Source organism: Lepus europaeus, chromosome 10, assembly GCF_033115175.1.
Source record: "Lepus europaeus isolate LE1 chromosome 10, mLepTim1.pri, whole genome shotgun sequence".
Classification (NCBI taxonomy): Eukaryota; Metazoa; Chordata; class Mammalia; order Lagomorpha; family Leporidae; genus Lepus; species Lepus europaeus.
The window spans coordinates 125,007,716-125,076,949 of record NC_084836.1 but is presented as its reverse complement, the minus strand read 5'-3'; the positions used below and the strand labels follow the sequence as shown (position 1 = coordinate 125,076,949).

The 69,234-nt window shown below is 67.4% G+C and overlaps 1 protein-coding gene across 1 annotated transcript; it reads left to right on the top strand.

Annotated features, from left to right (window-relative positions):
* The first annotated feature begins 62,664 nt into the window (after window positions 1-62,664).
* Window positions 62,665-63,312, top strand: BHLHE23 (basic helix-loop-helix family member e23). The gene has a single exon (XM_062202421.1). The coding sequence runs from the start codon at window positions 62,665-62,667 to the stop codon at window positions 63,310-63,312; it is 648 nt and encodes a 215-aa protein (XP_062058405.1).
* The last annotated feature ends 5,922 nt before the right edge of the window (window positions 63,313-69,234 follow it).

Sequence of the window (69,234 nt, the reverse complement as noted above, 5' to 3'; positions counted from 1 at the left end):
ACAGAGCCAGCCACAACCCTGTTCCCTTTGCCCAGTAGCCGACCGGGAGGCTGTGAGGAGGCCCTGCCTGACCCGGGGGTGGTCTCTGGCTCTACAGGAGATGCTGGTCACGAGCAGCACTGGTCCCACCTCGCGGCAGGCCCCCACTCCAGGGACGGGGCTGGCAGAACGGGTGGTGAACTGGGAGAGGGGGCATTGTTGAGGCCGAGGCTGCTGGCAGGAGGACACGGAGCCTCCCAGAGTCCACAGGTTCTCTCCTGCCCTGGCCGCCCTTGCGTGCCATGCACACACGTCTGCAGGTACACACACACGTCTGCAGGTACACACGTAGCAGGTGCACACGTCTGCAGGTACACACGTAGCAGGCACACACACGTCTGCAGGTGCACACACGTAGCAGGCACACACACACCTCACGTCCAGGTTTGAACGATGGGTGAGATGGGACAGTGGTTTCAGAGAAGCAGGAGCCCCGTGGGGAGGGTCTGCCTTCTCCTGTCACGTGATGTTCTGTGCCCTGCGTGTGGGGAACATGGATGAAGCTGGCCGTGGGCATCTCTGTGGGCTCTGATCCTGGGCAGGGGGCTCCGCGAGGGCTGTCACTCTGCCTGGAAATGGCTCCCATGCCTTCCAAGCCAGGGTGCAGACTGCTCACCCGGGTGCGCCGTGGGGGAGGGTGTGGACAAGGACACGGCACAATGTTCAGTCAGCTGGGCCAGGGTCTCCATGGCATGGGGCGGGGACCTGGGCATCACCCAGCTGGTCGTCAGTGGGCCCCTCAAGCTTCACCGTGCTGCTCTACACGGCTGCCCCTCCCTGCCCCTGCCCCGTCCTCAGCCTGTGGTCACCCTCCCGAGTAGACGGGTCTGTGCAGTCTCCCTGAGGCTGTGTCGTCTTCATTCTGCTCCCCACTCCCATCGTTTAAGTGGCCTCATCCTGAAAGGTCGTTGATGACAGCAGTGGTGGTGATGGTGGAGATGATGGTGATGGAGGTGATGATGATGGTCGTGATGGTGGTGATAAATGACAGTGGTGGAGCTGCAGATGGGGAAGGTGATGGTGATGGAGGTGGTGGTGTTGGAGGTGTTGGTGATGGAGGTGATGGTGATGGTAGTTGTGATAGTGGTTGTGGTGGTGGTGGGATCATGGTGACAGTGGCCACTGAGTGAACCACGTCTCCAGCCGCAGGTGAGGGGAAAGAGCCAGGCACAGAGGGTGAAGGCGCTGGTGAGCTCTGACACGAAGAGCCGGAGACCACGTGCTCACGTTCTTGTGCCTGCGGCTGCACGGCCACATCCTCGGGCCCCTGCTGGCTGTGGTGATTCCGGCCGGCCGGCCGGTTCCATGGGAGACCGTGTTACCCTCTCCCTGTTGAGGTCCCGCCCCCAAAGGCCTGCCCAGACCTAGGTAGCCCTTGTGTCCTGGTCCTTGGGAGGGGCTCAGAAATATTTGTTAAATGAATGACTGCACGAGCAGTGAATCAGAGAATGAACAAAGAGCACCCCGGGGTACCCATGTCCCCCAGGCTGGGGCTTGGCTCTCAGAGGTGTCCCCGCCTCCAGTCCAGGTGCAAACCCTGCAGCAGCTCCAAGGCGCCCTCGTGTGGCGAGCCCAGGCACTGCATGAGACTCACAGGTCCGGGAGCCTGCCAAAGCCTGCGGTGCTGTGTGGCTGTGCTGGCCCATGCGCTGGTGGATGTCCCCACCCTGCCCCTGCTGTGGCATGTGGACAGTGTGCCATACGCACTGGATGGGCCCAGCCTGGGGCACACCACCCCTGGTCTTGTTGGCCTGCTCACAGGGCTGGACTTCCCTAGCTCGGTCCCGGCTGGGACTCAGGAGAGGGACCCAGGGTGGCCACGCTCCAGGGCGGCCCAGGGGTCCTCTGATGGCCAGAATGCTGAGTGCGCTGGGTGAGGGAGGGGCTCCCCTTCTCTGGGACAGCCCTGCCCGGGTCTGCGGACGGGCTGAGGGCCAGGTGGGAGCCCAGACCCCGGTGCACACAGCCTGGCTTTACTTCGGGTTCATCTGTGGAAACTGCTGGTAGGGGTCTCTTCTGGGTCGTTTCTGGGCCCCAGCCCCCGTCACTGCCGTGAGTGCTCTGGCCAGCGGAGCAGGTGGAGGGCTGGGGGCAGGCATGGGACACTGCTGTGGTCACCGTTGTGTGCTGGCTGGCGCTGACTCCCCGGAAGGAGTCGGAGTGGCCCGTGTGCCTCGACTCTGCAGGGACAGCTGTGAGCATGTGGGCGGGAGGTGCCTCTCACACTTCCTGCGAGCCACGGCCTCGGCTTCCAGGACAGGCTCTGCCTCCCTGCCCCTCTCTAGCCCAGCCTGCTGCCCTGGCTGAAGGGGAGGATGTGCGGTCCAGAGGGAAACTGATGCTGAGCAGGGCGGTGGTGGCCGGACCAAGGGAGCCCTCAGGCCCAGGGTGCACATCCGGGGGCCTCTGCTGTGCTGGGCCGGACTCCGGGCAAGGGTGGGGGCTGTGCGTCCTGCCTCCTGGGTCCCTGTGGCACCCTGGGGGCCATGTGCACGAGAAGACCCCACGGCTTGCTGGTCACCAAGCAGAGGTGGCCCCGGCCTCGCTCCACCCCGGGGAGGCCCTTTCCAGCCCTCATCGTCTGAGCAGGGCAGAGGGAGGGGCATGTTGCCATTTTTCTTGTTTGCTCTTGGTTCCTCTCCACACACGGCCATCCCCTGTACCCCACCCTACTCGGACCCCCGTGGGATGAAGGCTGGGGGCTGCCAGCTCAGGGCACAGCCAGGGGCAGAGAGACCTGCGCTGGCACAGGGCCTGCCTGCCTCACCCACCAAGTCTGGTCCCTGCAGTCACCCGCCCACTGCCGTCCAAGGGCTTGTGTGTGTGCGGGGTGGGGGGGAGGGGCTCACTTGTGAGGGGGACTTGGAGGGGTTTGGGAGGTGGGGCCCCAGCTTCTCCCCACAGCGTGCTGACGGGCCTGCCAGTGTGAGCAGCTGAATCTGGACCCCAGAGTGCTGCCTTGGGCTCGGCACCTCGGGTCTGAGCCGCCTGCACTGCGGCAACCAGCCTGGGCTCTGTGGTCGCTGGGCAGGGAGCTGTCCGCCGAGCACCCCACACCTGCTGGCAGCCGACGACCTGTCCTGCAGCCCCAGGAACCCCAGTCCTGCCCAGGGCCAGGGCCCACGCACAGTGCCGCTCAGGGTCCTGGGGAGGGTGCTTGGAGGACACCACCCTGGGCCTTGGCGGGATCCAGGGAGCTCGCCCAGGCCCCCCTCCAGAGCCCCACCCGGCTCAGAGATGTGCCAAGGGCAGCCCCATCCCGCATAGTTCCCAGAAGAAAGCAGAGCAAGGCCAGTCTCCAGCCCTGGCCGGGGGTGGGTTTCCCTCTGAGCAAGGGGCTGCAAGGTCCCAGGCACTCCCATGCTGTCCTGGAGAGAACCTGGGGCCATCAGCCCTTCCTAGGAACACAGGTGCCCTGGGGAGAGGTGGAAGCCAAGCCCAAGGTCAGTGCTGAGGTCAGGCTCTGGTGGGGGGTGGGGAGGGCGACCTGGGCTCCTTCCCTGCCCTGCAGGGGCTCTGATTTGGGAGTGGGAGGATGGAGGTACCGGTGGCTGTGCTTGTGCATGTGGGGGTGGGGCAGGGGCAGCTGGGGCCCTGGAGCCGAGGGGCCCTGTCTGGCCTAATGCTTCCTGCCCAGGGTCTAGGGCAGGACAACCGCAGGACACCACGGACCCTGCCGGCCCGGAGCCCGGCGAGAGGGCTCACCCGCAGCCCAGTGAGAGCACCGTGAAGCCAGGCTGGGACTTGCGGGGGGGCGTCCTCCACTGGCCGGCACCGCACCGCGGCCTGCAGCGCAGCTCTGGGGGATGGGGGCGCAGGCGGGCGCAGGAAGGCCGCGCCAGGAGCCGGCAGGTGGCGCTGGCTTCCGAGGACAGAAAAAAAAAAAATCCCTGCAGCAAAGCCGAGTGGGTGTCACTGCGGCTGTGGCGGGCGGCGGGGGAGGGGTTTGTCATTTTCTCCCGGGCTGCGGAGCCTCACGTGCCTCGCGCCCCGCATAGCCCAGAGCGAGTTTGGGGGCGGGATGCGGTCCCGCGCTCCCACCCGCCCCTACTCGGGTTTTGGACACGGGCGCAGCCCTCCACCCCCAGCGCAAACCCCTTCCCAGGAGTCAGGGCGCGCTGCCCCCGTCCGGGGGCCGAACGGGCTTGGCGGTGACCTCAGCCCACCCCGCCCCTCGTTGTCGTGGCAACTGTCCAGGCGCCCACGGCCCGAGCGAGCAGTGCTTGGGACCCTTGGCCCCGCGCGCCGCGGCGCTCCTGTCCCGCGGGCCGCCCCAGCGCCAGCACCGCGGACAGCGCCCCGGCTCGCCCGCGGGTGGCCCCAGCCGCAGGGCGCGGCCGCTGGTGCCCCGGGCTCCCCGCCCCGCCGCCCCCCGCGGACCCTCCCTTTGTCTCCGGGCCCCCGCCGCCCTCCGCGGGCACCTGGGCGCGCCGCGCTGCGGACACACGTGGCCCGGGCCGGTGGCAGCAGTCCCGCGGGCCACGGGCTCCCCCCCCCGCGCGCGCGCCCCCTCCCGCCCCCTGCGCCGGAGGCCTGCGGGCCCCTTTGTGTCCCGCGGCCAGATCCCCGGCCCGGCAGCTGGGCCGCCCTCTGGGCGGGCGCATTGTTCGCCGGATTTGTCCGCGGCGCGAGGGGCCTTCCCCGCGGGAGGGGCGCCGCGCCGCCGGGCTTGCGGGCCATTTCCATGAGAAAGGAGCGGCGGAGGCGCCTCTCTTGGCATTCACCGCGTGCCTTAATTGTATGGACATTAAATCAAGGTCCGCTGTGAACACGCAGAGGGGCCCTCGGGGCTGCGATCGGGTCGGGGCCGGGCTCCGGCTCGCGTGGGGTCCCCGCCTGCGGGTGGAGTGGGCTCCGGCGTCCCTGGCGCAGGGCGGGCTGCGCCCTCGGGCCACCCTCGACTCGGAGGAGCCCACTCTTGTCCGGCTCCGCGGCAGAGAGGGGCCCCTGGCGCGTACCCCGGGGCGTCCTTGGAGCCGGAGCCCGCGGACTCGGGGCGAGGGAGACGCAGGAGCCCACACGGCCTGGGCAGCACGCGCCGCCCCGCGGCGGCCCTCTCCCCAGCCCGACCCCGGAGCGTGCCCCAGATGCTGCTAAAATGAAGACTCGGCATAAGCCGGCGAGCCCGCCCTCCCCGTGCGCCGCAGCTGCGTGCGGGCAGAGGCCGCTCGCCTGGCTCGCACGGCCCGGCCCCGAGCGCAGTTACCCGTTCGGGCGGGAGCGCCGCCGCCCGCTGCTCCTCGGCCGTCGCCGCCTCCGCTCCCCGCGCCCGCGGGCCCCGCAACGCCGCTGCCCCGGCGGAGGAAGCGCCAGGCAGGACCCCGAGCGCCGCGGCCCGGCTGGGAGCCGAACGTCCGCCGGGTCCGCGATGCGGGCGCCCGGCCCCTGCTCTCCTGGCCCGGCCCCGGCGCGTCTGTCCCCGCGCTCGCCACCGCCGCCGCCGCTGCCTCCGCGCGTATCCGCGCCCGGCTCCGGCACCGGGCGATTATCACTGGGGCGCGCGGTGACGTCATCCGGACACCGGCGCCGCCGCCGCCTCCCGGAGGTGTCCTTGAGAACTGCGGGGCACGCGCGCCGCGCACTGGCGCGCACACGCGCCGCGAGCCCGGGGCCTCCCGAGCACACGCGCGGCGTCCCGCCCCGCGTGCCCGGCTCTCACGGACGCAGTCCTCGGCTCCCTGGACCGTGCTCGGTCCGCTCCGCGGCAGGCGTGCCCACAGAAAGGCCGCTGCCCCTCGCACTCGGACCCGCGCGCGGCACACACCCCCCCAGCACCAGCCGCAGACCCCTTGGGCGCAGTCGGCACCCACCGGCCACACCCCTCCACCAGCCCACTTTGCCACGCGCACAGTCAGCCGCACCCACAGATGCCTCCGCAGCGAGCCTCTCGCGCGGGATCGTGTCTCCCGTCCCCCGCCCCGGGCAGCACGGCGGCTCAGCACGTGCTCTCCCCGCGGCCCTCCCAGCCCCTCTCGCCGCCGCGGCCCCGCCCGGCTCTTTCTGCGGAGGATGCTGTGGAGATGGGAGGGGACCGGCCCCACTGCAAAGCCTGCTCCCCTTCCTCACTGGTGCCCCGGGGATTGGGAGCACCCGTGGGCAGGGACCAGGGAAGTGGGCAACACGAGGAAGGCTCGCCCCGGGGACCTTGGGCCACCGTGATCCGGTCCTCAAGGGCCACGGGTCAGCACTTCCCAAGCCGGGCCGGTCCTGAAGGTCTTTGTTGGCAATGCCCACCGCCTGGGAGCCGCAGGCCCAGGCGCTGCTAGCAGGCCTGCCCCTCTCCCTCCACACAGGGCCAGCCCAGCCCCTGCCCCTGGGGGCAGAGTCTGGCTGACCCGCCAGCACCACCACAGGCGGAGGTCCAGCGGCCTTCTCTCTGCCTCTCAGCCTGGCAGAGCCATGGACAGCGACTGCGAAGGGGGTCAGTTCTGTCCCCTTCCCGTCCTCAGCTCCGTGAGGAGCCCCTCCCCTGTGGTGCGGTGTCAGTCTGGCTCTTCCGAGCCGCAGCGTTCGCCCTTGGCAGGTGTCGGGCGGCGCTGCCCGCTCTCCTGGAATGCACAAGCCCCCACGCGTCCAGCGGTGGGAGCGGGCCCTGCCCCTGCTCCAGCCGAAAGCTCCGGAAGGGGCGGCGCGACCCCTCAGGACCCTCACCCTAAGGCGGCGCGAAGGGTCTCCAGGGCGGTCTGCGCGCCCAGCTCCGGAGTCCGCTGTCCATGGTGTTGAAACGGGACCCCGAAGGCCCGCCCGGCCTCCGCGTCCTGCTTCTTCCCACGGAGGGGAGGGCGGGCGCGCGCCCAGGCCCCAGGGACGCACTCCTCGCCGCCGCCCTTGATGCGTGTCCCTCCCTCGCACCGCAGGCTTGCGGACCCTTCCGGGGCCGGCCGAGACCCTGCGTTCTGCCCCCTTACCTAGGCCGGAGGTCTCCCCGGGGCGGGGAGGGGACTCGGGGCCGCGCCCCTCCCCTCGCGTCGGACCCGCTTTGTGCGCAGTCCGCCCGCGCGTTTCTCTCGCTGTTTTGCCCCTCTCTAGTCCCAGGCACCCGCAGCCCAGGCTCGCCCTTGCGCGTCCCAGCGTCCAGCGTCCTGGCCCGGGCGGGCTGGGGGAAGGGCCGTCCAGGCGTGGGGGTGGAGCCGACCCTCCGCGCGGCGGGAAGGGGAGCGCGCCGCCCGCCACGGGGCGCCTGCAGGGCCCAGCCCTTCCCGCTGTCCCCGCAGCCTCCGAAGGTTTTACCAAAGTCCGCTCACGGCGTCCGGCCACGTCGCCTGTCCCCACGCCCGCACCAAGGATTTGTGTTCGCGTCTTCATTCACCTGCTTGCTCTCCGGGGCGGCAGCACGGAAGCCCCACGGCCGGCCGGCAACTTCGAGCCGGGTCAGGTGGCAGCGGCGGCGAGGGCGGGGGACGTGGGCCGAGACCCCCGCCCCTCCGGCGCGCCATCCGTGAAAGCCTGAATGGCGTGGGATTAAACAAATCAGCCAAAGCCCCTGGAGTGCCCCTCCCCCTCTGCCCCGCCCCGCGGGGGGCCTGTGACTCCCCGGGAAGGAGGAGGGTCGGCTCACATCTGGGGAGAGCTGGCCCTGGACCCCCGGCCCTCCTACCGGGCAGGAGGAGCCCAGCGGCAGATGTGGGGGAGGGGCCCTGGGGGCCAGCACCTCCCCCCAGTCCAAAGCGTCCTACTTCCCGCGTGGGTGGGCAGCCTAGTGAGGCATGGCACAGACTGTCTCCCACCCTCCAGTAACCCCAAGCACCTCTGCTGTGGGTAGCCCACCCCCACGCCCCGACCCAGAATGCAGGGAGCTCCCCCCCCCAAGAGCTGGGCAAGTGCCTGGTGCCCATCTAGGACCTGGGGCTGGAAGTGTGGACAGGAAGCACCCCCCCCCCCAGCTCAGAGGCTGGGGCCAGTGCTGGGGAGGGGCGGTCCTCCCCTCCCGGTCTTGCTCCTCCTAGTCCTTTGTGGGGAGGGGGCCCGAGACCCCTGCCCCCTGGGCGCAGCAGGCAGGACTACAAAGGCGGGATTGTGAGCCCCGTCACAGTGGGTGGGGGCCGCGCCTGGGCCCTCGGCATGGCAATGAGGCCGCGGCTCCCCTGCTTGCCGTTCTCGGCTCTGTCTCCGTCCGGAAGGGGTGGCAGGACAGTCCAGAGGCAGAGCTGGGTCCGCGGGCAGCAGGAGCAGCCTTCCCGAGGGCCAGGTAAGCCTGGCTGGGCAGGGAGTCCCGGAGGCCGCCCAGCTGCCCTGGGGTCTGTCCAGGGTGGGGCGGAGACAGGCGCCTGGCTGGATGCGCGGCCTGTGGCGGGAACTGGCCTTTTGTTCCCCAGGGGCTGATCCTTCAGCCTGAGGAATGTCCTTGGTGCGTCCAGTCTCCTGCCAGTCCTATCCCAGCTTCCAAGTGGCTCCTGGCCACCCACCGTGGCCGGGGAGCAGAGCCTGGGCCGGCCCCCACCCCCCGCCCCTGGGGCTCCCTGTCCACGGCGGGGGGCTCAGCTTTGGGGCAGCAGCCTCCCACTGGCCCTACCTGGGCTCTTGCTGTCCCCAGGTCACCCTGGAGAGCCACGAGGGAGTGGGCTGCCCAAGACCCCTGCCAGGAAGCATGAAAAGCCGGGAGGAAGCAGGGCACGGGGCCTGTGCGGAAGGACCCCCGCTGGGGACAGTTTTCTGCTTGGAACCTGGGCCTCGGCGCTGCTGTACCAGGCCCCGTAGAGCTGGGAGCGGGGCCTCCCAGGGGCCTGATCCTCCCCCGTCCTGGGACCCCTGCCCCAGCTAGGGCTCCTTGGAGGCCCAGAGCTGGGGACCCAGTGCGGCCAGCGCTGAGCTGGGCCAGACCAGCTGGGAAACGCTGGGCTTTCTGTGGGAGCGCCCAGTGCCCCCCCACCCCCAGGACGCCCAGCGCCCCCCCGGTCAGGCTCTGCTGCCCCTGGGTTCTGAGCCTCCTTCCCCTCGGACCTCAGTCTGCGCTGCCGTGCACCCGGTAGCTCTCCTGCCTCCCGCCGGCCACTCTGTCCCTGCAGACAAGAGGTGCCCGGAGGGTTTCTCCAGGGCTTGTCCTGGCCTCCTCCTGGGGATGCCGCCCCACCCTGTCCCTGGCAGGCCACTGCCCTGAGGGGATCGGCCTTGGTGGGAGAGCTGGGAGAGGGGCCCAGCAGAACACTTGACCCCCTCCTGTCTGACCAGCGCCCATGCTGCAGGGAGGGGGCCCGAGAGCCCTGGGGTTCCCAAAGTGGTGCCGTGTTGGGGCTGCGGCTGGCCCAGCCCTGGGGGGCCAGCTGGACCCAAAGGCAGGGTCGAGGAGGGCTGGGACTGCACACCCGGGGAGAGGGGTCATAGAGGAAGGGCCTGTGGGTGCTGGCGCGTCTTCCTCGGACACCCGTGAAAACCCTTGCGTAAGCACCGTGCCGGCAGGCACCCGGCGGAGAGCCTGCAGCAGGCAGCAGAGTTGGTGGAGGCCGCGTTCCTTTCCCACGCTGTTGGCTCGGGCAAGCGTGGACGTTTTCCAATGACCGTGGGGGCAAGCGTGGACGTTTTCCAATGACCGTGGGGGCAAGCGTGGACGTTTTCCAATGACCGTGGGGGCAAGCGTGGACGTTTTCCAATGACCGTGGGGGCAAGCGTGGACGTTTTCCAATGACCGTGGAGACAGAAAGCTCCCGAGTGGACGGGGGCAAGGCCTGGGGCCGCGGAGACCTGTGGGTGGGCGTCCTGGGGACCGTGAAGCCGGGCGGTGTGTGGCTGCTGAGTCCCGGAGGGTCCTGGGGCTCTGAAGAAAAGACTCTCAGGCGCGGGTCCCTCTCTAGTCCGTGGCCTCTGACATTTGCTGTTAGCACCGCGGGCTTGCTGGGCGGTCTGCCCGGAGAGGCCTTGGACTGGGGTAGGAGTGGGGGGCGGGGCAGGGGCGGAGACAGGGTCATCGTCACCCTCTGCCTTCCTGGGGACTGCTTTGTGCAGCTCTGCCTTTCTTTCTCTGTCTCTCCAAGTCTTCTGCCTACAGGAGAGTCTCCGCCCTGAATGCTCACGGCGGCGTGGATGACTGCCGGGACCTGCGGCCATCTGGCTCCTGGGTGGCTGCGGCCGTGGGAGGCACGGGGGAGGGGCTGCGTGTTCACCCATACCCCTCACCGTTCCCTGGGCAGCTCATCCCTCCAGCCCCGGGGAGCTGTGCCTGCAGCCGCCTGCGTCTGTGCGTGGCCCCGTCAGTGACTCAGTCCAGGGTGCCCAGTGCCCCCTGAGGTCGGACAGCTGTCCCTGCCTCAGACCAGGGCAGGAGGTCCTGAGGCCCCCAGAGGCCAGACTGCCCATGGAGCCCCGATGGAGGAAGGGCTGGGGTGTCCTGAGCGCCACGGGGCAGTGGCTCCGAGCACAGGTGCTGTCCCTGCAGGAGGGGAGTCCTGGTTCCTGGGAAGCAGAACCGGCTGTGGCAGTGATCACTGATCCCTGTGGGAGGGGCTGTCTGCAGGGGGCGGGGCCCGGGCTCTGTGGGAGGAGCTGTATGCAAGGGGCGGGGCCCGGGCTCTGTAGGAAGGGCTGTGCTATAGGGGGTGGGGCCCAGCCTCTGTGGGAGGAGCTGTCTGCAGGGGGTGTGGCCTGGGCTCTGTGAAAGGAGCTGAGCTGCAGGGGGTGTGGCCTGGGCTCTGTGGGAGGAACTGTCTGCAGGGGGTGGGGCCTGGACTCTGTGGGAGGAGCTGAGCTGCAGGGGGTGGGGCTTGGTTTCTGTGGGAGGGGCTTGCTGCAGGGGGTGGGGCCTGAGCTCTGTGGGAGGGGCTGTGCTGCAGGGGATGAGGCCTGGGCTCTGTGGGAGGGGCTGTGCTGTAGGGGGTGGGGCTTGGGTTCTATGGGAGGGGCTTTGCTGTAGGGGGTGGGGCCTGGGCTCTGTGGGAGGGGCTGTGCTGCAGGGGGTGTGGCCTGGGCTCTGTGGGAGGAACTGTCTGCAGGGGGTGGGGCCTGGACTCTGTGGGAGGAGCTGAGCTGCAGGGGGTGGGGCTTGGTTTCTGTGGGAGGGGCTTGCTGCAGGGGGTGGGGCCTGAGCTCTGTGGGAGGGGCTGTGCTGCAGGGGATGAGGCCTGGGCTCTGTGGGAGGGGCTGTGCTGTAGGGGGTGGGGCTTGGGTTCTATGGGAGGGGCTTTGCTGTAGGGGGTGGGGCCTGGGCTCTGTGGGAGGGGCTGTGCTGCAGGGGATGAGGCCTGGGCTCTGTGGGAGGGGCTGTGCTATAGGGGATGGGACTTGGGTTCTGTGGGAGGGGCTTGCTGCAGGAGGTGGGGCCTGGGCTCTGTGGGAGGGGCTGTGCTGCAAGGGATGGGGCCTGGGCTCCCTGGACCTGGCTGAGCTGCAGGGGGTGGGGCCTGGGCTCTGTGCCTCACCCAGGGGACTCCCCTCTCTCAGGCCCTGAGGCTCTGGGAAAAGGAAAACCTTGCCTGGGGCGGGGGGTGGGGGCTTGATGGGGAAGAGCCTGGGAGGGCCAGAGTGAGTGGGTGGGTCCCGGGTCCAAGGCCTGCCCTTGTGGGGGCTCTGCCTGCTGCTCTCCTGGGCTCCCGATTTGGGGCCTGGACTCCCAGGCTCTGCCCAGGTGCCGGTGTGACCCACATGGTGAGTGGGCTACATTTGCTCCTGGCTTGGCACTTCTCCCTGGGGTACAGGGGCCCTGGGACTGAGGGGTGCAGCTGAGGTCACCCCCTGAGGTGGCAGAAATGAGGCAGGATAGTAGCGAGGAGGGGGTCTTGGCTGGGTGGGGGGAGCCCGAGGGCCTGCGGCCTTGTGGGTTTCAGGCGTGTGGGGGTCTGTCGCCCGACTGCAGCCTGGGCAGGGGGCCTTCCCTGTGAGGTTCACCATTGACTTTATCCCGGCAGGAGCAGCCACCCCAAGTCCCTTCTCGCCCCCCGGCACCCCTAAGGCTGTGCGGATCTGCGGTGGCCAGTGATGTGGCAGCTGGCTGGCTCAGCCTTGCTTCTCACAGGACAGGACTGGCCACGCAGGGGCCCCGTCCACAGGGGCTGTGCCTGGAGCATGTGCGGGGCAGGCCGTGGCCACTGCGATTCCTGAACAGCTTCCTGCCCTCCCCGCCAGGATTCAGACACGCCCAGGCTTGGCATGGGGCCACCTCCCGTGGCATGGCTGGAGAAGGGGCAGGCCACGCCTCCATTTGGGTGAGGGTCTCCTCCCTGCCCCCCCCCCGACCTCCTGATGCTCCCTGGGGGCCTTGGTGCCTCTGGGGTGGGGGAGGCTGCCCCATGCACGCAGTTTTCCCTGGATCTTGGTCACCTGTGCTGGTATCCGAAGCACATGGGGAGCTGGCCAGGTGGCCAGAGTGTGCGTTTAGGAGTTGAACAGGCCTGGCCATAATCCCTGCCCCTGCTCCTGAGCCTTGGGGCCGGCTGGGACCCTCGTTCCGGGGGGTGGGGATGGGGGAGGGGCCAGGAGGACGGAGGGGACCACCAGGGGCCAGTGGCCACTCCCAGAATCTGGTCAGAGGCCACAGTTGCAGTGGAGGCGGAGGCCTGCAGTGTCAGGTGACCGCCACGTGGACATGCCCAGCACTGGGAGTGGGCGAGGAGCCTCAGGTGGCCCTGGCCATCTGGAGCTGCCTGGGGCCCTCTGCCTCCACCCCCCGCCCCCCACCCTGCCAACACCCAGGGGCTTTGGGGAAAGGGACCCTGGAGGTCACACCCATGGCAGGTCATGAAGTGCAGGGGGGCATGCAGGGATCCCTGAGCCCAGCCCAGGCTCAGGGTGACACTGGCCCTGCTCCGTGCAGTAGGGAGCAGATGGCCAGCCGCAGCCGTCGGGGCCCGTGGTGAGGGGCACCCCATGCCTGAAGACCCCTCCCCTCCTCCGTCCTATTGGCTCTGCTTCTACAGGGCAAGCTTTGCTCCAGGACAAGAAAAGGGGAGGGGCTCCCCAGCCTCCCCCTGCCCTCTCTCACCTGGCCGCTGCACACCCGCCCAGGCCCAGCCCTGCAGCCTCTCCTTGCCCTCTGCCCTGGACCTCTGGGCCCCAGCGCCGGCCTAGGCGTCTGGATTTTCAGGGGACTTAGAAAACGCGCTGGCCTGAGAGTAGCAGAGGGCGGTTGTTGGCAGCACCTGTGGGGACCATGGCCAGGCCAGGGGCCTCCTGACGTCGCTGTGGGGGCTGAGGGGGGAAGCAGTGGGCAGGGAGGGTGTGGGGAGACCAGCTGCAGGCCTGAGGGCCCAGAGATGGAGAAGTCACCGGGCCGGAGCAGGACAGCAGCCGGGAGGGGCTCGGGTGGGCATTTGTGGAACCCATTACACCTGTTTCCTCTTCCCTGTGCCAGGCAGTGACAGCTGGACCCCACCAGGATGCAGAGGAAACAGGTCCGAGATGGCCGTGACCACTCAGCCTGCAGCTGCTCAGAGGGTCGACGGGCCAGTGACCGAGACGCCCTGTCCATGTCCTGAGAGCCCACAGGCTCCTGGGGTCACCCTGAAGCTGCCCTGTGCCCATGTGGTTCTGGTCCCACCTGCCTCCAGGACAGTGCCCTCATGTGGCTGGGGCAGCCGGGGAGGGGCAGAGAGCGCTGGGACGGCCAAGCCGGGGTCCATCCAGGGAGCACCTGCTGTTGGCTTCAGCGCCCACAGGGCGGGGGCAGCCTCACTCTTTCTGGACCCATGAGGAGCTGGGCCAGGACCAGGGGATGTGCAATATGCCAGGGAGCAGTGGGGCCGCGACGTCACTGGGGAGCAGCGGCCCGGGGAGGGGCGGGAGACCTCGGAGCCCCTCCCCTGTGCCTAGAGGCACTGCACCTCGAAGCCCCCTCCTGATGTCCAGGTGTCGCAGGAGAGGCACTGGGCCTCACGCAGAGGCCCCTGGGTGGGCGGCCTCTCCCCACCTGCTCCCCACGGCACCAGACACTGAAGTGGGCGTTGCCTGCCGTGTCCCCAGGCTCTCCTGGCAGCTGCAGCCAGACCCAGGCCCCATGGCCAACGGTGTCCTCTGCCCCTGAGGACACAGCCCTGTAGGTGCCCCGTGCCCCCTCGCTCAGGTCCCTCAGGGTCTGAGACTCCACGCGGACATCCAGGACGCTCTCCCTGTGCTAACCTTACTTACCTGCAGCTTACACATCGGCACGCCGGCACGGCACGGCAAGCCACGGCACGCTCACGACACGGCACAACACGCCCACGACACACCCTGTCTGGGAGCGTCCGGCCCTGGACTGGGCTGCAGGAGGCCCTGAGAGCAGAGCCCAGCGTGCCCCCCACAACGCTGTGCACTGTCGGGGGTGTGGGCGTGGCCTCACGAGCACCCCAGAGGTTGGCCTGCTTCTCCCTGCCTCCTCTCTTCCTCTGGCCTCTTCTTGGTGCTTGTTGTGAACAGGTGTGTCCAGTAGGCAAGTGCTGAGCACCCACTGTATACACATCCCTGCTGGGTGTGGGGCCCTGGAGGTGACCGAGGTGGGCTAGCAGGTGGGAGCCCTGGGGGCAAGGGGCAGGGTGAGTCCCTTCTCCTTCCAGGTGCCCAGCCCAGGGCAGGGGCAGCAGAGGGAGGCGGGCCATGGGGCCGGGCGGCCTGGCTCCGGCTGCGGGCAGGGAGGCGTGTGCGGCCCACACCTGTCTGATGGCCCCCAGGACAGGCAGTGAGGGCAGCAGGGTGAGCTCCCTGGGGCGGCTGGGCCCACGCAGGGGCTCTGACCCACTTTGTGCGCTGTGTGACCCAGAGCGTGGACACGCTCCAGCCCCCACCGGCCATCTGCTTCCTTCCCGTGGGTCAGCCTCATGGACATGGGCCTGGACAGCGGCCCTACGGGGACCCTCGGTGTCCTCCTCCACCCTAGCCCCCAGCTCTGATGCCTGTGCTGCTCTGCCCCCAACAGCCAGAGCCCTCACCTCCCCCACCGGCCAGGCCAGCCCCCCAGTCAGGGGAGCCTCTGGCCCTGACCAGTGACAGCTCTGGGCTCTGGGGCCCCCTCTGCAGGGGCCCCCTCCAAGACCCATGCCCAGTTTTTGCGAGCAGCACAGGTATTCACCCCATGTGGCTATCGACAGCTTCCGGGGTGGAAGGCTGAGCGCTCCATCCTGGGCTGGGGGCTGGAGGGCTCCCAGCCTCTTGGGCCTCTGTGTGGTCGGTGGCGCTGGGGCCACGCAGGCTGCCGTGGGGCGGAGCCACGACTCAGGGTGCAGCGGAATTCCCGGCCCCACCGGGAATGGTGACGAAGGAAGCGCTGGACCCACGGGACTTGGCCTTGGGGTCTCGCTCCCTGACAGATGGCAGATCTTGGCAGACATGGTGCCACGCTGCCCGGCACCCCTGGGTCAGGCGCACGGGGCGGTGTGCAAGCTCCCAAGGGTTAACAGAAAAGCCAGGCACCTGCAGAAGCCGAGCCTCAGGCTGGATCAGCCCAGCCAGTGTTCAGAGGTCCTGGCCCTCCTCCTCGTCCTCGTCCTTGTCCTCCTCCTTCTCCTCTCCCTCCCCCTCCCTTCCGTATCCAACTCTTCCCCCCTCCTCCTTCTGCTCCTCCTCCTCCTCTTCCTCCTGTCTCCGTGCTGTGGGAGACCCCTCCCTCCCAGCTGACACAGTTTGTTGGCACCGCCCCTGCCAGCCCACCGCTAGCTCTGATTGGCCCAGCTGCTCTCTTGAAAATGCCATAGCAACCCCTGGCCGGTTGCCTAGCGATTCTTCCCTCTTTTCCCCCTAAAGCCCAAGCCAGTAATCCACAGGCCATGGCATGCGTGTGCGTGTGTGCATGTGTGGCTCTTGGCAGTCTGGTGGTCCTTGCACGCCTGCTGCATCACCACCAGCTGGCGTGCCCTCCCCTTGGTTTCCTGGAGCCCTTGACACCAGCACCGGGACCAAGGGTCTGCTGTCAATCCCACCAGGCTGCGTGGTAGGGAGCAAAGCTGTCCTCCATGAGGACGGCACTGGGCCTGGCCACTCCGTGGACCAGCCTGAGTCCCTCGGGGGCGGCTCCAGGATACATGGGAGCGATGGAACGCAGGAGTCCACACCTCCCCTCCCACCCTTCTCAGGGCGGCCCCTGGTGGACACAGAGGGGCCGAACCCTCCGGTTGCTGTTGGGGTTCACTGCTCACAGAGGAGGCTGGAGGAGACGTCCATGCAGGGCTGCCGGCAGCACTGCCCGACACGCTGTGAGCGGCCCAAGCAGGACAGGGCCTGCTGCAGCTGCCCTGCGGGTGGCCGTGAGCCTCTAGGAGCCACGGCCGGCAGCTGTCTCCCCGCCCCTCCATCCTCATGTCCGTAGATGGTTGTATCTGGGGAGAGGACCACGGGGGCCCTGGGCAGAGGACATCTGGGCTGTGGGGACCTGTTTTCTGCACCTGGTTCAGGTCAGCAAAGCGTGGCCAGAGTGGGCAGGCAGCCCAGAGACCCCAGGGGCTCGGTGGGTGGACAGCCCGGCTCCAACTTCCCAAAGGCCATGGGAGGCGGTGGCTGGGGGTGGCAGCAGATGCCTGGAGAGGATGCTACGTGTGTTCTGTTTTGGGCCACCCAAGAGCTTAACTGCTGTGGTCAGCGCCCTCTGAGGCCTGAGTCCCAGGCCGCAGTCCCCAACCCGTGAGGGCGGACACAGGAGCCGTCTGCCTTCCCGGGGTCCTCTTGGACGGAGTGTGTGTGTGGCGTGCTGGCTGACGACCACGGCACTGGGCACCTTTATCTTGGGAGAACGGAAGCCACAGGCTGTGCCCCTGGCCAAGCCCCTCTGGATTCCCAAACGTGCATCTCCCGTCGGTGGCCAGGGGAGGCCCTGCTCCCAGGAGCCGGGCAGCCTGCCGGCCATGGTGGCTGAGATGCAGGAGAGACCGAAACCCCCACCTCCTCCTTGCTGGCTGAAAACCAGGCCTGGGTTTGATCTGCGTGGGGTCCTCTGGGGGCAGCACGGAGGCCCCTGTCAGCTCAGGCCCATGGGCTCACTCAGGCCGGTGGGCGTGGGCAGGCAGGTGCACAGGGTGGAATGGACCAGGGCAGGCTGGCGAGACTGAGGCGTGGTCAGCCCCAGGGGCAAGCAGGGGTCTCCCCTGTGCAGCTCGGAGTGGGAGCCCCGAGGCAGCCCCGACTACTAGGGTTCACTCGCAGGGCTCCTAGTGTGTCCAGGCCTGGGAGAGTCCAGGAGAGCCCTGGGCGGGTAGGGGGAGCTGATGACCCAGAGGCACCTGGGCAGGGAGGTGGGTCCGGACAAGCTGGTCATGGAAGACAGGTCTCCAGGGACGACACCAGGAGCTGATCCCAGTGGGAAGGCTGGGGAGGGGCTCACAGGGCCCTTTCTTGGGAAGCCTGTGGCCCTACACGCTCACCTGGACATCTCGGCTTCCGTCCCACGGCCACGTACCAGCAGGTCCTGGGGCCTGGGGGCACTTGTCCGGGGCCAGCCCTGCGGCCTGGGCTGTCCAGTTGCTAAAGAGTGAGGCACATCCAGGCTGAAGGTGCGGCTCAGGGGCTGCAGAGCGCCCACGGATGCCCCAGCCCAGCCCTGCAGCCCCCAGTTCCTGCCTTGAGCATCACCTGGGGCCCAGGAGGAGCAGGGGCCGTGGCTAACACCGCCTTCCTCGGCAACAGCTCTCCTGAGCGACAGCCCACAGCCCCACCCTTCGCCCTTCCAGGGTGTGCAGCTTCGGGTGGGCACTGGCCTCGTGGTCAGGACGCTGGTGAGAGGCGCGCGTCCCCCCCAGGAGGGCCGGCTGGCAGCCCCAGCTCCCTGCCGGTACAGAAACGGGGGCAGCAGTGACGGCTCAGGTAGCTGGGTCCCTGCCGCCCACCTGAGACCTGGATTGAGTTCCCGGCTCCCGGCTTTGACCCAGCCCAGGGCCAGCCGTCACACGCATCTGGGGAGTGGGCCGGTGAGCAGGAGTCGGCTGTGTTTCACTGAAAGGCTCAGTGGGAGGACCTGGGAGTTACTCAGGGAGCCGTGCACCCACACCCCAGCTGACACCCCGGAGGGCACCTGCACTCCTCTCTGTCCCTCCTGGGCCCCAGCCCTGGGACCCGCGATCTGCACCCCTGCCTGAGCATTCCAGCGCTCTACACGGACAGAGCCTTGCGGTGTAGACGGACAGAGCCCTGCAGTGTAGACGGACACAGCCTGGTGCCTTTCCCTTGTTCGCAGCAGACCGAGGCCGCCCCCACTTCACCCACACCATCCATCCGTCCGTCCATCTGTCCACCCAGCTGTCTAACCACTCCTCTATCCTCTCTGCCTCCCTCCCTGTCTCCCCGCCTGTGTCTCTCCATCCCTGTCTGTGTCCCTGCTCCCCTGGGACACCACAAATAGCGCGGCGTGGGATCCCAGGCTTATCTCTCAAAACTAATCCAGCTCAGTGGCATTAGTGAGGCCGGCGTCCCTTAGACCGCGGTGCCCCAAGGTCAGTGCCGACCCTGGACAGCCGAGGGCCCTGAAACCTGGTTTCCCCAGGGAGGGGGACTTGGGAGGGACCACCCCTGCGGGGCCCCAGAGGAGCTGCGGGTGGGAGAGGTTTTGTGGAATGCAGATCAGTTTGGCCAAATCTGGGGAGTCCCTGGGGGACAGAGGATGATTCTGGGGGCTGATCAGGGTGGGTGCACAGGCCCCGTAGGAGACAGAGACGACCCTCCCCAACACCTTTCCCAGGGCCTGCCGATGGGCGGGGCCTCCACAGGTGGGCAGGCCTCAGGCAAGGAGACTGGAGGTCTCTGGGTCTCCAGGTGCCTGTGGGCGCCACAGCTTGTGCCCCAGGGTCTGCAGGGGTCAGCAGAGTGGGGCCTGTGTCCTGCCTCGATGGGACCAGAGTGGCTTCGGGGCTGAATCTGGTCAAGGGTGGCTGTTGCGACCCCTGGACAGAGCCCCTAGTGGGGGTCCCACCTCCCCTCTTAAGAAGCCCATGTGGACCTGGGGGCCTGCTGTTAGCCAGTTCACGGGCAGAGGGCAGCTCCACAGAACCGACCCCTCCCGGTCCTCTGCACCCCAGGAGTCTAGGGTGTGGGGGGGCAAGTTCCTCACAGCAGCAGGCTTTGTGGGAGCCTCAGCCGTGGCCCCCGTGTCACTTGTAGGGGGGCTGTCCCACCCATTCACGGTCAGCAAAGGTGGATGCTGTCCACGAGGGCTGGGGACCACGCCCTGTGCTCGGCGGAGCGCAGAGCAGATGTCCATGTAGGAGGTGGCCCCCAGTGTGGTCTGGGCCAGTGGTCAATAGGGGGGAGGGGCAGGGGAGGGAGAGCCCCTGGGACCTGGGCCTGGGGTCCATGGGGTCGGTACCTGCCCCTCCTCCAGACCTGGGCCTTCCAGGGCTCCTGGCAGCCGGCCACACTGTGCCGCCACTGCCTGGGCGTGGCTGGGGCTGCCCCTTCCCTCCCCCCATCAGCGGTCCATCAGCCTCCAGGGGTGGCAGGAGCTTCCTTGGGGTCCCCTGGGAGCTGTGGCCTTGCATGCTGGCCCATGCTCTCAGGGACACACAGAAGGGAACCGTCTTCCAAGTCACCTCCTCTCTGCACCGACACGCAGGTACTTGGGTACTCGGCGGGCGGCGGCCACGGGCGGTGGCCACGGGTGCCCGCACAGCCTGGCCCTCCCCCGCAGCCCTGGCCTTCATTACTCCGTCAATTTGGAAAACAGGGCATTGGAAATTAAATTGCTTTTAAAATAGGTCGCCAATTATAACCGCATTCTATTAACGTGAGGGCATCTGGAATCTGTATCCGTTTACGGCAGTTAAAGCCGGGAGCCAGCGCTGATCGCCGCTGGTCAGTTTGGGCGTCCCAGGGGGCGCCCCTCCTCCAGCGGGAGGCACAGAACCCTCTTGGAGACCCCGCCCCTCGCCCCCAGAACTCTCCCGGAGACCCTGGCCCCTCGCTGCGCCACGGCTCCGAGGCTGTGGAAGCCGAATCTGCCGCTGCGGCCCGGACCGGAGGGAGTGGAGGACAGGCCCAGGCTGGAGTCGCTTCAGCCACCCCATAGCACGGTCCCGCCCACAACACCTATCTTCCCTGGGAAGGCACCCAGGGCTCCAGCGCCCAGGTGGTGGTCATCTCCTGCCTCAGCCCGAGGCGCAGCCAAAGGCGTGGGATGGGATCGCCTGGGCTGGGCTGTGATGGCCTCTGGGGGGCGGGGGACAGGGCGGGTCCAGACAGAGACTCAAGCTCCCGGGCCCCTGTGTGCTCAGCGTCCTCGGGGCCCAGTGCCAGCCTGCACGTGTTAGCCTAACCTCCATCCCGAGTGGGCTCGGGGCAGGACAGGCTGTGCCCCTGCAGCTCAGGAGGTGGTGGGGACAAGGGCTGCACCTGCCGTGGGCACCTCGTGTCCCCTCCTCCCTCCAGATGCCCTTACACTGCACTCCCATCGAGGTCACTGGGTCCCAGTGGGGGGAGGAGAGGGAGAGGGAGAGTGGGATCTCCTAGCCGCTGGTTCGCTCCCCACGTGCCCACAGGCACCAGAACGGAAGCCAGGACCCTCCTTCGGGGTCTCCCACACAGCTGGCAGGAACCCAAGGGCCTGAGCCTGTACTGCTGCCCCCAGGGTGTGTCCGCCGGACGCTGGAGCCGAGCCGGAGACAGGGACGGGCCCCAGGTTCTCCGATGTGGGACACAGGTGCCTTGGCCCCTGGAAGCACGCTGCCCTGCCCAAGTCTCCTTGAGCCCGGAGCCTGGGGGACTCGACCCGCAGGTGCAGGTGCCCTCGTGTCCCCTCTCTGGGCTGGGCTGGACGTGGAGCACGGGCTCAGCACAGCGCCATTGAGGACGGACGTGTGGCCGTCACCCCCATGTCCTCTGCGGTGGTCAGCGCTGGTGCTGTGCCCAGGCTGAGCCATCTGAGGCTGTGCGTGGTCCCTCCCTGGGGCCAGGACTCGTGCCACATGGCCAGGCGACCACTGTGCAGGGCTGAGGGTCTTGTGCGTCCTGAGTCCTCGTGGTCACCTCCTGGGCTCGTTCCACAAATCCCCTAGTGTGGGACAGAGTCCCGGCCCCCTCCTCAGTCCCTGTCACACCCAAGGCTGAGGCCCTGGGGGACCCCTGGCTCTCAGCCCAGCACCCTCCTGTCCTGGAGGAGGTGGCCCCTTGCCACTCACCTGAAGGACCACGGAGTCCCGAAGTGAGCCCAGGGTGGGGCCGGGCTGGTCTACACTGGACGGCCGGGGGAGCAGGGCCCTCGTCAGCCTCGCTGGACTCGCTGTGGCAGCTCCCCCACCTGGTGACCCCCTCCCCCGCATCAGGCTGCACCGCTGGGGAGGACACCAGGGACCCCGGCCCGGACAGCCCAGCCTCCGCCATCCAGTGTCTGTCGCTGTCCTCCCTGGGCTCTGGGCTCTGGGCTGTGCTGACGCCAGCGGCCCTGAAGCCCTGTGAATGGGGCTCTCCCCAGCGTTGTCCGCCTCCCAGCTCCACCCCTTTCTCTGCCCCCCGCCCGGGTCCTGGGCAGCACAGTGGAGCGGGGACGCCGGGGCCAGGGCACCAGCCATCGTTGAGTTGGGGCTGCCCCGTCCAGGAAGCAGAGGGAATGGGCCAGGGAGCTGGGCGGCTGCGGCAGGATGAAAACACACCCCTCCCCGACAACCCCCATGCACGCCCCCTGTGTGCAAGCCCCCACCCCATGCACGGCCTTCCTTGCATCTCTGCCCCCACAGTGCACACTCCCCCCGCTTGTCCCCCCCCCTCCGTGGGTGCCCCCTCCACTGTATGTGGCCGCCACACTGTAGTATCCATTATGGCCCCACAGCCCTGTGGCAGTGAGGCAAAGACCCCCCCCCCCGCGAGAATGGGAGCTTGGCAGGAAGGAGCCGTGGGGGCAGCAGCGGGGGGCGGGGTGCAGGGGGGCAGCAGTGGGGTGCAGGGGGCAGCAGCGGGGGGCGGGGGGCAGCAGTGGGGTGCGGGGGGCAGCAGCGGGGGGCGGGGGCGGTGGGGGCAGCAGTGGGGTGAGGGGGCAGCAGTGGGGTGCGGGGGGCAGCAGCGGGGTGGAGGGGCAGCAGCGGGGTGCGGGGGGCAGCAGCGGGGTGGGGGGGCAGCAGCGGGGTGCGGGGGCAGCATCGGGGTGCGGGGGCAGCAGCGGGGTGCTGGGGCAGCATCGGGGTGCGGGGGCGGTGGGGGCAGCAGCAGGGTGCGGGGGCAGCATCGGGGTGCGGGGGCGGTGGGGGTAGCAGCGGGGTGCTGGGGCAGCATCGGGGTGCGGGGGCGGTGGGGGCAGCAGCGGGGTGCGGGGGCAGCATCGGGGTGCGGGGGCGGTGGGGGGCAGCATGGGGTGCTGGGGCAGCAGCGGGGTGCGGGGGCGGTGGGGGCAGCAGCAGGGTGCGGGGGCAGCATCGGGGTGCGGGGGCGGTGGGGGCAGCAGCGGGGTGCGGGGGCAGCATCGGGGTGCGGGGGCGGTGGGGGCAGCAGCGGGGTGCGGGGGCAGCATCGGGGTGCGGGGACGGTGGGGGGCAGCATGGGGTGCTGGGGCAGCAGTGGGGTGTGGGGGCATTGGGGGGGCTGCGGGGCCTCTCCTGGATTCTTACAAAAGAACAGGGGCGTGACCCCTGCCTGACCGACTGCCCACAGCAGAGGCCAGGTGCCTGTTGTGGGTGAGGACCCCCCATGGCCAGCATCATTATCCCCTTTGGGCAACAGCCTGGTGGGCCCAGGCGAGGGGCGCCCGTCCCGGAGCCCCTCTGTCCTGAGGGACGTGGCCCTGCGGGCCGGCTCCCGCATGGGTGGCCAATGCTCTCCCAGCATCCACTCTGCTCCTTGAAGGGACAGGGCCTTGGAGGTTCCCAGGGGCACTGGGTTTGGATCCAACTGGATGGCCTGTGTGGGGTTAGTCTGGGGGTTGGGGTCGTGGGCAGGGAGAGGCTGTGTTCTGACCCACAATGCGGCCGCACTGTCCGTCCATTCTGATTCGGGGGCGGGCTCACGCGGGCAGGCGGCTCCGGGTCTACCTGTGTGTGTTCACGTGTGTTCACGTGTGTTCACGCCTATGTGCTGGTGTTTGCATGTTGGTGAATGTGTGTATGCAGCCACACGCATGGCTGTGCTGTCTGTGTGTCCCTGCACGTGCGTGTGTTCAGATTCCGTTACATGTTTACGTACATGTGTGTGCGTGTTCACCGCCGCCTCTTGTGACGGGCACCAGGCTGCTGCGCCCGAGCCCCCTGGGATGACGCCGTGAGGTCACTCTCTGGGAGCTGGTCAGGGTGTTAGCCCTGGACGTGGGAAGGCGTGGGAGGGAGGGGCAGCCGCAGAAGGCAGAGTGCAGGTTGCTCGCGATCGTCTTCAATGAGGGCAACTTGGGCCTGACGCAGGCCGGTCCTGCTGCGGCCATGCAGCACCTGCAGCCCCCGGGGCCTCGGGCTGAGCCCCCGCCGTCACTCCGGCTGCTCTGCTGTGGGATGAGGCCAGGTCTCACGGACGGCCAGGCTGGGAGAAGCCCACTCCATGCGCACGATCACCCTCGACAGAAGCAACGCTGCCTCCTTGGGGGGAGGCACCCTGGACTCGCCCCTCCCCGGGCTGCACCCCCGGCCAGTGGGCAGGCGTGAGATGGCACAGCCAGCACCCACCTAGAAAGACGTGCGTCCGGGAGCCGTGCCGGGCCAGACAAGCACTCGGGTGCAGCGGGGATGTGTGTGAGGGAACAACCGGGCTTTGTCCCAAGGCAGGGGTGCGGAGGTCAGAGATGAGAGGCGACCCCTGGGCGGGGCTGGCCGCCCTCCGCCTCGCCGGCCACGTGGCTCGGGCGCGTGTGATCGCGCTCGGCGTGCAAAGCTCGCGGCATCTGGCCTTCCGGGGTCAGGGCGGGGCCCTGCGTGCAGCTGGACCCCGAGCTCCCGGCCCAGGCTCCGCCAGTTGCACTGCTGATCCCTTCTCTTTGCGGGGTGGGGGTGGGGGGCTCGCTTTGCCTCTCAACTGCATTTTTTTCTAACTAATCCACCTGCACGCACACAAAAAATCCCTTTCTGTGCTGCACAGGGCATAATTTCAGCTTCAGAATTGAAGGGAACCAGCGTGGTTGTTGGCCCCGCTGCACGTGTCTGCTCTCCCCACTCCCACTGCCGTCTGGTTGGCGACGGCCTAAGTAGGACGTGTCTCCCGGCGTCTCCGAGTGCCTTTGTTTCTGGGACAGCCACCTATTATGATGTCACCCAGTGGGACAGTAATAGGCCCCCCATGATGAAAGAGACCCCATTGTGGTGCCGTGGGTGGGGGTGGGCAGACAGGGACTCAGGCTGGAAGGAAGGGAGGGGGCGTGGAGGGCGGTGGCCCTGCTGACCGCACAGGTTTATATAGCTGGAAGGACTTGGCGGGGAGGGGGGGCTCCCATAGCCGCTCGTGGGGTCGGGACCCAGAGTCCCAGAGCACGAGCTCGGGGGCTGGCCGGGGCTCCTCTGTCCACAGCGGAGTCTCACTGCCGGTCCCGGTGGTGGCCACACGTGGCCAGACGAGGACAAATCCCGTGGACTCCGGGTGACTCAGCACAGCTGCAGCAGAACAAGGCTGCCTCCCCCTCGCAGGTGCAGCTGAGAGCCAGATAAAATTAAACCTCACGTCTGACCTTGGAGAAACCTCGTGGCCAGTCTGGGAGCGGGGGTGGGGGTGGGGGACTCCTCACGGCAAAGGGGCAGCTGCACGCGTGTGCAGGACGACGCAGGGTCCCCGGCCCCGGCTGTAGCTCTCCAGTGGGCGAGGGCAGGAGGCAAGGGGCAGAACAGCCAGGGAGAAGTGAGCCTGCCCTCGCCCGCCCGTGCAAGGGTCCACGGCCAACCCCACGTGCAGGGAGAAGCCACGATGGTTCTGGGTTCCAGACCACTCACCAAACTCACAGCAGAAGCAAGATTTTCATTTGCTGTGACCTCAGAATCTGAGTGAGTGCAGGAAATGTAAACATTCGTGAGAAACACCCAGGGGAGTTGGAGCAGCCCCGGGCTCCAGGGAGCTCACCCGGGGGGCCGGAGCAGCCCCGGGCTCCAGGGAGCTCACCCAGGGGAGTTGGAGCAGCCCCGGGCTCCAGGGAGCTCACCTGGGGGAGTAGGAGCAGCCCCGGGCTCCAGGGAGCTCACCTGGGGGAGTAGGAGCAGCCCCGGGCTCCAGGGAGCTCACCCAGGGGGTCGGAGCAGCCCCGGGCTCCAGGGAGCTCACGTTTGGGAGTGGAAGAATTGGCACCGTGCGCATGACCTCGGCCTTGGCCTCACCCGTGGATTCAGGTCGGCGCCCATGGGATCCTAACATGAGAGGTGTGCTTGTGTGTGTGAGGGGACAGAGTTGAGCACATGTGCGTGTGATCCGCGGTGACTGAATGTGAGGAGGTGCTGGGCCAGGCAGGGCACGGACAGCCCAGGGCACGGACGGTCCGGGAGGCTGGGTGCCTCCATGCTGGTGGCAGGAAACCTCGGTGCCCACAAGGGGGTGCCGGACTCCCACACGAATGCAAGCCAGCCAAAGTCAGAATAGGATCAGGGAAGGCCCTGCCACCCTCACCGAGGGAGGACACGTGGGACCCCCCCACCCGAGGGCTGAGCAGTCAGCGGAGTCGCAGCGAGGGTCGGCGTTTGGCCTGGGGGCTGCACCCCGTCCCACATCTCAGGGCCTGGGTTTGATTCCTGGCTCTGGCTCCTGGTGCCGGCTTCCTGCTGCAGACCTGGGGGAGCTGGCGACGGCTCAGGTTCTCGGGTCTGGGGGCCTCTGCTGCGCCCCCGTCACCACGCAGGAGCAGGCCAGACTCAGAGTGAGGGGCCCTGTGTGGGTTCCTCTGTAGACCTCGCTCTGCCCTGGGCCTTGGCCTCAGCATCACTTCGGGGTCCTGGGAGCCAGGGGACAGGCGGCTTGGGAAGAATGTCCCCCTCCCCCACCCTCCAGGGAGGTGTCAGAGCCCGGCCTGCTGGGGCTCAGCCAGCGGGCACGTGTGTCCACGTGTGTGCCTTGTATGTGAGCTCACGTGTGCGCAGGAGCTTGTGGGAGGAGGGATCAGCAAAAGCAGAACCAAGCCCCAGGCACCGCCAGCCGGGACACCAGGGCCAGCCGCTCCTGGGCCCCCTGCTTTGGGGTCAGCTGCTGCCCCTGGACCCTGGCTGGGCCTGAGACCCTGGACCTCTCCTCCCTGGCCAGGCCCAGGCTGTGGGCAGGCCTCGCTCTTCTCCCTAGATGCAGCCCCTCCTGCCAGAAGCAGCCCATCCCTGCTGGACACAGCTCCTCCCCCACAGCCCCTCCTCCAGAGCAGCCCACTCTCCCCAGACGTGGCCCCGCCCCAGATGGGCGTGTCGAGGGCACCAACGATGAGCTGGGACACAAGGGGCAGTGGGTTCTTGGGGTCTCCTAAATGAGCTCACCCCCAACCCCAGCTTCCCCCTCATGGGCACCCTGGGGGGTGGCAGGTGATGGCTCCAGAGGCTGGGCCCCTGCCCCCAGGTGGGACCCCTGGGCTGAGTTCCTGGTTCCCGGGCAGTCGGGGGTGGACTGGGGATGTCTGTCTGTCTGTCTGAAAGAAATATGAAAAGCAAGATTAGACCATGTGGTTGCAACAGGGATGACCACAGAGCCTCGACACGAGCTGCCCAAGCCCCCAGGCGTCCAGACCCCCGGGGCTGAGCCAGGGCCATGTGGTGCAGGATGAGGGTCTTCTGAGGGGCAGGGGTGGGTGGGCTCAGGAGGACAGGCTGAGATGGAGGGTGGGCAGGGACTCAGCAGAGGAGTGGGCGGCCCCTGCCTGCCCAGGGGTCTCCAGGCAGGGCCAGGTTTTACTTGGGTGAGGAACTGAGCGAGGTTGAGGGGCCGGGACCCCAAGGGCTCAGAGCATGAGGGCAACCTTGCTCACGCTGCCCTGGCCATCAGCCAGTGTCCTCCAGGGAGCGCCCAGCACCTCGCTGACCACAGGAAGAGGTCGGCCCAGGTGTCCTGCCTCCCGCCCAGGCGCCACGGCAGAGGCTCCGATTGTGAGATCCCAGAGATGGCTTCCTGGAGTGGAGATGCTCCCCGGCCCAGGGACCTGTACCCTCCAGCCTGGGACACCATGGGACCCGCCCGCCCGGTCCCTGCTCTGTGCCGGGTGAGTTGCCCACTCAGTGCTGTCACAGGGCCTGGGCAGCCCCGTCACATGGAGGACACGGGAGCCCCAGGGCCTGGGTGGCCCCCCAGGTGGAGGACACGGGAGCCCCAGGGCCTGGGTGACCCAATCATGTGAAGTGCACGCGTGACGCACGGGAGCCGGGGCATGGGCGAGAGGTGGTGCAGCTCTGGCAGGCTACCTCCGCCAGGGAGGACTGGTCACGAGATGACATTTTTTTTCTTAATTACTCCATTAATTTATATGCAGATTAGCTCCATGCAATTAGCAAATTGATTCGCAGCAGTAACAGCCTCGGTGGGGGTGGCTTTGTGGCCCTGCGCAGCCCTGCGGTTCTAGGTCGCAGGTTTATGGGGAAGGCGGCCAGGCTGGGACAAGGCAGGCCAAGGGGGACTGTGCAGTCTCTGTGGATGCCGGCGGCTCGGCTCAGCCCCGGGCCCGGGGGAGGGTTTCCAGACGTCAGGGACTCCTTCCACCCCGCAGCCAGCTGGCTCGGGGCTCTGCTCTCCAGAATTTGCCTCTGCAGCTCCTGGCGCTGGCCCCAGGGTGAGCCCTCAGGACCCCAGCAGGGCACCCAGGGCCCAGCACCCAACACCCACAGCTGGAGTGCAGGCCCTAGGGCTGGGGGGTTCCGAGTGGCTCTGTGGGCTTCTGTGTACCCATGTTTGCCTCATGCGTGCGTGCGTGTGTGTGTGTGTGTGTGATATGAAGACACACCTGCCGCGTGGATCGTGTGGTGTGCGTATGTGGACTGGGCAGAAGCAGGTGGGCTCCTATCCCCCCGGGAGGCTGTGCCCCAGGTGCAGCAGGTGGAGGTGAGCATGGGGCAGGGAAGGGCCAGGCAGGTGCCCGCAGGGAGAGGCCGAGAGGGACCCTGAGCTCCTGTCCCCAGGGAGACAGGTGGTAGACGGCCCTGCTCTGGCTGGCGAGGCCCCCAGGGCTCTCGCTGTGCCGGGGGCGGTCACAAGGACTCTCTCCAGAACAGCAGAACAATAAGGAAAACACTCAAGCAGGAGGCTGCCACGGTCCTGATGTCAAACCAGCACAAGGAGCACAGAAGCCCCGGAAACCGCAGCTCCTGGGAACCACAGTGCCCAGCAGCACGGGTGGCCCAGTTCCGAAGTCCTCGCTGTAAACCAGGGGTGACAGGCAGGAGCTGGGGCCGGGCCAAGAGGTGGGCCAGCGCTTGCTGCCCTGCTGGCCTCTGCGACCCCCTGGGTGGGCTCAGGGCACAGGAGGAAGGTCCCGAGGAGGAGTTCTGGGCGGTCCGGCCATCAGGATTTGCAGCTGCTTCCCCCACGGTGCACCTGCAATTCAGCCGACCAATTGCTGTGAGTGGCTGAAGACAACTCCCAGCAAGAGGGTGCGCCAAGCGCCTGTGCCGGCAGCCTGCGGCGAAGCCCGTCCCTGCACACGCTCACGTGCACCCTTGCATATGTGTGCCCATGTGTGTGTCACACCCTCACATGCACGCTCCTGCATTCACACACACCCACTGGTACCTGCAGTGCTGAGTCCGAGAGGAGAGAAAGGGGCCGGCGTCGAGGTTCGGCCGGTTAAGCCACCACTTGTGACGCCAGCATCCCTTATGGGCACTGGGTCCAGTCCCGGCAGCTCCACTTCTGATCCAGCTCTCGGCTGATGCACCTGGGAAGGCAGTGGAAGTGGAAGATGCCCTAGTCCTTGGGCCTCTGTACCTGTGTGGGAGACCTGGATGGAGCTCCTGGCTCCTGGCTTTAGCCTGGCCCAGCTCTGGCCATTGCAGCCATCTGGGGAGTGAACCAGCGGATGGGAGAGCTCTCTCTGTGTCTCTCCCTCTCCAACCCTCTAACTCTGACTTTCAAATAACTAAAATAGATATTTAAGAGAGAGAGAGAGAGGCTTCTTGGTTGGGCCAATCTGGGGACCAAGGTGGGAAAAGCGAGGGTCACTCCTGGCCTCCCCCCCACATACCCCTGACACCTACTGACCTGGTCTCTGGTCCCCAGGACGGCCGAAGCTGCCCAACCCCAACCCACAGGCCTTGCCTTCTCCTCCAGGTCTCCACCCTCTGCAGAGGAACACAGGCCTCGTGTGGGAGCAGCGGCTGCACCCTCGGCCCCCAACCCCAGCGCTCACCCCCGAAGCTCCTGGCCTCTCTTGCACCTTGGCATCCACGCAGAGTCTGACCAGACTGGGTGGTCGCTCTGTGGGCGGCTGGCCCAGGGCCCAGCCCTGAGCTCCCTCCCAGCCTGTGTTTGGGCCAGGGTCCCTCTGTCCCCCACACCCCCTAAGTGTGGGCTCTGCTTCTCCCACCGTCTCTGAAACGGTCAATTGGTCCCAAAGAGGACCACAGACCCTGCCCGGGGCTCCACCACACTGCACAGTCCTGCCCCGTGGCAGCTGTATGCACTGGGCGGAGCAGTGGACACTGGCCAGGTGGGAGGGTGCCCGCCCCCCTCCCCCACCAGAAGCCCAGGGAGAAGGGCGGCCCCAGATCTGGAGCCCCTGCCCGCCTGCCCAGTCCCGGACGACACCACGTTCAGGCCTCGTCTCTCTGCCCTGCCCTGCCCTGGCTGACCGGTCCACCGTGGGCACCTGGGCCGGGTTTTTGAGTGTTTGCCCTGGGGTCTGGGCCCGGCAGGACACCCCCAGGCGCCCTCGTCTCCTGGGCCCACCCTCCCGGCTCGCTTGGCTCGGAACAGGCACCGTGATGTGGTGCAGCCAGCTCACCTGCTAATTCACCATTCATGCCGGGGGTGGGGGGAGGGGGGTGGTATGCCGAGAACGCCTTCTGTGTGTTAGTGTTCCAGAGACGGCCCCTTCCCCGGGCGCAGCCACTCCACTCGGCCAGGGGCTGCCGGGAGGGGGCGCCTGCCACTTGTGAGTGGCTCCGGGCCCCGGGCCTGGGCGTCATCGGGGTGCCACTCTGGCTCCCTCAGGCTGACTTCATAATTCTGGGTCCCCCTCAGCCTGGCCGCGGCAGGTTTGAGATCAGCAGCCCCAACCTTCCAGGGTCCCAAGCCGGCAGCGTGGCTGGCACCCGGGCACCTGCCCCTCATGGGACACGCAGCTGGCGCAGGGTGGGTGGACCGGGGGTCCCTCAGAGCCCCGGCTGCTCCCGCCAGGACCTCAGGCTGTATCTGCGTGCAGTGCAGCGCCGGCCCCACCCCACCCCCGCCCGCGGAGCCCACGGGCACTGGTTTGCTGCTGCCGCACCCAGCCTGTGGGAGGCGGGGTAGAGACCCTGGGGCCACCCTCTGCTCGCGGAATCTGCCAGGACACCCGCGCTCCCGGGGCTGCGCCAGCTGCCCGGCCCAGGAGGCAGACGGGGACACACTGCTCCACTGAACCCTGTGGAGCTCCCGGTGCTGGCTGGGCAGCGCTGTCTCAGGGCCCCTCCCACCCCACGGGCTCGCCCACGAGAGCCCACCCCCCCCGTCCCCACTCCGGTGGGAGCCACCCAGTCCCAACTGTGCTCCCCCGCGCTGGCTTCAGTGAGAAACTGATCATCAATTCCTTTTTCAGCAAAGAGCTATTTTTGTCTCCTGATTAAATTAAAATGTCCACAGCACCTGCCCCGTCCACCCGAGCTCTGCTCTGTGTCCGTCCCACACACCCCGGCCAGCAGGCCGGTGGGGGTCTGCCCACACCTATTGCTGACCCGGCCGGCCTCTCTCCATGCCAGCTGCCTGCTCCGCCTGCCCACTGACCACGTGCTGACCCCTGCACCCCAGCTCCTGCTCCCCTGGGTGCTCTGCACTCACCCACACCTCCCTGCTGTGGCTCCAAAATGTAGCAGCTGAGAGCCAGCGCGGTCAGCACTGGGCAGTGCTGCCCTTGGGAGTGGGCAGCCGGCCGGCCCAGCCTCGCGGGGTCCAGAAGTCCCCTCCCCAGCTCTGAGCTCCCCAGCCACGTGTGGGTGGGTGGGCTTAGCCCCAGTCCCAGCTGGGGGCAGGGGGTGCACAGCTTCTGCCGGCCAGCCCCTCCTCCGCCTGGCTCGGCGGCTCCCAGCGGCTCCCCTGGGCTGCCCCCACCCGTGTCAGCAGGACGAGGACCCCCACCCTGCTCGCAGCTCTGCTTTCCTTACATTGAACACACCTGGTGTGGGGACACCAAGGCCCTGGGGGACATGCGCTGACCCGGCTCCCCTGTCAGCAGGTCCCAGGCAGGCGGGGTGGGCCAGGCCAGAAGCAGGGGCTGCTGGTGCCTGGTGCTTGAGCTGAGAATGTCTGGAGGGGAGCAGGCCGGACGCGTGACACCGGGAAGGACTCCTGAGGTCTGTGGGAGATCACAAGATGGCACCTGAGGGGCGGCGCTGTGGCTCAGTGGGTTAACGCCCTGGCCTGAAGCGCCGGCATCTCATATGGGCGCCAGTTCGAGACCCGGCTACTCCACTTCCAATCCAGCTCTCTGCTGTGGCCTGGGAGAGCAGTGGACAATGGCCCAAGTCCTGGGGCCCCTGCACCCATGTGGGAGACCTGGAGAAAGCTCCTGGCTCCTGGCTTCGGATCGGCGCAGCTCTGGCCGTTGTGGCCAATTGGGGAGTGAACCAGTGGATGGAAGATCCCTCTCTCTCTCTCTCTCTGTCTCTCTGCCTCTCCTCTCTCTGTGTAACTCTTTCAAATAAATAAATAAATCATTAAAAAAAAAAAGATGGCACCTGAGCCCTGGACACAGCGGGCCTGGGGGTGAGAGGCCAGGCCCAGGGGGCAGGGATGGACAGGAGGACCAGCCCCTCAGTGCGTGGAGACAAGAGACGGACAGGAGCTGGACATCTGAGCCTGGGCTGAGAAACACGCTCAGCTGATGTGGGGTTGGTCATGAGCACCTACTGTATACATGAGTGCCTACTGTGTGGGGGCCATCACAGCACCTACTGTGCACTCCAGCCTGGAGAACTTGGGCCCCCACCCCCATCAGAACCAGCCACTCAGGGCTCCCCCTCTCTCTCCCTCTCCCCCTCTCTCTCCCTCTCCATCTCCCTCTCCCTCTCCCCCTCTCTCTCCCTCTCCCTCTCCCTCCTCTCTCTCCCTCCCTCTCCCTCTCCCTCTCCCCCCTCTCCCTCTCCCTCCTCTCTCCGTCTCCATCTCCATCTCCCTCTTCCTCTCCCTCTCCCTCCTTTCTCTCCCTCTCTCTCTCCCTCTCCCCCTCTCTCTCCCTCTCCCTCTTCCTCTCCCTCTCCCCCCTCTCTCTCCCTCTTCCTCTCCCTCTCCCCCCTCTCTCTCCCTCTCCTTCTCCTGCAGGGGCCCCCATGGGTCACACAGGGGGCTGGGATGTGGGAGAGGCAGGGGGCAGGGGCCAAGAAGGGACATCTATGTCCCAAGCCGCTGGGGAGCCTTGGGCTTCACCCAGGAGCTCTGGGCCTGCTCCCCCTGGCCTCCCTGCCTGCCCTGCTGGGTCTTCCTGGCTGCTTCCTCCCATCTCCTAGAACTGCTGACCCTGGAGGCCTCCCTGAGCCAGGGTCTGGAGGACCAGGGCTGGACACAAGACAGTCATGCCGCCTGGGGACCCGGGAGCTGTGCCCCAGTTCCCCCACACCGCCGCCATACTCTCCTGCCCCACCCCCAGCAGCTGCTCACACTGCCCTGGAGGGCGGGGACTCGGCGCTTCCATCGCTCACCCGAGGCCACGCCCTCACCTGGCCCCCAGCCTGTGGCCTGCTCTCCCCAGAGTGGCCAAGTGGGTCTCCCACCCGCCCCGGGGTTTCGCCGTCTGGCTTGGCAGCCTGCGGTGGGTTCCTCAGGGCCCTGTGGCCCCGGCCTGGCTGCCACTCCCCCTGCTCCCTCCCCAGAACAGCCTTTGGGGCTCAGCTGCTGGGTCACTTGGGCACGGGCCTCCCTCGAGTCCTGGGTTACAGAGCACCCCTGCCCTTTGCAGCCCTCCCCCGGAGAGGGACCACAAAGCACGGTGACCCCAAGGGACCCCACAGTGCTCCCCCCCCCGGGACTCAGAGCAGCTGCCAGCCCTGACACGCGGCCGGCAGTGTGGGGGCCCTGGGGCGGAGAGAGTCTGCCCCGCGCCACCCCTGCGGCTGCCGTGCGGGCGCCAGCTGCCCGGCAAGCTCTCTGTTCTCGCCGTTGTCACCAATCTGGCCCGTGTTTCCCTCCTGGTCAGCCTCCTGCCCAGTGGGGGCGCGGTGCATCCCGGCTCCCTCGCCCCAGCGCTCACGCCCGTGTCTGTGGTCTGTCCGTCCGTCTGTCCTCATTGTAAGGGAGCCCCCGGAGGCCCTGTCTGCTCGGACTCGGGGCCTTGGGCAGGGTGCTGCCCTCCTGGGGACAACCCCCCCAACACAGGCTGCTCCACCCCGGGTGTGAAGACCCCAGACCTTCTTCCTCTGCCCCGAGCCTCTGCCCACCTGCCCGACGCCTCTCGGAACCACATGACCCTGTGGGTCAGCGCCGTGTCTGTCCGCCGACGGCGCCCCGGGGGCTGCGGGCCGCGCTGACGACCGTGTCTCCCGCTGATGGCACCCCGGGGGCTGCGGGCCGTGCTGCAGGAGAGGCGTGCTCAGGTTCACACACTGAGGACGCTTGCCTGGGGACGCTGCACGGGGCCGCCCTCTGCCCGCCCCTGGGTGGCCCTGGGTGCCGGGAGTGGACTTCCCTCAGTAGCCCTGTGATCAGCACTGGGCTTCCTTCCCCCGATCCTGTCCACCCCCGAGATGAAGCCGGGAAAAAGACGGTCCCTGGGAGTCAGCGCCATCACGGGACGTGATGCACGGAGTGCAGACACCAGGTCTGAGCTGCAGCAGACCGTGGGGTGCAGGAAGCCCGGGGGACCCCCTTTCCTCTCTGGCTGAAGAGTGTCCCTGGGGGAAGCTGTTCAGCTCGGGGTTCCGGCCAGCAGCGGGCGGATGGGGGACCCAGTGCTGCTCGGGCCTCTGTGATGGGCACCGTGTGGCCGGGCTCATGCTGGGAGCAGAGCGGCTCAGCACCAGGCTTCCCCCTCGCCCCGCTCCTGTCGTCCCTGTCAGGGGCCAGGAGCCCAGCGCCCAAGCCCCCGCTCCCCAGGGACCAGACGTTCTGCAACCGTCCACAGCCTGGATCACGGCAAGTCACCGAGCCGGGAAGAGCTCAGCACTGGTCCCGGAGCAGAGTCAGTCGTGAGAGGTGGGCGGGGGGGGGGGGGGGAGGGAGGCACCTGCCACCTGCTGGGTCACTCCCCAGACGCTCCCAATGAGCTGGGGCTGAAGCCAGGAGCTGGGACTTGGTCCAGGTCTCCCTGCAGGAACCCAGAGATTCCCAGGATCCTCAGGGACGCTGAAGTTGGAGCCGGCGCCGGGAGTCAGACCCGGGCTCCCCCACGGCGCTGGCCCTCATGGCTTCCCCACTCTAAGGGGCTCTGAGGCTGCACATGTGGAGCCCGGGAGGGAAGCTCAGGACCCCCGACTCCCAGGGCTCTGGAGCTCGTTGTGCTGCACAGGTCCAGTATCTCACTGTGGCCCAACACGCGTGTGCTACATTCTCCCAGCCTGCACCAACACGCGTGTGCTACATTCTCCCAGCCTGCACCAACACGGGTGTGCTACATTCTCCCAGCCTGGACCAACACACGTGTGCTACATTCTCCCAGCCTGGACCAACACGCGTGTGCTTTCTCCCACTCTTGAGTTCTCTGCCTAACACGTGTGTAACACGGTCCTTTGAGCTGGGCGGAGGCAAACACAAATTTAAACAATGGATTCTGTCCTCCCAGGAGAGTTACACGATCCTCTACGTTCTGAATACGGTCACAGACACAGCACACGCGTCCCAGCCCAACACACATCCCTGGGCGCAGAGGCGTCCCCCACAGAGCCCCCGCCCCAGCCAGCTCTGGAGGCTGCACACGCCTGTGTCCGAGGTGGTCCTGGATGCACTCAGCGCTGTGGGCCACCCTCCTCCCAGGGACAAACAGGCCATGTGTCACTTGGTGACGCCTCTCAGGGCCCGATGGCTGCCACCGCACTCCCACCCCCGAGGGGCTTCCCAGGGCATTGCCCAGACGCTGGCCTCACTGCCTGCTTTGCCAGACACAGATGAGACCCCCAGCCGGGCAGGGGCGGAGCCCTCTTCCCCAGTCCACTGGGCCCCGGGATCCTCTGACCTCTGGGGAGACTACATGGGGTCCCTGTGTGACCACCCAGAGCACAGGAATCGGAAGCAGGAGGGGGGTGGGGGTGGGGGTGGAGCCAGGGAGGGGGAGGGGCAGAGGGGAAGCAGCGCTGCCCGCTCTGCCAGGACAGCCCAGCCCCCCAGGGAGTGCAAACCACCAAGCCACACGCGGCCCACAGAGCCCCCCCTGAGCAGGGTCGGGCCCAGGACGCCTGCAGCACAGAGACGGAGAAGGCGATGTTGGTCCCTGGAGAACCGTGGGGCGGCCCCTGGGCAGGCGGCAGGAGACCCCGCCCTCCATCACCTCCCCCAGCAGGCACAGGCCGGCCCCTGGGGCTGGACTGGCCTCCGCCCAGGAAGTGTCCTGCGCGTCCGTGCCCTGGGCTCTGAGGCCCGCACCTGCCCACTGGAGACAGACTGGGGCCCAGGCGTGCGCCCTGCCGACCTGTTCTGTGAGGCCCTGGTGACCTGGGCCCCGGCCCCCACCTCACTGGGACCCGACCCCAGCCCTCCGTTCAGGTGGGGGCCGCACACCACCCACCAGTCCCACACAGAGCTGGGCCCGGAGCCTCTACACTGGGGACCCAGGGCTGGCTCCCCATCCCCGTCCTGGGCCCCCACCTCTCCTGGGACCCTTTCTGCCCCCTCCCACATCCCTACACCTCCTGCTGGGTGGAGACCTCAGGACCCAGAGGAACCCCCTGTGCACCCCAAGGACACAGGCCCAGCCCCTCACACACACACACACACACACATGCATACACACACACAGGCCAGCCCTCACACATCCACATAGGTCAGCCCTCACACACACACACAGGTCAGCCCTCACACACACACACACACACACGGGTCAGCCCTCACACACACACATGCATACACACACACACAGGTCAGCCCTCACACACACACACACATGCATACACACACACAGGTCAGCCCTCACACACACACACAGGTCAGCTCTCACACACATGTACACACATACATGCACACACACAGGCCAGCCCTCACACACACACACACACACACACAGGCCAGCCCTCACAGACACACACACAGGCCAGCCCTCACACACACACATACACACACACAGGCCAGCCCTCACACACGCACACACAGTCAGCCCTCACACACACACAGGTCAGCCCTCACACACACACACACATGCACACACACAGGCCAGCCCCTCCCCCAACAGGCCAGCCCTCACACACACACACACACACACAGTCAGCCCTCACACACACACACACAGTCAGCCCTCACACACACACACACACACACAGTCAGCCCTCACACACACAGTCAGCCCTCACACACACACAGGCCAGCCCTCACACACACACACACACATGCATACACACACACAGTCAGCCCTCACATACATGCACAGGTCAGCCCTCACACACATGTACACACATACATGCACACACACAGGTCAGCCCTCACACACACACACACAGTCAGCCCTCACACACACACAGGCCAGCCCTCACACACACACGCACACACAGTCAGCCCTCACACACACACAGGTCAGCCCTCACACACACACACAGTCAGCCCTCACACACACACACACAGTCAGCCCTCACACACACACAGGCCAGCCCTCACACACACACACACAGTCAGCCCTCACACACACACACACACACAGAGTCAGCCCTCACACACACACACACAGGCCAGCCCTCACACACACATGCACACACGCACACACACAGGTCAGCCCTCACACACACACACACAGGCCAGCCCTCACACACACACACACAGGCCAGCCCTCACACACACACACACAGTCAGCCCTCACACACACACACACAGGCCAGCCCTCACACACACACACACACAGTCAGCCCTCACACACACACACAGTCAGCCCTCACACACACACACACAGTCAGCCCTCACACACACACAGGCCAGCCCTCACACACACACACACGCACACACACAGTCAGCCCTCACACACACACAGGCCAGCCCTCACACACACACACACAGGCCAGCCCTCACACACACACACACACAGAGTCAGCCCTCACACACACACACACAGGCCAGCCCTCACACACACACATGCACACACGCACACACGCACACACACAGGTCAGCCCTCACACACACACACACAGGCCAGCCCTCACACACACACACACACACAGTCAGCCCTCACACACACACAGGCCAGCCCTCACACACACACAGGCCAGCCCTCACACACACACACACGCACACACACAGTCAGCCCTCACACACACACACACAGTCAGCCCTCACACACACACAGGCCAGCCCTCACACACACACAGTCAGCCCTCACACACACACGCACACACGCACACACGCAGGCTGCCCCCGGGGAGGGGCCTGCCCAGGGTCTCTTGCTAAGGGAAGCTGAGCCCCGGCCCGGCGAGAGCTGGGCGGCTCGGCAGCTGCGCCGTTGGGATCCCGGCTCATCCTGGCCTGCCTGAAGCGTCCCCACGCTGACGCAGCTTCTGCTGCTTCAGCGACTGAGGGGAGGCTGGCGTTCACACGTCCGAAAACGCCTGGCGTCCGAGTCACGGCCTCTCGGCTCCTGGCTGGGGGAGGGGAGCGTGGGGCCAGCAGCTCCCCCGGGCAGGTCCTCTGGGAGCAGAACAGGACCGGCTGCGGGCCCCCCTCCTGACCAGCAGCTGGGGTTCGGGGTCCCCAGCACCAGCACTGAGGCGGCGGAGTCCTTCCCTCCACACCCCTGCCCTGCAGCAGGCCTCGCCCGGCCCTCCCCACTTGTGCCAGCCCGCGGTGACGCCACCTCCCGCCTGCCTCCACAGGCCCCTCCCCCATGCACCCATCCTGCAGGACCCTGGCCGTCAGGGCGCTGGGAGGACCTTGCAGCCGGACTCCACGGAGAGAGGCCAACGGCCGAGTCTCGCCGTGACCCTCCCTCTGCCTGCCTGGCAGGACCTGCCCAGGCTCCGTGTGCGGGGCCCTGTGGCCCAGGCTCCGTGTGTGGGGGTCCTCTGGCCCAGGCTCCGTGTGCGGGGCCCTCTGGCCCAGGCTCCGTGTGGGGGTCCTCTGGCCCAGGCTCCGTGTGTGGGGGTCCTCTGGCCCAGGCTCCGTGTGCGGGGCCCTCTGGCCCAGGCTCCGTGTGCGGGGCCCTCTGGCCCAGGCTCCGTGTGGGGGTCCTCTGGCCCAGGCTCCGTGTGCGGGGCTCTCTGGCCCAGGCTCCGTGTGCGGGGTCCTCTGGCCCAGGCTCCGTGTGCGGGGCCCTCTGGCCCAGGCTCCGTGTGCGGGGTCCTCTGGCCCAGGCTCCGTGTGCGGGGGTCCTCTGGCCCAGGCTCCGTGTGCGGGGCTCTCTGGCCCAGGCTCCGTGTGCGGGGTCCTCTGGCCCAGGCTCCGTGTGCGGGGGTCCTCTGGCCCAGGCTCCGTGTGTGGGGGTCCTCTGGCCCAGGCTCCGTGTGCGGGGCCCTCTGGCCCAGGCTCCGTGTGCGGGGCCCTCTGGCCCAGGCTCCGTGTGCGGGGCTCTCTGGCCCAGGCTCCGTGTGCGGGGCCCTCTGGCCCAGGCTCCGTGTGTGGGGGTCCTCTGGCCCAGGCTCCGTGTGCGGGGCCCTCTGGCCCAGGCTCCGTGTGCGGGGCCCTCTGGCCCAGGCTCCGTGTGCGGGGCCCTCTGGCCCAGGCTCCGTGTGTGGGGGTCCTCTGGCCCAGGCTCCGTGTGCGGGGTCCTCTGGCCCAGGCTCCGTGTGTGGGGGTCCCCTGGCCCAGGCTCCGTGTGTGGGGGTCCTCTGGCCCAGGCTCCGTGTGCGGGGTCCTCTGGCCCAGGCTCCGTGTGCGGGGTCCTCTGGCCCCCCTAGGTGGTTGCCTCTACTTGGCAGCTTCGCTCTGCAGCTGAGCCCCACCCACAATCACCCATGGGTCCCCCCCCGAGTTCCCCCCAGAGTGCCCTCCCCACCGAGCCTCCCTGAGCCTCCAGGCCTCTCCTCCGGGCCGTGAGGGCCTGGGAAAGGCAGAACTGATGCACGGCTCCCCTCGCCCCTGTGTGCAGAGCTGTCTGTGCCCAGCTGCTGTGGACAGCGCCCGGTCCAAGGCGCTGTGCCCAGGGCGAGGGAGCTGATGGGTACAGGACATCCTGGACAGCTCACTGCCTGTGGTGGCCTTGGTCTCTCGCCTGCGGAAGGTCAGCTGAGTCTAATCTCATGGGTGAAATACTTGAGGGTTGGCCACAGGCCCACAAAGGGCGGGGAGCGGACCCCTGGCTCGGAGCACCCAGGGCCAAGGGGGCTGCGAGGGAGAGGTCCTGCAGAGGTCGTGGACGGGAGTGGGTGTGGGTCCCTCGCAGCTGGGGTGTGGGGTGGGGGTGGGGTGAGCTCTGCAGCTCACAGAGAGCCCTGGCCAGGGAGGGCAGGAAATGCATCGGAACCCCTGCGCGGGGCTGGACAGAGCGGAGGGAGGGAGTCTACAGAGGTGCCCAGGAGGGGTGGGGCCAGGAGCAGCAGAGTCCCAAGCAGGGGGCTAGGATGAAAGGGGGGGGGGCCCGGGTGGGGGAGGGGCCACATCCCGGGCTGACAGCTGCTCCAAACCCATCGGGAGCCTGGGCTCTGTGCACCTCCTAAGTGCTCCGTCACCTCCACCCCAGCCACCCTCCCACCCTGGCCACCCACTCGCCACACCCATCCCATGTCCATCCCTCTGCAAGACAAAGACCGGGGAACACATGGGCACACAGGCTTATCACATGGAGCCCAGGCTGGCCTCTGTGCTTGTGGTCATAGAGCAGTCCACACGGTCGAAAGTCTGCACATGGTCATTCAGCTGAGCGTGCTGCACTCCCCGGGTACAGGGCAGCGGCGGCAGCTCGACCTCCTGGGACTCTGCGTTCGGTAAACTCTTGTTGGGAGCGGGCGGCCGGACATCAGGTCAGGGGTCACTCCAGGCCATGTCCGGGGCATTGCCAGGTCATCACCCGAGAGCCCCCTCCCACTGTTCCTGCAGGGCTGCCATGGGTGGGGAGGGGGTGAGGAGGACTGGATCAGGAAGGCTCGAGGTCTGATGACAGTGATAAAAAAGCTGCCCTGGCTGAACCGGGGAATCTGGATCACGGCTCCGTCAGCACCTTGGACAGAGCCCCAGGCACACTGCAGCTCTGGGCCTGCTCCCAGCGCCGTGGACAGCAGTCCAGGCCAGGGGACTGGCAGGGGAGGGAGGCTGGAGGGCTGAGGTCCACTCTGCCGACAGCGCTGCCAGGACGTGCCTGCCCTTGTCTGTCCTGCGATCCGGCCACCTCCACAGGGCTGTCAGCTCGCATCTCAGGCATGATGCCACACGGCCCCAGGGGATGCAGGGTCATCTTGGGGCCAGGTGTCCTAACTGGCCCCTAAGGAGCTCATGAAGGGAGCAGGCCCAGCTGCTCTGCAAAGCTGGGTGTGGGTGCACTCCGGGGAGACTCCTGTGTCCCCCATAGCTGCCCCCTCCACTGGGTGGAGGGAGCCCCCCCGCCATGGCAGCCTCCGCGAGGGGTGGGCCCTGCACTCACAGATGGGAGACGGGACAGTCTCCTCCATGCTCTGCAGTGTGGTTTGTGCCCCGCTGTGCATCAGCAGGAAGCTCAGGCCCCCCCCCCCCCCGCACGGCCCGCGCATCCCGGCAGGTGCACCCGGATGCGGCTTGGCTGCAGGCTCACGGCTCCTGCGCCGGCTTCCTGGTGGGGCCTCTCCTCCTCCCCTTGAGATGCACCGCCTCCCACGAGCCCTGAAGGCCGCTCAGCCTCACCCTGTCCTTGCTGGTGGCGGGAGGGGACACAGGCTGTGTGCACCCCCTGCATGTCCACGGCCGCCACGAGGGGTCCACGGGAACGCTCGCCCTCGAGACTGGATCCTGGCCAGGGCCGCTTTCCCCCCCTTCAGCTAAAACATCAGGGAGTCGTGACGCGCACACGTCCAGCCGTGTCCACGCTGGGCCACCCAAGGCCTCTCTGCCCAGTGTCCCCGCCCTGGGCCATTCCCCCGAGCTCCTCCCCCAGAAATCCCCTCCGGAGAAGGGGGGCCCTTGACTGCTCCAGCAGGGGAGGGGGGCTCTGGAGTGAGTGGGCCCCTCTCCCTGCCTGCGGCTTCTGTGGAGAGATTGCATGCTGCCCGTGCTGCCTGGACTGTCCACGCTGCCTGCGGCAAAACAGCCGGTGCTCGCCTAGCACCACCGGCACGGGAGGCCTCCGACCAAGCCCTGAGAGCCGGCCCTGGGCGTGGTCAGCAGGAGGAGGAGTCCCCGGGGCCCTGGCTGCCCAGAGCCGGCCACAGAAGCAAGCCTGGAGCACGAGCACAGGGCGGAACCTCCCGGGACTCGGCCCCGCCCCGGCCCCGCCCCGGCCCCGCCTCCGCCTCCATCTCCGCCGTCACTTTAGTTTCCTGTGCACCGCGGAGGACCCTCCGAGCCGGCTTGCGGCCTCTGAAGCATCTTGGCTCCGGCGGTCAGAGGAGCAAGGCCCTGGCTGTCGGGATGACAGATTCTCCGGGCCAACACCCCCCGCCGACGTCCTGGCTCAGACGGGAGGCTGAGGCCAGGCGCTGTGCCAGGGTGAGCAGACATCCTGGCCACAGGCCGGGCGTCCAGTGCGGCCCCCGCAGCCCCTGATGTCCCGAGCTGCTCCCCGCCAAGGCCCTCTTGCGCTTCACGTCCAGCGGAGCTGCTCTAGGCCCTGGCTTCGGCCTCTGAAGCTGCCCCCGCGCCCCCTCCCCCCACCCCGCCCCACACCTGCCTGGGGCTCAGCAGGAAGCGCCGGTGAAAAGCCGGAGCTTCCCAAACCCGGATCCCCTCCAGCCCCGTCGCCACCACGCAGGAGACAGAAAGCACACGTTGTGCTGCGGCTGCGGGAGGCGTAGGGACGAGGGGGGGAGGCGCGCCCCCGGACTGTGGCGCCCGCTTGGGGCCCGCGTGGGGAAGCCCCGCACGCGCCTGCCCAGCTGCATCCCCCGTGCTGGAAGAGGAAGAGGCTCCCCCGGGAGCGCCCAGAAAGCCCTGGCCTGGGCCTCACCGCCGGCCTTCCCTTCTGCGCCCTCCCCCCTGGGGCGCCCCTACCCTGGCCCGGATTCCCCGGCTCTGGGGGCCGCGCGGACGCTGACTCGCTGGGGATGGGCTTCCACGCAGCTTGGCCTGGCGTCCGGGGTCTGCCCCTGAGGGAGCCTGGCTGTGGGTCCGCGGGGTGGGGGTTCGCCCCGCCCAGGACCCCCTGGAGAGCAGAGCCAGAGCCCGCCCCCGCCCCGCCCCCCGCACCTGCGGAACCTGGAGACTGGATGCGGCCCTGATCTTCCCAGTGGGCCCCAAAGGTAAAGGCAGCGAAAGAAAAATAGGAAAATCAGATTTCAGGAAAACTTAGGAGTTTAGTGCATCCGTAGAGTGAAAAAGGCGGCCCATGGAAGGGGAAAGATTTTCAAGCTTTGTTTACACCGAATAGGGGCGGAATCCAAAATACAGACGGAGCAAAGCTGGGCGAAAAAGGCCCCTTTCAGAGATGGGCAGGGCGAGTGGGCAAAGCCGGCGCCTGTGTTAGTGCCGAGCCCGGTCCTGGCCGCTCTGCTTCCAGCCCAGCTCCCCGCTGATGGCCTGGGAAAGCAGTGGAGATGGCCCAGGTGCTGGGCCCCGCACCCAGTGGGAGACCTGGGGGAAGCTCCTGGCTCCTGGCTTCGGCCTGGACCCAGCTCTTGCTGTTGCAGCCATCTGGAGAGCAAACCAGCAGATGGAAGTTGGATTGATTCTCTCTCTCTCTCTCTCTCTCTCTCTCTCTCTCTGCCTTTCAAATAAAATGAAATAAATCTTTAAAAAAGAGTGGACCCAGTGCTGTGGCATCATGAGTAAAGCCACTGCCTGCAGTGCCAGCATCCCATACGTGCGCTGGTTCTAGTCCTGGCTGCTCCACTTCTGATCCTGATCTCTGCTGTGGCCTGGAAAAGCAGTGGAAGATGCCCAAGTCCTTGGGCCCCTGCACCTGCGTGGGAGACCTGGAGGAGGCCCCTGGCTTCAGATCAGCTCAGCTCTGGCTGTTGTGGCCAATTGTGGAATGAACCAGAAGATGGAAGACCCCTCTCTCTCTCTCTCTCTCTGCCTCTCCCTCTCACTGTCTGTAACTGCTTCTCAAATAAGTAAATTAATAAATAAAAATCTTAAAGAAGTAAAGAGAGAGAGAGAGCGCCTTTCTCCAGGAGGCAACACTGGGCTGCAGGGGTGACAGGCCCCACCCCCAGGCCCACCGCTCCTCCCAGGGCTCCGGACCCCCTGGGCTCTGCCGCCCTCATCTCTGGCCTTTGGAGGGAGTGAATGAGGGAGGGAGGGAGCCCCCACGCCTCCACCCCATGGTTGCCAGTGTCGTGGCCCTGCAGACAGGGCTGTGTCCAGGACACAGAAGGCAGTAGCCTTGTCAGCCCAGGTGCCCAGGTCCTGCCCCAGGCTCTGCCCCAGGGAACCAGACCTGAGACACAGCACCCACTCTGCCCCAGGGAACCGGACCCGAGACACGGCACCCACTCTGCCCCAGGGAACCGGACACCAGACACGGCACCCACTCTGCCCCAGGGAACCGGACCCGAGACACGGCACCCACTCTGCCCCAGGGAACCGGACCCGAGACACGGCACCCACTCTGCCCCCAGGGAACCGGACCCCAGACACGGCACCCACTCTGCCCCAGGGAACCGGACCCGAGACACGGCACCCACTCTGCCCCAGGGAACCGGACCCCAGACACGGCACCCACTCTGCCCCAGGGAACCGGACCCGAGACACGGCACCCACTCTGCCCCAGGGAACCGGACCCCAGACACGGCACCCACTCTGCCCCAGGGAACCGGACCCCAGACACGGCACCCACTCTGGGCCAGGGAACCGGACCCCAGACACGGCACCCACTCTGCCCCAGGGAACCGGACCCCAGACACGGCACCCACTCTGCCCCAGGGAACCGGACCCGAGACACGGCACCCACTCTGCCCCAGGGAACCGGACCCGAGACACGGCACCCACTCTGCCCCAGGGAGCCGGACCCCAGACACGGCACCCACTCTGCCCCAGGGAACCGGACCCCAGACACGGCACCCACTCTGCCCCAGGGAGCCGGACCCCAGACACGGCACCCACTCTGCCCCAGGGAACCGGACCCCAGACACGGCACCCACTCTGCCCCCAGGGAACCGGACCCCAGACACGGCACCCACTCTGCCCCAGGGAGCCGGACCCCAGACACGGCACCCACTCTGCCCCAGGGAGCCGGACCCCAGACACGGCACCCACTCTGCCCCAGGGAACCGGACCCCAGACACGGCACCCACTCTGCCCCAGGGAACCGGACCCCAGACACGGCACCCACTCTGGGCCAGGGAACCGGACCCCAGACACGGCACCCACTCTGCCCCAGGGAACCGGACCCCAGACACGGCACCCACTCTGCCCCAGGGAACCGGACCCGAGACACGGCACCCACTCTGCCCCAGGGAACCGGACCCCAGACACGGCACCCACTCTGCCCCAGGGAACCGGACCCCAGACACGGCACCCACTCTGCCCCAGGGAACCGGACCCCAGACACGGCACCCACTCTGCCCCAGGGAACCGGACCCGAGACACGGCACCCACTCTGCCCCAGGGAACCGGACCCGAGACACGGCACCCACTCTGCCCCAGGGAACCGGACCCCAGACACGGCACCCACTCTGCCCCAGGGAACCGGACCCCAGACACGGCACCCACTCTGCCCCAGGGAACCGGACCCCAGACACGGCACCCACTCTGCCCCAGGGAACCGGACCCCAGACACGGCACCCACTCTGCCCCAGGGAACCGGACCCCAGACACGGCACCCACTCTGCCCCAGGGAACCGGACCCCAGACACGGCACCCACTCTGCCCCAGGGAACCGGACCCCAGACACGGCACCCACTCTGCCCCAGGGAACCGGACCCCAGACACGGCACCCACTCTGCCCCAGGGAACCGGACCCCAGACACGGCACCCACTCTGCCCCAGGGAACCGGACCCCAGACACGGCACCCACTCTGGGCCAGGGAACCGGACCCCAGACACGGCACCCACTCTGCCCCAGGGAACCGGACCCGAGACACGGCACCCACTCTGCCCCAGGGAACCGGACCCCAGACACGGCACCCACTCTGCCCCAGGGAACCGGACCCCAGACACGGCACCCACTCTGCCCCAGGGAACCGGACCCCAGACACGGCACCCACTCTGCCCCAGGGAACCGGACCCCAGACACGGCACCCACTCTGCCCCAGGGAACCGGACCCCAGACACGGCACCCACTCTGCCCCAGGGAACCGGACCCGAGACACGGCACCCACTCTGCCCCAGGGAACCGGACCCCAGACACGGCACCCACTCTGCCCCAGGGAACCGGACCCGAGACACGGCACCCACTCTGCCCCAGGGAACCGGACCCCAGACACGGCACCCACTCTGCCCCAGGGAACCGGACCCCAGACACGGCACCCACTCTGCCCCAGGGAACCGGACCCCAGACACGGCACCCACTCTGCCCCAGGGAACCGGACCCCAGACACGGCACCCACTCTGCCCCAGGGAACCGGACCCCAGACACGGCACCCACTCTGCCCCAGGGAACCGGACCCCAGACACGGCACCCACTCTGCCCCAGGGAACCGGACCCCAGACACGGCACCCACTCTGCCCCAGGGAACCGGACCCCAGACACGGCACCCACTCTGCCCCAGGGAACCGGACCCCAGACACGGCACCCACTCTGCCCCAGGGAACCGGACCCCAGACACGGCACCCACTCTGCCCCAGGGAACCGGACCCCAGACACGGCACCCACTCTGCCCCAGGGAACCGGACCCCAGACACGGCACCCACTCTGCCCCAGGGAACCGGACCCCAGACACGGCACCCACTCTGCCCCAGGGAACCGGACCCCAGACACGGCACCCACTCTGCCCCAGGGAGCCGGACCCCAGACACGGCACCCACTCTGCCCCAGGGAGCCGGACCCCAGACACGGCACCCACTCTGCCCCAGGGAGCCGGACCCGAGACACGGCACCCACTCTGCCCCAGGGAACCGGACCCCAGACACGGCACCCACTCTGCCCCAGGGAGCCGGACCCCAGACACGGCACCCACTCTGCCCCAGGGAACCGGACCCCAGACACGGCACCCACTCTGCCCCAGGGAACCGGACCCGAGACACGGCACCCACTCTGCCCCAGGGAACCGGACCCCAGACACGGCACCCACTCTGCCCCAGGGAACCGGACCCCAGACACGGCACCCACTCTGCCCCAGGGAACCGGACCCCAGACACGGCACCCACTCTGCCCCAGGGAACCGGACCCCAGACACGGCACCCACTCTGCCCCAGGGAACCGGACCCCAGACACGGCACCCACTCTGCCCCAGGGAACCGGACCCCAGACACGGCACCCACTCTGCCCCAGGGAACCGGACCCGAGACACGGCACCCACTCTGCCCCAGGGAACCGGACCCGAGACACGGCACCCACTCTGCCCCAGGGAACCGGACCCCAGACACGGCACCCACTCTGCCCCAGGGAACCGGACCCCAGACACGGCACCCACTCTGCCCCAGGGAACCGGACCCCAGACACGGCACCCACTCTGCCCCAGGGAACCGGACCCCAGACACGGCACCCACTCTGCCCCAGGGAACCGGACCCCAGACACGGCACCCACTCTGCCCCAGGGAACCGGACCCCAGACACGGCACCCACTCTGCCCCAGGGAACCGGACCCCAGACACGGCACCCACTCTGCCCCAGGGAACCGGACCCCAGACACGGCACCCACTCTGCCCCAGGGAACCGGACCCCAGACACGGCACCCACTCTGCCCCAGGGAACCGGACCCCAGACACGGCACCCACTCTGCCCCAGGGAGCCGGACCCCAGACACGGCACCCACTCTGCCCCAGGGAGCCGGACCCCAGACACGGCACCCACTCTGCCCCAGGGAACCGGACCCCAGACACGGCACCCACTCTGCCCCAGGGAACCGGACCCCAGACACGGCACCCACTCTGCCCCAGGGAACCGGACCCCAGACACGGCACCCACTCTGCCCCAGGGAACCGGACCCCAGACACGGCACCCACTCTGCCCCAGGGAACCGGACCCGAGACACGGCACCCACTCTGCCCCAGGGAACCGGACCCCAGACACGGCACCCACTCTGCCCCAGGGAACCGGACCCCAGACACGGCACCCACTCTGCCCCAGGGAACCGGACCCCAGACACGGCACCCACTCTGCCCCAGGGAACCGGACCCCAGACACGGCACCCACTCTGCCCCAGGGAACCGGACCCGAGACACGGCACCCACTCTGCCCCAGGGAACCGGACCCCAGACACGGCACCCACTCTGCCCCAGGGAGCCGGACCCGAGACACGGCACCCACTCTGCCCCAGGGAACCGGACCCCAGACACGGCACCCACTCTGCCCCAGGGAACCGGACCCCAGACACGGCACCCACTCTGCCCCAGGGAACCGGACCCCAGACACGGCACCCACTCTGCCCCAGGGAACCGGACCCCAGACACGGCACCCACTCTGCCCCAGGGAACCGGACCCCAGACACGGCACCCACTCTGCCCCAGGGAACCGGACCCCAGACACGGCACCCACTCTGCCCCAGGGAACCGGACCCGAGACACGGCACCCACTCTGCCCCAGGGAACCGGACCCCAGACACGGCACCCACTCTGCCCCAGGGAACCGGACCCCAGACACGGCACCCACTCTGCCCCAGGGAGCCGGACCCGAGACACGGCACCCACTCTGCCCCAGGGAGCCGGACCCCAGACACGGCACCCACTCTGCCCCAGGGAACCGGACCCCAGACACGGCACCCACTCTGCCCCAGGGAACCGGACCCCAGACACGGCACCCACTCTGCCCCAGGGAACCGGACCCCAGACACGGCACCCACTCTGCCCCAGGGAACCGGACCCCAGACACGGCACCCACTCTGCCCCAGGGAACCGGACCCCAGACACGGCACCCACTCTGCCCCAGGGAACCGGACCCCAGACACGGCACCCACTCTGCCCCAGGGAACCGGACCCGAGACACGGCACCCACTCTGCCCCAGGGAACCGGACCCGAGACACGGCACCCACTCTGCCCCAGGGAACCGGACCCCAGACACGGCACCCACTCTGCCCCAGGGAACCGGACCCCAGACACGGCACCCACTCTGCCCCAGGGAGCCGGACCCCAGACACGGCACCCACTCTGCCCCAGGGAGCCGGACCCCAGACACGGCACCCACTCTGCCCCAGGGAGCCGGACCCCAGACACGGCACCCACTCTGCCCCAGACACGGCACCCACTCTGGGCCTCTTCCCCATGGCTTACTCTGTTCCAGCTGCACGGGGGACAGATCCAGGGAGCAGGGGCGGGGGCGGGGCCTCTGCAGAGTGCCCGGGCGCGAGGCTGGCCACGGCTGCCTCCGCTGGTGCCTCCAGAGTGGGTGGAAATCTCCCCGGGCAGCCCGGCACCTGCTGTTCTGATTTCCCAGGCGCTCAGGGACGTGCGTGTCTCCTCACCGCCGGGGCTCCCAGTCTCCATGGCCTCCCTGCCCCCCTTGCTTTCCGAGCCTCCTGGCGGCGCTGCGCAGGCCGACGCTGGCACAGATCTTGTGTTTTTCAGAAGCCACTGGTGAACAGAGCTCAGCTCCAGGAAGGGTGCCTGTACACCAGGCAGCGCCGGAGCAGACCCAGGTCCCCCAGCGAGGGGCCTGTGGGGCACCCGGCCCCCACCTCCTGGAACACAGCTCCCCACCCCGTGCTAGCAGCTCCAGGTTCACCCCCACCCCAGCCCCCATGGACGTCACAGGCTCCCTGCCTCTGGCCCCCGGGTGGGTCTGGCCAGTGAGGTCACAGAGGCAGGAGACCATGGGTGTTGATCTGGGAGTCAGGACCCAGCCTGGCTCCCTGTGACTGCTTGTCCCTGCCCCGTGGCCAGGACCCCCGGTTCCCCTCCCCCCGCTCCTATGAACCCAGGCTCTGTGAGCCAGGCTCGGCCTTCCCCATGGGGGCTGTGTTGGGGGCAGCAGAAGATGAACTGGAGGCCACCCCAGGGCGTCTGGTTGTCACCCACGGCAGGGCAGGGACCGCCTCCCCAAGAGGGGAGGCCCAAGGGGGCCCGGACAGGAGCCGCGGGCAGGGCCCAGGCAGCAGGGTGAGCCAGCACCCACCCCTCCCACCCCTCTGCTGAGTGAGACAAGGAGCCCAGCAGGGTCCCCTCTGGGGGAGGGGAGACAGAGGCCGTCCCCCTGGCTGATGAGGGCTGGCAGGCAGGGAGGCAGCCGTGATGCAGATGGGAGGGGCGGGCTGCAGGTGTGGAGGGTGGGGAGCTCGGGGCGGCTGTTTCCTGTGGCATGGAGCAGCTGCACCCAGGCAGCTGGCTAGCCCCGTTTCCTGGAAGCTCCCGCTGGACCCCTGATGCGGGGACAGGTGTGGCAGCTTTGCCTGAGATGCAGACCACGGCCATCCCAGCAAACTTCTCACCTGCTCTCCTATTTATATTATTTATATCTGACCTGGACCCTCCACGCGACTCTCAGTGGGCAAGAGTCAGCTCCCGCGAGAGGAACGGGCACCCCACCCCACCCCCGGCCACCGCAAGCCTCGGCACAGCGCGAGCATCTCCTGGCACACGCCGAGTACCGGTCCCCAGTGCCCCGACCCATCACTGCCCTGCACCCACGACCCCAAGAGGTGCTCCTCTCCCGGCAGCCAGTGCCCGGGACTCGCAGGCTGGACACACTCAGTGGAGAGGCCGGGTGTGTTCCTGCTGGAGCGACGGCTGGGCCACACAGGGCAGGATGCATGGCCTCCAGCAGCCGCCACACGGGGCGGACACACAGCCACCAGCCGGGCAGCCCCGCCCCTTTGCCACTGCCTGCTCAGGCAGTGCCAGTGCCTGAGGGGGCAGGGGGAGGGGGAGGGAAGGGGCAGGTGGAGGGGGCCTTGGGCCAACATGGGCTCCCCGCTCCTCCTCTGCTGACGCTCTCCTCTTCCTCGGGCTCACTCAGAAACACACGCACACTCAGACCCACACGCGTGTGCAAACCATTCTCAACTCACAGATTCTGTAATACACTACCCTGGGAATATTAGCTGGTCTGTGGAGATGATGAGGGTAGTGGTGATGGTGGTGATGGAGGGGGAGGGAGGGGGCAGGTGGAGGGGGAAGGAGGGGGCAGGTGGGGGTAGGGAGGAGCCAGCTGGAGGGAAAAGGAGGGGGCAGGTGGGGGGGAGGGGCAGGTGGAGGGAGCCCCAGCCTGTCCCTGTGTGCAGCACCTGGAGGCTGGGGCTCCCTCCCAGAGCCTGCAGTGGGGAGCAGGGAGCCGCGGAGGCACAAGTCTTAGACCCAATGACCCTCCCATCACCTTCCCAGGAATCCCAGCAGCCATGCAGGTGTCCTGGCCCACAATGGCCTCAGAGGCTGCCCCGATGGCAGTGCCCACGTGCCCCTCTGAGCCAGGAAGGCGCCAGCCCCCGGCCCCGGCGCAGAGCACACATCAGCATCTCACCCTAGGCCACTGAGATGTGGATCAGCAGCAAGGACACCCCTGGGGGTGGACAGATTGACAACGGCGTGGCTCGGGACAGACCCTCAGCACCATGACCCCGGCTGGTGGCCGATCCCAGCCTGGTCCCTGCCGTGTCCCCAGCTGGTGTTGCCTGGTAAGCCTGGCACAGGGCAGGATGGCACAGACCTGGTGGGAGCAGGGGTGCCGGGCATTGTCACCCTCCAGCCCTGGTGGCCCCGAGCACCGGTCTACAGGGCCCGTGAGGATGTGCAGAGAACAACAGGTGGGCAGGGGCCTCCATGTGGGCAGCGGGGCAACCAGACACCTGCCCAAGTCCAGCCCCATCGACCACCGGTGCCCGAGGCAGCAGCATTGGGAGGAGCTGTGGTTCAGAGCGGCCGTGGACGAGCAGGGCCTGGGGCCCCTGGTGAGCACGGGGCTCTGTGGCAGCCCTGCCCAGCCAGCGACAGGCCACAGGGAGGCTCCGGGGGGCCCAGGTATGCCTGGTGCCACAGCTTCTGGAAAGTTCCACCAAGCTGACTGGAGGCTTTTCTTCCATCGAGGAAGACGTGGCTACGGTGGGGAGAAGGGCTGGGAGGTTGGGCTCCGACACCTGGCACGGCAGTCACAGGAGGCTGCATGTGACAGGGCGTGGGGGGCCCCGGCAGCTCTTCCATGTGCACCTGCACGGCTGAGCCGCGTGCACCTGCCCGGACAGCTGCTCACGCACCACCATCAGCAGGTGCTGAGATCCGACTCCGGCGAGCAGGTGCACAGCCTGAGCGGCAGCCCTGCCCAGCTGTGACCCCCGTCCCAGCCCCCACGCCCCAGGACTGAGGCCTGGGCTCCACCGCTGCAGGCCACCTGGGGAGATAGAGCTACCAGCCCTGGAGCCCTCTCACGGGGCCCCCTGCCGCCTCGAGCACCCCGCCCTCCAGGGCTGAGCCTCCCGGCAGTTACTGTGCTGCCCCAAACAAGCCAGTTACATTGTTACTTTCTGGTGCAATCACACAGCCTCGGGTTTCAAAGCTACATCCGGCTAGACTTTAAATCAGGGTAATTAAATGGTTAGCTGTGAACTGCGACAAGCTAGCACACACATCCACCTTCCCCGCATGCTGTGTCCCGCATGCGACCGCAGGGGCCCGGCTGCGCCTTCGCTCTGCCACGGTCGCCCCAGGCCCTCTCTCCGGCCCCAGGCTCGGAGCAGGAGGCCCCTCGGGGGGCTCCGGTGCAGGACAGCCTCTGGGCAGAGCCGCTTTGCCGCGAGGCCCGGCGGAGCCGCAGCGTCGCTTCCTCTGGCTTCACAGCCGTGCCGCCGGTGCCCCTGTGCAGCGCGGGGCCGCCTGAGCAGCAGATGCCATTGGATTAGTGTGGTCCAGACACCCCAGAGGCGGCGCTGGCCGGGGCGCGGCTCCCTCCGGGCTGGTCCCTGTCCAGGCTGGGCCGTGGCTCGGAAAGCCAGGACGGCCATCGAGTGCAACAGCTCTGTCTCCTGGGAGCGGAGGTCCCAGGGTCCCCCATCGGCCGACCACAGCCCCTCCTGGAAGAGGTGGCCGCCCCACCCCAGCTGCTGGCTCTGCCCCGGGGCTGCCCCACCAGGCCTTCACAGCCCAGAGCGAGGAGAGAAGGGGCACACAGCTGCCCGTGCCCGGCCGGGGCCCTGTCAGACAAGGTAGTGTGGCCAACGGCAGGGGCCCGCAGTACTGCTGTGGGCTCCCCGAGACCCCCAGGCTGTCCCCACCAGGGCGGGGCCGAGCGGGCGCTGGGAAGGGGGTGACTCGGCCCCTGCACGCTGTGCCTTTGAGTTGCTGCTTAATGTGGTTCTCCGAGAGAAAGTCAAGCCACAAATCACTGCTGTGCATTGTACCGCTCACCTCCATGGCACAGTCCCAGGTCTAAATGCAAGAGCGGCAAGCCGGGCACGGAGCCACGAGGCCACGTGTGTCCCCGGCAGCCCCTGTGTGCGTCCTGCCCACCCCCAGCACCATAGGAGGCTGCTTGGAGCAAGCCCCTTGGCACACACCGATGGGGTGGGTCCCTCGGGAGTGCGGCTGCCTCCCAGGGCACCTCCACCTTTACCTGGGCAGACGCGGCCCCGGCCACACACCCAGGCCACGGCCTTGCCAGCAGCACAGACGCCCACCTGGACTGGCCCTGCCCCGCCGGGCTCTGCACAGGGAGAGGCACAGGCAGTCACGCCCTCCACTCCGCACTCCCCACGGCCCCGAGCTCACAACGCCCAACCGCGGGGAGACCGTGCAGAATCTCTGCACAGCTGTGGCAGGGCCGGGAGCCACGTGTGGGCGCTTGTGAGCTGGCGGCCCCTAATGGACCCTACGGGGAGGGCGCCACATCGCCCTGGGGAAGGCACGCGGGGATAGGAGGCAAGACACACCCAGAGCCAGCGGCCGCACATACACTGTGCACACGTGTCAAACCCACCAGGAGTGGCTCCTTCGTGCAGGCTGGTCGTGGCCTCCCCAGGTCATCTTCCAACATGGACGTCCAGGGGACCTGGGGCCTGGGATGAGCTGATGTCCCTGCCCAGTCCCCCCGCGGCTCCCCAGCCCCCCAGACCCCTCTCTGCGAGCCTGGAGCAGGGAGGTGGGGGCAGAGCCGGCCAGCCTTGCCAGGGGCTTCCCGCCCAGAGCCTGCCGGGCTCCTGCGCTGGGCGACGTGGTTCCTGCTCATCAACGGCTTCTCCCGGGCGAGGCGGCCCTGAGTCGCGGCACAGCTGCCCTCCGGCCGCCGGCGTGGCACGCGGTTCGTCAGTATGTGGTGCGTGTTGGTTATTATGTGTTGTACGTTATTTATTATGTGTTGTGTTTATTATTGTATGTTGTTTACTATTATGTGTTGTATGTTGTTTAGTATTATGGCACATGCTATTTATCATTATATGTTGTATGTTATCTATCATTCTGCATTGTATGTTGTCTATAATTATACACCATGTTTATTATATGTTGCATGCTTATTGTTACATCCTGCATGTTGTTTATTATGTCGCATGTCTGTTGTATGTTGTGTGTTTACATTTTGTATGTTGATTCTGTGCTATGTTTTGCTTGTTATATGATGTGTGTTGTCTATTATATGTTGTGTTTGTTATTAGATATTGCATGTTGCTTATTATTGTGTGTTGTGTGTCATTTATGATTACGTGTGTGGAACTGGGCTAAAGGAGGGAGCAGCGCCTCCGTGAAGGCTCCCCTCCCCAGCCCCTCTTTCTCTCCTCTCTGCTGCACCCCTCACACCCCCAGGTGGCTCAGGCTGGGATCTCGACTCCTTCCACCTGCGTGTCCAGGTCCCGTGCCCACAGCTGCCGTCCAGAAACCCTTAGCACGTCTTGACAGCCTCTGGGGACCCAGCAGGAAGCCACCCAGGCGCCCCAGCCCCAGCCTCGCAAGGTGCAAGGGGCAGCCTGGAAGCAGGGCACACTGCCCCGGCCTGGCGCCGCGCGGCTCCCAGCAGCTGCTGTTGAGAACCCGGAAGCTGGCGCTGGGCGGGCTGAGACCAGGGGCCCGAGCCGGCAGCAGGGGGCTGACCCAGGCAGGAAAAGCCCCAGGAGACAGAGCTGCAGCCACGCCCCGCCCCACGTGGCTGGGCCACCTCTCAGTTGCCACGCGGTGCCGTCCTCACCCCGGAACCTCAGAGGGGCTTCGCTGGAGACGGGGTCCCTGCCGACGCCGTCAGGACGAGGTCGAGCTGGAGCAGGTGGGCTCTGAGCCAGGGGGCCGGGGTCCTGTGGGAAGGGGAGATCGCGGCACAGGCAGCACACGGGAGCGACCACGTGAAGACTGAGGCCACCCCGACCTCTGCACCCCCAGGGACACCAGGAGTGGGGAGGGGCCGGGCACCAGCGCCTTCGCCTCGCCCGCCTGACCTCAGAGCTGGGAGATCACGGGGTCTGCGTTCGAGCCGCCCGGGCCCCGGCACACTCACAGCCTCTCAGCCCAGCCGCTGCTCTGCGGCAGCTCAGGTTGGCACAGGGCGAGGACAAACCGCGTCCCCCTGCCAGCCCCGGCCACGCCACGCTCCTGCCAGCCCCAGCCAAGCCAATGTCCTCGGCCCTGCACGGCCACGTCAGCCCAGTGGCGGCCAAGGCCGGGAGGGTGGCCCAGAGCCCAGAGCCCAGAGCCCTCACTGCTCCCAGGCCCCTCAGCCCGCCTCGAGCCTCCTTCCTCCCAAGGAGGAAGACCGGATCTTCGAAGTCCCTCAGGGCCCAGGGACGCTCCTGACAGAGGCCGTGGAGCAGCAGCAGGGAGCTGCGTCGGCAGTGGAGCAGCCGGGACTTGAACCGACGTCCACACGGGCGCCTTAGCTGCTACACCACAGCGCCGGCCCGGAGAAAAGCTTTTACACAAACCAGCAGCGCTGAGAACCTGCCCAGCACTGCCGCCGACACGGAAGGCAGGAGAGGACCCCAGGCGCGTCGGGGTCACCGCAAAGGGAAACAGCGGCTGACAGAAGATGCGTGGGTGATGCAGCCACGGCTCCCAGGGCCACTGTTTAGGGAGACCATGGAGAGGCGCAGGGGTCTGCACGCTGTGCTGTACAGGGAAATGTGTGATGGTGGCAGCACCGTGGGGTGGGGGGAGCCGAATGGGAAGCGTTCGATGCTCCTGGACCACGTGCCACCAGACCTGGACCACGTGCCACCAGAAGTCAAAGATGCATATTGTGGGGTCGGCGTTGTGGTGCAGCTACATCAGAGCCCCCAAAGCCTCCACCAGAGCCCCACCCCCATCAGAGCCCCCACCCCCATCAGAGCCCCCACACCTATCAGCGCTCCACCCCATCAGGCCCCACCCCCACTAGGCCCCCACCCCCATCAGAGCCCCCACACCCATCAGAGCCCCACCCTCATCAGAGCCCCACCCCCATCAGAGCCCCCACACCCATCAGAGCCCTCACACCCATCAGAGTCCCATCCCATCAGGCCCCACCCCTATCAGAGCCCCCCCCACCCCCTTCAGAGCCCCACCCCTGTCAGGGCTCCCACGCCTGAGTCCCAGCTACTCTGCTCCCCCTAGCTCCCTGCTAGCGCGCATGGGGACCCAGATGGGTTCTTGGCTCCTGGCTGAGCCCGGCCCAGCCCCGGATGTTACAGCCATTTGGGGATGAACCAGCAGATGGAAGGTCTGTCACTCTGCCTTTCAAATAAGCGAATTCATCTTTAAAAGAAGCCGACGCACATCGTAAGCTGACCCCCTGGAAGTGGAGCAGAGGAGTGAGAATGGGGTCTCTCGGGCCCACCAACGCAGTCAAGAAGCGGCTCTGAGCCCACGAGCCACCGAGACCTGAGCCACAGAAACGCGGGTCACTTCGGGAGGCCGGGTCCCACGGCAGGGGGTGTCGCCCCGCACATGCCCAGCTCCAGCCTCTGGGGACCGCTCCCACCTCTGCGGCATGAACAGGGACGCCTGACAACACCCTCGGTGCAGAAGATCCCAGGGGTCCGAGCACACGGCCAGGACTTACACCTGCCCGGCTGTGCCAGGTCCCTGGCCCGGAGCCCAGGGCATGCTGTGGCCGACAGGGACCACATGGCCTGGTGGAAAAGCCCGTGTCTGAGGGATCAGCCGCCTGCCTCAACACAGAGGCACTGACCCTGAGCGGCCCTCGCAAGGCCACTCAGCAGCCCACCGACCAGGGCTGTGTCCCCTGAGCTGACCGGGGCCGTGTCCCCTGCACTGACCGGGGCTGTGTCCCCTGAGCTGACCAGGGCCGTGTCCCCTGAGCTGACCAGGGCTGTGTCCCCTGAGCTGACCGGGGCCGTGTCCCCTGCACTGACCGGGGCTGTGTCCCCTGAGCTGACCGGGGCCGTGTCCCCTGCACTGACCGGGGCTGTGTCCCCTGAGCTGACCCAGGGCTGTGTCCCTGCACTGACCAGGGCCGTGCCCCCTGAGCTGACCAGGGCTGTGTCCCCTGCACTGACCAGGGCTGTGTCCCCTGAGCTGACCAGGGCCATGTCCCCTGCACTGACCGGGGCTGTGTCCCCTGAGCTGACCCAGGGCCGTGCCCCCTGAGCTGACCAGGGCCGTGTCCCCTGAGCTGACCAGGGCCATGTCCCCCGAGCTGACCAGGGCCGTGTCCCCTGCACTGACCAGGGCCGTGTCCCCTGAGCTGACCAGGGCTGTGTCCCCTGCACTGACCAGGGCTGTGTCCCTGCACTGACCAGGGCCGTGTCCCCTGAGCTGACCAGGGCTGTATCCCCTGTGCTGACCAGGGCTGTGTCCCCTGCACTGACCGGGGCTGTGTCCCCTGCACTGACCAGGGCCGTGTCCCCTCGCTGACCAGGGCCGTGTCCCCTGCACTGACCAGGGCTGTGCCCCTGAGCTGACCAGGGCTGTGTCTGGTGGCCATCGTAGCCTGGATGAGGGTCAGCCTCTGAGCGGGCTCCCTGTCCCAGGCACAGTGGCCGCCCCGCATAGCCCGAGAGACACGAGTCCCGCTGGACCTAGACCTGGCCCTGCACTGTGGACAGCAGGGCTCGGTCAAAGCCCAACTTGGAGAAGCCAACCCGCTCCCAGCTACCTCTCCAGGGGACCCCAGGCTGGGGACTCACAGGGCCTGCGGAGCTCCCGGGAGGCACTGGGGGTGAGGAGACCCGAGGGCAGCGGGGCAGGTGGGGCCAGGCCGCCATCGTCCCAGCAGGACCTCGCTCACCTAAGGGGTGGGCGCCATGGCCAGGCCTCGGTTTACTTCCTCCGAATGATGAGGGCGGGGCCCTGACCTCCTCTTCACAGCCTGGGGACACAGGCCCCGCCCCGCCCTGCAGGTGTCCCAGGATGCCTGGCCTGGGAAGGGTCTCTCCACTGTGCCCCTGAGAACTGTGGGCAGAGCTCCACCGGTGGACCTGGGGGCAGGCGCACCCTGCACAGCCCAGCACCGGCCACCCTCACGGCCGCACCCCGGCTGCTCCACGGGGTCGGGGCCTAAAGTACAAGCTGGGCTCGGCAATCAGCGGTGCAGCCACTCAAACCCAGAGGCCTGCTGCCCCCTGGTGGCCAGGAGGAGAACTCCAAGTCCCCTACTCCCCCCCTCCCCTCCCCACCCCCCCACCCCACCCCACCCCCCCCCGCCAGCCTGTGACTGTTGGGGGTTGGGGGGCTCACTGGGGGCCACCAGCCTGTCCATGCCCTCCCCATGGGTGCCCTCCTGCCCTGGCCCAGGCCCCACCCGTGGTGCCCAGTGAGAGCCCCTGTGTCTGCTCAGAGCAGCTGGGTGAGAGCAAAGGTGGACAGAGCGCGGGCAGCCCCAGGGTGGCCCGGCAGGGCCTTAGGCACAGGAAGGGAAGGAGGAGGCCAGGATGGCAGCTGGGCCGCTGGGGACCACATGGCACCGGTGGGCGTGGCCACACTCGAGGCATAGCAAGGCCACTGCCCAGCCCACGGTGGATCCTGGCAGCCACCAGAGGCCACGGGGCCGCCCTTGCTTCGAACAAGGTGGGACCTGGGGAGGAGCAGCCAAGCATCTCGGCCTGGGGCAGTGACCGGGGGTGGGACTGGAGTGGGCGAGGGGCCGTGGACTTGCCTGAGGCTGCAGGCGCCTGTGGGCCAGGCCTCCGTCCAGCAGCAGGACCCAGATGGGGGCTGCGGGCGTCGGAGAAGGTGAAAGCCGCCACGCCCAGCGCCTGCCCGGGCCTCTGCCGAGCGGGTCAAGGGTCACCGGTCAGCGAGACCCAGGGAAGGCAGAAGCCGACAGCTGGGCTGGATGAGGAGGGGGAAGCAGAGCCGAGGCCGGGAACAGCGCAGCCGGAGCTGGGGATGGGGGAGGCGCCCGGGGCCGAGAGTTCAGTGCCCCTCCCCCAGGTCTCTCTGAGCAGTGAGCCTGGGATGGGGGTGAGAAGAGGCAGCTGGGACCCCGCCCTCCTCTGTAGGTGAGGGCCCTCCCCACACACAGGTGCCCAGCCACCGGGAACCTCAGCAAACCCTGCCCGGAAGGCCCAGCGTGGACACTCAGGCGGCACGAGGGGCCCACCCCACCCCGGAGCCTCGGGGCCTCTGACGTGCAACCCTGCGTGGCTGGGGACCCGCTGCCCAGGGGGTCTCGGGAGTGAGACCAGGAATCAGCAGCCAGAGTGCTGGGAGGCCACGGGCAAAGTGGACGGCCACGGTGGGGCTCACGGCCACGGGTGGAGCAGAACTTGAAAGGGTGAGGGGCAGCCACGGAAGTGAGGAATATTTTTTACTAAGTGAAACCATCGAGGCAGCTGGTCCAGAGGTGTGGGGCAGAGGAAGCGGCAGCACCGGCCCCGCCTGTGAGAGAGGAGAGCTCGCGCCCGGCACCTGCCGAGGACACGTGTGAGCTGTGACACATGCGATACGACGTGTGTGAGATACGATGCATGTCAGATATGACACACGTGAGATACGATATGTGAGCTATGACACGCGTGATACGACACATGTGAGATACGACACGCGTGATACATGTGAGATACGACACGTGTGAGATACGATGCGTGTCAGATATGACACACGTGAGATGTGACATGTGTGAGCTATGACATGCGTGATACGTGTGTGATATAACACATGTGAGATACGATGCGTGTGAGCTACGACACATGTGTGATACGACACGTGTGATGCGATGCGTGTCAGATACGACGTGAACGAAGAAACGGCGGAAATCAGAGCAGCAGCACGGAGGCAGAAGTGCGCTCGAAGCTGAAAGCGGATTTTGTGGCGATCGATGAAACCAACAAACCTCGCAGGGGAGCGCCCGGTACCAGCGGTGAGGGGCCGGCGCGGGCCCCGGACACCCCGAGGGCGGGAAACCGGCTCCGGGCCGAACGGCCGGGTCCTCGGGAGACAAGTCGGCCGCGCCCTGGACGGTAACCTTCCCAGACCAGAGCACGACTCGGGCCTCCCCGGGGCGGGGCAGGGGACATCCTGTGACTGCTCCCGTGACATCGCGTCACCCGACTCCGAACGCCGGCAGGAAACACGGCAGGAGCGAGAGAGGCCGCGGCCAGGAAGCGCTCTCCAGAGGGGCAGGACAGGGCCGGCGTCGGGGCACAGCGGGCAAAGCCGCCGCCTGCAGTGCCGGCATCCAGAGGGGCGACGGCTCAAGTCCCGGCTGCTCCACTTCCGATCCAGCTCCTTGTTAATGACCGGGGAGAGCAGCAGAGGACGGCCAAGTGCTGGGGCCCCTGCACCCCCGCTCCTGGCTCCCGGCTCCAGCCTGGCCCAGCCCCGGCCGTTGCAGCCATCTGGGGAGTGAACAGTGGTTGGAAGACCTCGCTCTGTCTCTCTCCCCACCCCCCAACTCTACTTTTCAAAATAAACAAATAAATCTTTTTAAAAAATCAAAACCTGAAATGCAAAGGCAGACGGGGCCCCTCCCCAGCCCTGGAGCAGCGGGCAGGGAGGGGTGGGTGGTCCGGTGAGGACCTGGACAAGGGCGGGCCCTGGGCCCGGCCTCCTCCTCCTTCCCCAGGAGCTGCACTCCGGGGCTTGGTGGGGGTCTCTCCCGAGACCTCGCTCCAGAAGGAGCCACCCACATCCTGGCACCCTGCTTGACCTTTCACCTTCACCCTCAGGACACACCCCGGAGGAAGCCAGGGCGCCCTTGGAGCTGGGGGCCGGAGCGAAGCCAAGCCCCAGCTGCTGAGCTGCGACAAATGGCACAGGAAGCGTTTGTGACCTGGGCCGGCGGCGTCCAGGGCAGCGGCCTCTGGGAATTCGTGGGGGTGGGCTTGGGGCTGCTGCTATTTTATTTTCTCTCCGGCTAAGTGGGCTTACCACCTGCAGGCTGTTCTGTGAGGACCAACCCCACTGGACAGATGTAACCAACCAGAAAGGCCGAGTGCCCGGATGGACAGACACCTCCGGGGCCAGGTGCGCACTGGACGGCACCAGCGGTGACCACGTCTCAATAGAACGCAGGAGCAGCCTGGTCACCAGCCTGGTCCTGTCCACCACGCCCGCTGGGGCGCAATCTCCCAGGAAGCCAGCAGGGGGCGCCATCAGACCAAAAAGGCCGCCTCTCCCTGCAGCTGGCCGGGGGCTTCTCTAAGACTTGTAGGGAGGGCCAGCACCGCGGCTCAATAGGCTAATCCTCCACCTACAGCGCCAGCACACCGGGTTCTAGTCCTGGTCGGGGCACCGGGTTCTATCCTGGTTGCCCATCCTCCAGGCCAGCTCTCTGCTATGGCCCGGGAGTGCAGTGGAGGATGGCCCAAGTGCTTGGGCCCTGCACCCCATGGGAGACCAGGAGAAGCACCTGGCTCCTGGCTTCAGATCAGCGTGGTGCGCCGGCCGCGGCGGCCATTGGAGGGTGAACCAATGTCAAAAGGAAGACCTTTCTCTCTCTCTCTCTCTCTCTCTCACTGTCCACTCTGCCTGTCAAAAAGGAAAAAAAAAAAAAAAAAAGACTTGTAGGGAGGCCCAACACTGCCTGCATCAGGGAGGCCCCACCCAGCCCTCTGCCCCTCCAAGGTCATGGACTGCCTGGCGGAAGGGACTCAAGCCAGTCCAGAGCCAGGCCCTGCCCCTGGAGGGAGAGCTGGGGGAAGCGCCCCACCCCTCCACTGGGCATCAGAGGCCCAAGCACTTTCGAAAGCACTAAAGGCCCCGCCCTGTCGTGGCTCCAGTGGTCCTGCAGGCCCCACCCAGCTCTGCTGTCCCTCCACGGCCCCCACCTGGCCCCTTGGCCTAGCAGCCACCCACCCACCCACCCACCAGACCAGGCCAACCACCACAGCCTCCACACCCAGCACTCCACCAACTGCCCACCCGCACAGCAGCCCAGCAGGCAGCCCAGGGCACCCTGGGAGGCTGTCTCTCTCACATCTCCAGCAGGGCCCTGGACGTGCTGGCCCTGCCCTCCTGGCTGGCCCGATCTCCAGCTCCTGTCTCCCTGGGTGCCAGACACTGCTGGGTTTCCAGAACCTTCCAACGCACACAGCTCGTCCACCCATTCCACACCTGTGCGCCAGACACCTGCTCACTCTCCCACAAAGAAGCACCACCACACAGGTCCCCTCCCTCTGCTGTCCTCTCCCGGGGCACCCGGAGGATGAGGGGCTGAGGGGCTGTGCCAGGGTCCCCCAGGGGGCCGGGTGGAGGTGCTGCCTCTGGGGGAGCCCCCAGCTCCCTTTTGTCTGACTCTGAGAGGGGTGGCCCATGCCCGGCGCGCGCTCACCACTGCCTCTCCAGGAAGGGATGAGAGGGGGTGGCACCCTGGGGACTCCCAGAGCCAGGGTGACAAAGAGCAGGGTCTCAGGGCGGGGTCTCAGCCTCCACTCCCCCCGGGAGAAGCCCCCACTTCGCTCCACCTGTCAGGCAGCTGGGCTCCAGTCCTGGCCTCCCCTCCCCAGGGACTCTGCCCACCCTCACCGGGTCGTGTTCCACAAGGGATAGGGGTGGGAGGAGGGGATGGATCTCAAAATCCACACCAGAAACCTGGCTGATGCCGCGCGGGGCCCCTGCAGGGAGTTCAGGGTTGTGACACAAGCCAGGAGTAGGGGACCCACCCCAGTCTCCCAGCTCCAGGTGTGCCCCACCCCGAGCCACAGATGCCCTGCCCCCCCAAGAGGAGGGCTGGGGAGGCCCCGGGGCCGGCGGCCCTTTCACCGAAATTACAAAGAGCTTGATCCCGAAGCCCCAGCCCCACCTCGAATCACCCCACTGCAGGACGCACCTGTCCCGCGCTCCCCGCCCGCTGCGTCCGTCCGCGGCGTCCCGGGTGTGCGGCTTGCTTCCCGCTCCGGGCTGGCGGGGACCAGGCCGAGCGACCAGGGAGCGCAGTGGGGACGCGAGCGTTTTGAGGCGGCGGCCCCGGGGGACGCGGCGAGGCCGGCGAGGAGCCCGCGAGGAGCAGAGGCCGTGGCCAGCGCCCCTCCGATTGGGCGGCCGCGAGGTCCCAGGGGGCGCCTCCGCGGCTTAAACGCGAGGCGGGGGCGGAGGGGAGCTAAAGCCCGCCCCCGGGCCCGGCCCTGCGCGCCGCGGCGGGGAGGGGAGGACGCGGAGCCGGCGCTGAGGCTCCGGGACCGGCAGAGCGCGGGACGCGCCCGCAGAGCGGGGCCATGGCCGACCTCAAGTCGCTGTCGGGGGACGCGTACCTGGCGCTGAGCCGCGGCTACACGGCGGCGGGCCTGGCCTACGGGGCGGCCCAGGGGCCCGAGGCGGCCCGCGCCTACTGCGCGCCGGGCCCGGCCGGCGACCTCCCCGCGGCGCCCGCGCCGCGCGCCCCGGCCGAGAGCAGCGGCGAGCAGAGCGGCGACGACGACGCCTTCGAGCGGCGGCGGCGGCGGCGCGGGCCCGGGGGCGCGGCGGACGCGCGGCGGCGGCCCCGGGAGCCGCGCTCGCTGCGGCTCAGCATCAACGCGCGCGAGCGGCGCCGCATGCACGACCTCAACGACGCGCTGGACGGGCTGCGGGCCGTGATCCCCTACGCGCACAGCCCGTCGGTGCGCAAGCTGTCCAAGATCGCCACGCTGCTGCTGGCCAAGAACTACATCCTCATGCAGGCGCAGGCGCTGGACGAGATGCGGCGCCTGGTGGCCTACCTCAACCAGGGCCAGGGCCTGGCCGCGCCCTTGGCGCCCTTCGGCCAGGCCGCCGCCGGGTACCCGTTCTCTGCGGGCGCCGCGCTGGGGCCCTGCCCCGACAAGTGCTCCGCTTTCTCCGGGGCGCCCTCGGCGCTCTGCAAACACTGCGCCCAGAAGCCGTGACGGCGCCGGCGTGCCCGCCCTCGCGTTTGCGCTTCCCCGGTGGCCGTCGCCGCTCCCAGGCCCGGAGGTGGCCGCCGACCTCGCTTTCAGCAGCTGCGCGACCGACGATTAGGGGCGGCGAGGAGCGAGCCGCCCGCCCAGGCACTGGACGCAGCCGGAGCTCCGGGCTCTGGGATCCGCGCCCGGGAACGCGCGGCGGCCGCTGGGCACCCCACCCCACAGCCGCTGGGCACCCCTCCCAACAGCCGCTGGGCGTTGCGGGGGGGGGGGGGCTCCCGTCCAGAGATGCGGGCGGCGCGGGGTCCAACGTGCGCCTTGGGGCACCGCCGCCCACCGCCCAAGAGAAGACCCGGACGGTGGCCCTAACGACGGCGTGGAGCGCGCGGCCTGAGCGGGCACAGAGCACGGCCGGGCCCGCCGACTGTGTCCCCTTCCTCGGCCCGCGTCGCTGGACACCTGCGTGGCCGCGGTGCCCCGGTCCGGATCCCGCGAAGGAGCTGCGCAGGATGCGGGAGACGCGGGAGGGGGAGCGCCTCGGGCTTTTCCAAGCCTGCATTTGCTCCTTGTGCGTCCTCGCCGGGATCGTCCGGAAGCCTGCGGGACTCCCCCTAATCCGCCCGGACTCCCCCGCCTGGAGCTGCGGGGACACCGCTTGGCGCGTCCTCCTCCTGAGGGCCCGTGCATGAGGGTCCTGCGCCCCGCGCCGGCTTGGCCCTGGAGGGTCTGCGGAGGGCCAGGTCCAGTCCAGGGACCACAAAAAGCCCCCTCCCACCAACCGCCCCGCACTTCTGGGGAGGAGGTCGGGCCAGGTGAGTACTGGCGGTGACGGCGTCTCCTCTAGGGTCGGTGTGGGATCTGTCGCTTAGCGCAGCCGGTCCGCCGGCGTGGCCAGGGAGGAGCTGTCCGGGCTTGAGGCGAAGCTCCAGGAACCGGATCTCTGCTGCGCTAATGCGGCCGCCCGGGGCCAGAGCCTCCGTGTGCGTGAAGGCGGCTCAGAACCCTTTTGTGCTTGCGAAATGAAGCGCGGTGAACCTGCCCGGGACGACCTCGTGTGGGTCTCTGCTTTCTCCAGGCGGCGTCTGCACCTGCGGCCCCGGTGGCAGGACAGGGAGCTGGGTTCAGTTCTGCAAGTTGTTGATGGAATTAGCAGCACGGTCGCTTCTCCTCGAATCCGGAGCGTTTGGTGTATTTATACCCAGGAGAAAGCACTGGCTTTCAACTTATTTTTCAAAAATGATACAATTAAATCTCAGTAGGGAGTTAGTGTGCATTTGTGACTGAATTCACAGCTTCTACACCAGACCCGGCCCCTGCGCTCGGCCTGGGAGCTCGCGGCTCAGCGGAGGAAGCTGAGGGGCCGAGGCTGTCCCCTCCCTGTGTGGTGAGAAGCCGCCCACTCGGCAGAACCTCTTCCCCGGACGCTGCACTGCACACGCAGAGCTGTTTGCCCGCTGTCCTGTGTGCCCTTGGCTGGGCGGAGCGCGTTCCCAGCAGCCCGCCCCTCCTAGAGCCGCCGGCTGTGCAACCCCGCGGCGCGCTGGTGGAGAGCCGTGCCTGCTTCCTGCTCGGAGACCCCCCCCACCGTGCCGGTGTGCTGGCTGCAAGCGCCTGGAGGGCCTGGCTGCCTCTGCACCACGGCTGGTGCTCCTGCAGGTGCCCACAGGGCCCTTCGTCACCACGCATCCACCAAGCTGCCAGGAGCCGGCGTTTCGGCAACACGAGGGAGAGAGCTACACGGGAGAGGCTTTGGGGCAGCTGGGACGAAGCTGCCCGCTGGACACGCTCCCCGCAGGTTCCCCCGAGCCCAGGTGTGCTGGGTGCACCCGTGCTGGGTGCAAGGCAGCCTCTGGGCTGTGGTGGCACCCCCAGCCCTGTGGGCCAGCGTTCGCCGCGCTCACCTTTCCACTTCCCTAGCGGCCGTGGAGATGCTGAACAGAAGCAGGTGAAATCCGTTTTCAGTGTTAGCTCTGTTTGTCCCGCGGCCCCAGGCAGCGGTGTCTCAGCATCAGCCGACGTCTTCACGTGGATGAGACCTCGCACCCTTGCTGCTTCCAAGGCTTCAGAACCCACACGTGCCCTGCACACGGCCCGGCTGCTTCCAAGGCTTCAGAACCCACACGTGCCCTGCACACGGCCCGGCTGCTTCCAAGGCTTCAGAACCCACACGAGCCCTGCACACGGCCCGGCTGCTTCCAAGGCTTCAGAACCCACACGAGCCCTGCACACGGCCCGGCTGCTTCCAAGGCTTCAGAACCCACACGTGCCCTGCACACGGCCCGGCTGCGTCCAGGTCGCGTCCAGGCCACTGCAGAAAACACCCCCCAAGGGCCCTCGGTGGGCTCCCAGGAGATGCCCGCCGCCCCGGGAGTCCCAGCGGCTCCTCACACTTGCTCCTCTTCCAGGCCGGGCTCCCGCTTCGTCTCGGTGCGGCCGAGGCCGAGAGCCTCCATCGGCGGGGTGGTAGCCGTGTACCTGCTGTCTGCACAAGTGGTCCAGCCTCACACTGGCCAACCACACCCAAGCGCAGGGGGCAGCAGGCTTGAAGGCGGATCCCACGAGGTGGCCTTGGGCCTCCCTCACCCCTGCGGGGCCAGGGTCGCCTTCCCTGTTGAACAGGCAAGGGGCGGGCTGCCGCTGGAGCAGCTCGTAGACCCCGCCCCCGCCGCGCTGTGGGAAGGGCCTTCTCTCGGGCTTGGGGTGGCTCCTCTGAGCCTGCTGGCTCCCAGGAGTCCCCTGCGGGGTCAGAGACCAAGGTCTCCATTCACTTCTGCCGGCTTCAGCCCCCCCCCCCCCCCCGCCGGCTCCCCCAGCGGGACAGGGAGTGGCATCCAGCAGAGACAAAAGCGGGGGTCGGGCCTCCCTGTCCCCCTTGCAAACGCCTGAGTCCCTCTTTGCTGTTTGCCCTGGCACCCGCGCCTGCACAAAACCAAACAGCGTGAAGCGGGTTTGCCGGTCGATCTGGCCAGGCACGTCGGCCACTGTGGTGCCCAAGACACTTTGCACCCAGCCCAGAAACTCCTCGGCTTCCAGTCCCAGGCAGGACGGCTGATGGAGCCCCCCAGGGCTGGGCCCGCCCCCTGGGCCTGCCCCACCTGGCTTCCTCCTGCTAGGCCCCCTGCAGCTGTTGGCTCCCCCTGCTTGTTCGGTACACCCCATCCCAAGGTCGGACCGTGTCTCCGTGTCTCCGGTGGCCAGAAGCCCTGAGGAAGTGCCGTCCGCCTCCCGGGGAAGCTGCTGAGCACCGGCCCAGAGCTGGCTTCACCAGGCCTGTGTCCAGCTGGGGACCGTGACCCAGCAGGCCCCTCGAGGACAAAGCCTTCCTCAAAGCGCAGGCGACATGCACACATCTCCCTGCCGGCCCATGGAACTCCGCGGCAGCCGCCCAGTGGCGGCCCCTGAGCCCCGGTTAATCCAGCGCAGGGCGATTACAGCAATTTGATAATGTGAATTGTTTGTGATACGTCTCTCGTCTTTAATCGCTCTGCGCACCCCATTCAAAGGGATGGAGACGGGGGGATTTGCGACGTATTAACTCATTTCTGCAGCAACTGCCTCTCTGAACTTGGGACCTTGGCACAGGTTCCATCCCCGGAGGGCTGTGTTCTGCAGCCAGGGTGACCGCGTGTGCACGCAGGAGCAATGCCCGGGTCCATGCTTCTGCCGGCAGACACTGTGCAAGCCTCAGTGACTCGATGCACCTAGAAAACCCGCTTTGGGTGGCGGGGGGGGGGTGGAGTTTTCCTGGAGGTTGTGTGGAGGGGAGGGTGCTTGTGCTGTGGCACCTGCGTTGCCCGGACAACACCAGCCCTACCTGAGTGAGGCCGCTCCCCAGCCACACACGGACGGCTGCAGCGGTCCCGGCAAGGCCTCCACAGATGGGGCCCAGAGGCTCTGGGCAGCCACTGAGCGTCCTCTGAAGTCTCCCTGAGCTCGGGCATCCGGAGCTGTGCCCCTGCCCCCATGGGGCTTCCTGCTTTCTGGCCATGGACAGCACGGGAGCCACAGCATCCCAAGAACAAGTGTGGCCGCCTGCACGTCCCCCGTGGTGTGGGCAGAGCCATGACAGCCCCCGAACCCGCCCGAGGCCCTCGGCGTGTGGCCGGTCCCCCTGAGCACTCCGTGGATGTCCCAGGGGCTGGAGCGACCACCTGAGGGACAGTGTGACCAGGCTGCTGACCGGAGGCCAGGACAAGCTCCTCCTGTGGCCGCCGGCCCTAACCGGCCCCAGGTGGAGGTTCCGCGGCGCCGGAGCGTCGCAGCCAGACGGAGACACGTTTACTTCTCCACCGAGGAACCTGGGTCTCAAAGCAACCAAACCCTCGGCACGCAGCAGGGCCGGCCCGCGGGGGCTGAGTCCCCAGCGCTGCGAGCCCTGCCCTCCCGGCGACGCCCAGGCCACGCAAGCCCGCCCCAAGCCCTGCCCCTCGTGCTCCCCGTTCCCCATCCCTCATCCCCCTCCCTCCTCTGCAGCAGCTTTGGGAAGAACAGGAGATTCTGCACCATACCCATCCTGCCTGGGCTGCCGGGTCCCCAGCCACGGCCACACTCCTGCAAAGGCGCCACGTGCAGCTGCCGATCGCAGGCCCCGTCACTGCCCCTGGCTCGGGGACGCCTGGCTGGCCCTGGGAGAACTGAGTGGCCACCGCTGACCAGCCTCAGGCCAGCTGGACATCAGGCAAGGACAAATCTGGGCAATCTATGTGCTCTCATCCCGGACACCCCTGCATGTGTGTGTGGAGGGTGCGCATCCACGTGTCCTTGTGTGGTGTGGCGTGTGCACCTGTGCCTGTGTGTTGTATGGTGTGAGTGTGGTGTGGCATGTGTGCACCTGTGCCTGTGTGTTGTATGGTGTGAGTGTGGTGTGGCATGTGTGCACCTGTGCCTGTGTGTTGTATGGTGTGAGTGTGGTGTGGCATGTGTGCACCTGTGCCTGTGTGTTGTATGGTGTGAGTGTGGTGTGGCATGTGTGCACCTGTGCCTGTGTGTTGTATGGTGTGAGTGTGGTGTGGCATGTGTGCACCTGTGCCTGTGTGTTGTATGATGAGTGTATATGTGTGTGTGCCCCGTGCACGTATGTTGTATGGTGTGAGTGTGGGGTGTGTATATGTATGTGTGCCCCTGTGCACGTATGTTGTATGGTGTGAATGTGGGGTGTGTATATGTGTGTGCCCCTGTGCACGTATGTTGTATGGTGTGAGTGTGGGGTGTGTATATGTGTGTGTGCCCCATGCACATATGTTGTATGGTGTGAGTGTGGGGTGTGTATATGTGTGTGTGCCCCATGCACGTATGTTGTATGGTGTGAGTGTGGGGTGTGTATATGTATGTGTGCCCCTGTGCACGTATGTTGTATGGTGTGAATGTGGGGTGTGTATATGTATGTGTGCCCCTGTGCACGTATGTTGTATGGTGTGAATGTGGGGTGTGTATATGTGTGTGCCCCTGTGCACGTATGTTGTATGGTGTGAGTGTGGGGTGTGTATATGTATGTTGTATGGTGTGCGTGTGGGGTGTGTATATGTGTGTGTGCCCCTGTGCACGTATGTTGTATGGTGTGAGTGTGGGGTGTGTATATGTATGTGTGCCCTGTGCACGTATGTTGTATGGTGTGCGTGTGGGGTGTGTATATGTGTGTGTGCCCCTGTGCACGTATGTTTGCACTGTGATGTTCATCTGTGCATACATGTGTGTGCACACACGTGCGTGTACCTGTACCTACACTTTTGCGCATGCTTTGCATTGTCCTGGGTATAGTGTGTACGTGTGGGACTCAGTGTGTGTGTGTGCACATGCATCGGAAAGCAGGTGGCCCTCTGTGCAGGCCAGAGGCAGGACAGCTGTGTCCACTGGGTTCGGGAGGACAGTGCCACACTGAGCCGGATTTGGCCACACCCGGGATTGGGCCTGCAGGGAGGGGTCACG

What these genes read in the sequence shown, in the direction of transcription:
- BHLHE23 (XM_062202421.1), top strand. Translation starts at nt 62,665, where the DNA reads ATGGCCGACCTCAAGTCGCTGTCGGGGGACGCGTACCTGGCGCTGAGC.